This window comes from Hylobates moloch, unplaced genomic scaffold (assembly GCF_009828535.3).
Source record: "Hylobates moloch isolate HMO894 unplaced genomic scaffold, HMol_V3 SCAFFOLD_8, whole genome shotgun sequence".
In the NCBI taxonomy this organism is placed as follows: domain Eukaryota; kingdom Metazoa; phylum Chordata; class Mammalia; order Primates; family Hylobatidae; genus Hylobates; species Hylobates moloch.
In genome coordinates, this window is record NW_026652283.1 from 5,122,317 (window position 1) to 5,188,817 (window position 66,501).

General features: G+C 45.2%; 1 long non-coding RNA gene across 1 annotated transcript; it reads right to left on the bottom strand.

Annotated features, from left to right (window-relative positions):
* Window positions 1-46,686: 46,686 nt before the first annotated feature.
* Window positions 46,687-55,835, bottom strand: LOC131383960 (uncharacterized). Its single transcript, XR_009214374.1, has 5 exons — window positions 55,752-55,835; window positions 52,555-52,780; window positions 50,877-50,990; window positions 49,681-49,761; window positions 46,687-47,028 (listed from the first exon to the last, which is right to left on the bottom strand). It is a non-coding gene; the product is annotated as an uncharacterized LOC131383960 (long non-coding RNA).
* Between the last annotated feature and the right edge of the window lie 10,666 nt (window positions 55,836-66,501).

Sequence of the window (66,501 nt, forward strand, 5' to 3'; positions counted from 1 at the left end):
TTCATCTTCCATCAGTGATACCCTTTCTTCCAGTTGATCGCATCTGCTACTGAGGCTTCTGCAATCTTCACGTAGTTCTCGAAACTTGGCTTTCAGCTCCTCCATCTCCTTTAAGCCCTTCTCTCCATTGGTTATTCTAGTTATCCATTCTTCTAATTTTTTTTCAAAGTTTTTAACTTCTTTGCTATTGTTTTGAATTTCCTCTCGTAGCTCAGAGTAGTTTGATCGTCTGAAGCCTTCTTCTCTCAACTCGTCAAAGTCATCCTCCATCCAGCTTTGTTCCATTGCTGGTGAGGAACTGCGTTCCTTTGGAGGAGGAGAGGTGCTCTGCTTTTTAGAGTTTCCAATTTTTCTGCTCTGTTTTTTCCCCATCTTTGCAGTTTTATCTACTTTTGGGCTTTGATGATGATGATGTACAGATGGGTTTTTGGTGTGGATGTCCTTTCTGTTTGTTAGTTTTCCTTCTACCAGACAGGACCCTCAGCTGCAGGTCTGTTGGAGTTTACTAGAGGTCCACTCCAGACCCTGTTTGGCTGGGTGTCAGCAGCGGTGGCTGCAGAACAGCGGATTTTCATGAGACCACCAATTCAGCTGTCTGATAGTTCCTCTGGAAGTTTTGTCTCAGAGGAGTACCTGGCCCAGCGAGGTGTCAGTCTTTCCCTTCTGGGGGGGGTGCCTCCCAGTTAGGCTGCTCAGGGGTGAGGGACCCACTTTAGGAGGCAGTCTGTCCGTTCTCAGATCTCCAGCTGCGTGCTGGGAGAACCACTACTCTCTTCAAAGCTGTCAGTCAGACAGGGACATTTAAGTCTCTGGAGATTCCTGCTGACTTTTTGTTTGTCTGTGCCCTGCCCCCAGAGGTGGAGCCTACAGAGGCAGGCAGGCCTCCTTGAGCTGTGGTGGGCTCCACCCAGTTCGAGCTTCCTGGCTGCTTTGTTTACCTAAGCAAGCCTGGGTAATGGCGGGCGCCCCTCCCCCAGCCTCGCTGCCGCCTTGCAGCTTGATCTCAGACTGCTGTGCTAGCAATCAGCGAGACTCCGTGGGCATAGGACCCTCCGAGCCAGGTGCGGGATACAATCTCCTAGTGTGCCGTTTTCCAGGCCCGTTGGGAAAGCGCAGTATGAGGGTGGGACTGACCCAATTTTCCAGGTGCCGTCTGTTACCCCTTTCTTTGACTAGGAAAGGGAACTCCCTGACCCCTTGCACTTCCCGAGTGAGGCAGTGCCTCGCCCTGCTTCGGCTCGCGCACAGTGCGCTTCACCGACTGTCCTGCACCCACTGTTTGGCACTCCCTAGTGAGATGAAACCGGTACCTCAAGCAGAAATGCAGAAATCACCAGTCTTCTGTGTCGCTCGGGCTGGGAGCTGGAGACCGGAGCTGTTCCTATTCGGCCATCTTGGCTCCCCACTCGTGGCTGAGCTCTTAACGACTATTCTCTCAGCTTATGTCTATTATTGCCTATATGTAGTGTACACTATTCAGAAATCTGAAGATTTCTTATTAGCCAATCCTGGCTTTTTGCCAAGTAGTATTTTTTAAGGAAATCCACCCTGCTTTGTCCCTGAGCACTTAAGAAAATTGAACAAAATAATTTTTAAATAAGAAAATTATAAAACCAGATTGTTGTAAGCCCAGTTTTTTAGATACTAGAAAAAAATAAAATATGACAATGACTTAGCGTTTTCCACTTTCACTAGGTTTGATTGCTTTAAACGTTGGGCTTAGGAGTAGAAGAAATATCTTACTCATTTTGATTTCCCTACTAGCGGCAAAGTATAGGCTCATAATACATGCATAAAAGTGAACATTTTCAAAGTCTGTCTACTGCCTTTCATTTCCCATTGTCTCCTCTTCCATTCCCTCTCCTTATTTGGTAATTCAAGCCAGCCTGAACACCAGCCAATGCCGCAAGGAAATGGGGGGACAAGTAAGTGGCTGCTAGGCTGTTTTATTGGCTGGGTATCAAAAGCCTCATTTCCCGCCATATCTCTGAGGGGGTGATGAAATTTGTTCCTGATTATTAGATCAGTATGAATCAGTTTGTTACACTGGAACTAATGGAATAGAATCTAAGACAGGTGAGTTTGGGAAGGAAGGCTAGAGGAAGATATCTGGGCTCTTTGCATTTGTCTACTTGAGCTTTCATAACACAGTATCAGAGACCGAGTGGTTTAAACAACAGTTTTGGAGGCTGGAAGTCCAAGAATAGGGAGTCAGCAGGATCAGATCCCAGTATGGGCACACTTCTTTCCAGATGGCTGCCTTCTCATGGTGCCTTCCCATGGTGCATACCTGGGGAGAGAGACAACCGTCTCTGGTGTCTCTTCCTATAAAGACATTAATCCTATAGGGTCAGGACCCCACCCTTACAACCTCATTTAGCCTTAATTACTTTCTTAGATGCTCCATTTCCAAGTATAGCTACACTTGGGGTTGAGGCTTCAGCATATAGATTTTGGGGGGATGCAAATATTCAGCCCAAAGCACCCCTGGACTCTAGGCATTTCGATGACCGGCATAAAGCATTTCTCACAAAGGGAGAAACAGCAGGAGTGTAGACATTTTTAATTTTTCAATTTTGTCTAGGAAGTTTAACTCCTTTAGTCACTGATGCCCTTGGAAATCAAACAAAAAATAAGAAAAAAGGAACAGTTGATATGTAAGATTTTAGGCCTAATGCCTGATTCTCTTGCCTGTGTGTCCTAGCTCCTCTACACGCCCTGTGAATGAAGAGAATTTCTAGAACTGGAGCATTGACTCCAAATGGTATTGCTGCAAGCACTGAGGCCTAGAGGGCTTCCTTGCTGAGAGACCTGGGCAGGGGAAGAACATGAAGCCAGCTTCACCACGGGACACTCCGCCGCAGCTCAGCTCTCCATCCGGTACAGGGAAGATCCTGGTCACACCTTCTTCTCCTCCAGCTCTGCCATCATGACCGTGCCCCTTAACACATCCCATCTGCTCTTTCTTCAATGCTGCCCTTCAAAATGAGAGGCGCTTTAGACTCTCAAGGCTTAACTGTGGAATCTGGAATCAAACTGTGGATGATGTTAAAATGCCTAGCAAGTTAAGAAACTTTCTCTGTGCAAAACCAAAACCAACTTAGCAAGTGCAGCCAGTCCCGACTCTTGTGCCTCAAGCAAGCTTCCTTCTTACAAAATGCATATCGTGGTCAGGAGTGAAAGACAAAGCGATCTTGCTGTGACACCACAAAGCTCACCAACGCTGCCTGAAGAACTGTCTCCTGAGGCCTGGCGGGTGGCTGGATGGTTTAGAGTTCCCAGGCTGGGAACTCAGACAGAGGAGCTGGCATAAATAGAAACTCTCACTACCTTGTCATTAACCTTCTTTGCCCAGCATCAGACAAACATTCCATCATCTGTGGAAAGGCAAGGCTCCATAAGGGAGGAGGCAGAGAACTGGAGAAACTGGACAGACAGACCCAAGAGAGAGGGGCCTGAGATGAACAGCAAAATGTTTCTACCTTTTCTACCTTTTATGGTTTTACTCATTTCTTCATGTAACATGTATTAATTGAGCACCTATGAGCATTGAACTAGATGCTGGGGAACAGTGGTGAGACCATAGGGATATATTCCTTGCCCTCAAGAAGCTCTCAGTCTAGTGGAAACACAGATACTTAAAAAATAAATAAATAAAAAATAAAGAAGTTTTACAAGCTGGGTAAAGTGGAGTGAAAAATCCCACGTGAGGGTATTTGCAAGACCTGATTTAGCTTGAGAGGATCAAGGAAGGCCTCCTTGAGGAAGTGGTCTTCTAAATTGTGACTGGGAGGTAGGTGCCTCTTTGCAGAGTGGGGATGGCACATTCCAGGCAGAGGGAGGGAAGATGGAAGGCCCTGAGGTATTTGAGAAAGTGAAGAAAGACCAGGGTGGCTGGAGCGCGATGGTACTGAGGTTGGAGGGGCAGTCTGACGTTGGATTATGCAAGACCTTGTGGGACGAGGTATTAATGTTAGGATTTTACCCTGATCAAAATAGGGAGCAGGTGAAGGTTTAAGGTGCTGAGAAATCACTTCCACTTTTCATTACAGGGAAGGACAAATGGAAGTGGAGCTGTTGGCACAATATAGGTGAGAGACGATGGTGACTTGTGAGGGAGCATGAGTATGGGAAGAAGTAAAGGCACTGAAGCCATTCTCTGGATGTAGAATCAATAGAATTTGGGTAAGAATTGGATATGACACGGGAGCAAGAAGAAGACATCAACAGCTTTTCCCAAAATAAATAGATAGTTGACGATATCATTTATTAAGATGAGAATAGAGCAGTTTGAGGAGGAAAATCAACAATTCACTGTTGAACATGTGGAAGTTGACTATGAGATGCATATGCAGTATCTAAGTGGAGATGTCAAGAAGACGGTTGGAAAAAACAGCTCTGGAAGTCAGAGAGGGGAGCTGGGCAGGAGGTGTGAAAGGCATTATCAGCATACAGACGATCCTTAAAGCCATGGGTTGGGTGAGATGGCTCCCAAAGAGTGTGGACTTAGAAGAGAAGAAGATATAAGTCTAAATTGTAATAAATTCAATATTTAAATTAAAATGGCAAATACATGGTACAGTTACTTTCACTCTCTCTCCTTCATCTAGATAAATATTTCTAATGCGTTATAGCTCTCTTTCCTACTGGGCCAACATGCAGGATTTGAATCATTCTCAGCACAACACTACAGGAACCTCTGCCAGTAGAATCAGTGTTGGCAAAAAGAGATAAAACCTGATTGACTTTCTGGCTTTTGTTCAAGGGTTATAGAAATTTTCTAAGAGTGAAGATTTCTTTTTAACATCAAAATATTTAAACAAGCCCACATAATGGTAGTTTTACTTTTATTTATTCAGCCAATAGACTATATTTATTTCTCATAAAATGCCATAGTAGCCTAGCTGTCCAAAGACCCCCAGCTGGGAATTGTTCTGTGCTGCGATTCTCAAAGTGTGGTCCCTGGAGCAGCAGCATTAGAATCACCCGGGGAACTAGTTAGCAATGCAAATTCTCAGGCCCCATCCCAGACCCACTGAGTAAGAAACTGTGTTATAACAAGCCCCCCACATATTTTTTTTGTTTGTTTTTTTGAGACAGAGTCTCATTCTGTTGCTCAGGCTGGAGTGCAGTGGTGTGATCTCAGCTCACTGCAACCTGCCAGGTTCTAGTGATTATTCTACCTCAGTCTCCCCAGTAGCTGGGATTACAGACATGCACCACCATGCTCAGCTAACTTTGTATTTTTCGTAGAGATGGGGTTTCACTACTGGTTCAAGACCAGGCTGGTCTCGAACTCCTGACCTCAAGTGATCTACTGCCTCAGCCTCCCAAAGTGCTGGGACTACAGGCATAAGCCACAGCATCTGGCTTCTCCGGATAATATTGATGCAAGATAAAGCTTGAGAACTGCCACTCGAAAGGTTTCTAGAATTAACTGATTCATGTTGCTGCAGAGACATTAGGCTGATTTATTCAGTCTGATCATTTTAAATTCCATCAGGAACCATGTCTGGGTTTTGCAAACTTCACTCTTTTCTTAATGTCCATTAAACTTCCTGGGAAAATCAAATATACTTAATAAACATGTGATGAAAAAATTATTGACTGAATGAATAACTTTGGAGCTTGCTGGAGGATCTAAGTAGGGCATGAACAAGAGAGAAGCTATGGCCAAGAAGCTTCATCTTTTCTACGAAGCATTTCTTGGTGACAAGGTCAAAAACAATTTTTCTATCCAACAATAACACTATGCAAATTATACTGTAATTTCATTTGATCATTAGACGTCCCTTGGTACCAGACTCATAGGGATGAAAAGGACACTGAGATGGCCACCTCATCATCCTGTGGGTAAACTGAGCCCTGGAAGTGAGGTGGTTTGCCCACTGGCACACAGTCAGAAACAGCATGGAGTCCCCTAACTTGCCATGGCCTGTAGAACACAGTGATTGTGGAGCCAGACAGAACCCAAGTCCCCTGCTTATCAGTTTAGTGATCCTAAGTGAGTCTCCCCGGGTTTAAAGTTCTTTATCTGCAGAATGTGAATAAGAATACTCTGCTGACAGACTGCCGTAGAATTAATATGAGATACTGTGTGCCCTACAAAATTAATATTAGTTTTTTGTCCCCACTGTGTGGGTTGAAAAAAAAATGCCCCTTTCCACCCCCAAAAGACATCTGCATCCAATTCCTGGAACCTGTGAATGTTACCTATTTGGAAAAAGGATTTTTGCAGATGTGATTTAAGTTAAGGATCTTTATTTTCCCCCCAAAAGTTACAGATCTTGAAAGAAAGAGGCTAGCCTGGATTACCTGGGTAGGCCCTCGGTGCAATCACATGTACACTTGCAAGACAGATACTCAGAGAAGACAAACACATGGAGGAGGAGGTGATGGAAGACTGGAGCAGAGACCGGACGATGCCGTCACAAGCCAGGAAGGCTGGGGAAGCCACCAAAGCCAGAAGAGGCAAGGAAAGATTCTCCCTAGAGCACCTGGAGGGAGCTCAACCCTGCCAGATTTTAGACGTCTCACCTCCCAAACAGAGAGGACAAGTTTCTGTTGTTTTAAGTCACCAAGTTTGTGGCAATTTTGTTACAGCAGCCTCAAGAAACAAAGGCACCTAATAAAAACAGAGCAATAGGAAAACTTCCCAGAATAGGGAAGTGGCTTTGAAGCTCCTTAATCTTCACTACTGTCTTTCATTTCTTTTATATTTTACCCCCAGAATGTCATGGCTGCTGTAAACTCAGAGATTAACTTCCAAACACAGTTAGTGGACTGCAAGGGGCCTCATGCCTTTAAAGAGAGAAGGCTGGAAGAGAAAAATGAACATCAGAGGAAGCTTGAATACGAGGACTGCCCCAGATGCCAAGCATACTCCTACCTAGCCCTCAGAGAATTTGTTCCCAGGACCAAACACCAGCAGCAGGATAAACGGGGTTAGTTGGATATACATGGTCCCTCCACAGAGGAAGAGGCTGAGGGAAACACCCACCATAAATTGTGTGTAGCTATCAGAAGAATGGCTGGAATCTCTTGAAGTCTAGCATGAATGGATTAAAGAGGGAATCACAGATGGCATTATTTGGAACTTTGGACGGCTCCCATAGTAGGGGGTTGGTAAGAGGCTAGGGTGGAAGGAATGGTGGACGTGGGAGAAGGAATTCTACTTCCCAGCTCAAAGGAAATACGTCTGGGGGGGCCTTGGGGGCAGTACGAAGACCAAACTGCCAACCCAAGGTGGAAGATAAGCAGGTTGATCTTTTGGGCTGGCCATTTGCTCATTCATTCATCTGAAGCATGCTCTGTACTCAGTGTAAGTTTTTAAGCATAATACACTGGATGTCTGTCTATGAATTTCTTGAATCTTCAAGATCAACATTTTAAATACATTGTCGTATCTCCTACTTCTTTATTATATTCTTTTTGAAAACACGTCCTTTTCTATATCACAACAGTGGAAAGGATTCCTCAGCTAATTCCAAGACTTTTCTCTCTCTTTCCTCAAAAACTATCCAGGAATCTTGCCAGGTCAACTGGATTGCGTCATATCTATACATATATACCCCTTGGTCTTTCCATCCTATAAATGGCAGTCTTTCATGTCCCTTGTTCAGGAAAGAAAGCAATCAGAATTTGTGAAGAAATACAGCACCCCAGGCCCTTGAGTGTCTTCCTAGAGAATGAGTCTGCCTATAATCTTACGGTTGTTTCTTTCTCGAGTGCAATTGTTTAAGGCTGAAATATTTTTGTCTGTATGTTTTGTGGTTCTCCTGCTGCTCCTGGTTTCTGTCTCTACCTTAAATTTGCTGGGGGTGCCTGCCCTCCACACTTAGACAACATGCACAGACTTTGAATAGCTTGACCTCTACTATTTTGTCTTTTGCTTTTTTTTTTTCTGGTGCATAATGCTAGGCCAGCAAGAAATGTATCTTGTTTGCTTCTTGCATCATTAAGGCTACTGTCTCTTTCTTCCCAAAATATTCTGTTTTGGTAATTAAGTAGATATTTGGCCTCATACCCACTTTAAAGAATGGAAATGAAAGCCCAAGGAAGTAAAAATTATTTGTTTAAGATCATTTAATGAAAATCAGTGATAGAATTTCAGGAATTTGAGCTCTAGCTGTTACACTCTTCATTGATATCTTCTGCTAGGAACACCAGGGTACAAAGTCTTTGTTAAATATAATTCTGCCTAAAATATTTAGATCTGACACCAGCCAAAGAACTTGACTCACACCAGGGAATGGCAATGCCTGTAATATGAAGTTGTTTAGGAGGTACCCAACACCAGTGAGTTGATTACATTCTGTTCTTGTTGGGTTATATGAGTAGCGGTGGGGTTACAGCTGGGGCGAGAGAGGCAGGAGGGACAGAGTGTAAGACATCCGAGAGTGGACAGAAGGAGTTTCTCTGACATGCTGCCCTGCTTAGCTGGTCTAGGATTGAGTGCTGTTTACAGCCTTAGCCTCCTGCTTGAAATGGGCATTTAGGGGCTATTTAGTTTCTTCTCCGGCTCCAGGTGGAAATGTATGTAATACAGCCCAAATCTGTGGACATTTCTCTTTTTTAAAGACACCCTGTGAAGGAGATGCCATATCATGCTTGCTGATTCTGAGCAGTTCCCAACAACTCTATTATAAAGTGCTTCTGAGCCAGGCACCTTGGTGCATACCTGTAATCCCAGCTGCTTGGGAGGCTGAGATGGGGGGATCCTTGAGCTTAAGAGTTTGAGGCTGCGGTGAGCTATGATCACGCCACTGCACTCCAACCTGGGTGGCACAGCAAGATACCATCTCTTTAAAAAAAAAAGGTGCTTCTGATGTCTTTCCTAAATATCTCTTGCTACAAGATACCCCCTTCTATTTTGCCTTCAGTGGAAATGAAAACAATCTACCTTCTGAAGACAGCAGGAAATACTTTTCACTCGACCCTCAGCTGCTTTATCTACCCTGTGATGGAAAGCCACAAGGCATTTTAATTATCCTGTTATCTCTTACACTTCTCAGCATGTTTTCTATGGAAGATTCAGCACTTTGAAGTTTTCCATATACTCTTTTTGGAAGCTCGCATTTCTATTCAGTGCTCCTAACACTCCTCTGGGTTTGTGACATGAGCTCTGCTTTGAAATCTGACTGCATTTCTTGGCCCCTGGCCTCTTCTCCGGCTCATCCTTGGTTTACAGAGTTTAGCAATGGTTGCTAGGCAGTCGGCCATCTCCCTTTTCAGCACCCACCAAGGCTGGACCCCTTAGTCCCTTGTCAGATGGTTGTGAACTAGGAAGTTATTCCTCAAGATTTAGCTGCTTTTTGTGGCTGTTAGGACTACTCAGGTACCCCCATGCCTTTGTCCACTTTGTCGTCACTGGATAAGCCCTCCTTTTCCTATGCCAACCTCAATCACACCCATCTGACATGTAGCTCAAGACCATGTAACTGTGACCCTGAGTAATCTCCATGTCCTCTGAATTCCTCGTTACACCCTATAGTCTGTCATGGAATAATTCACTGTATTAGACTGGTGTTGTACTCGGATAGTGGGGGCAAGGTCAGGAAATAGGCTTCCCTTCTTGGGGCGATTCTGAATGGTCAGCAGGGATTGCATGGAATGCTGTGATGAGAAGCTTTGTGAGGCAGCATCCTAGCTCAGTGAGAGTGTCCGTCATGACTGATTTACTGTATCTGCTTCAAGGACAAGCAGGGGCAAGGGCATACATGTACCATGTATTTGCCATCTTTGTGTTTTGGTCTTTCCAACAAAATTACATGGATAGTACATAACACGTATCTTTTGGATCTTCGTATGTTAAGTACAAGTAGGTATTCAGTATATATGTATTGACTGTCTACTTGACATTTAGATGTTGGTGAGCACTGTCATTTAATGTCTTCAAGAGAATATGGCCCAGAGAGTGACAGCACAGTGCTTTGCCAAACTATTCTGTCCCCGTGGAGTAAAGGAGTTCCTTATATAAGAAAGGAAATAGGCTGGGTGTTAAATGCATCTCGCTAGTCTCTACTATAAGCATATGTGAACCACTCACTGACGCCATCATTCTTCTCCCAGATTTATTACAGTTGAATTTGTTTGCTAAGTTATTATTCCTTTGCCTAGATTCAGAGCCAAGTTGATGTAAGCCCAACTTATCCAAATAAAATGTCATAAGGCTGTGCTTCAAATGCTTAAATTGTCATCAATATAAACATACTATAATTAGACAGTTCTCTCTGAACCATCCTTCTCTAGCAATGCTTTGCTTCAATTCTCCTACCTTCTCACTTTCTGCTTTCTCGTTTCCTTCTCTACTTCTAAGAAACTTCCACTTGCTCTTTTTCTGTCACTTAGCAACTCACTCCTAGCTCCTTCCTCTTCAATATTATCATCAATCCTGGAAAAATAATTATCAACACACAATCCTGCTTCCAATCTCTCTTTAGCATTTTCACAGACATAAGCAGCAATTGAGGGTGAAGCAGAACTGCCAACAGTTAGCAAGATGGCAGGAGATAAGAGTTAACTGTTGGCCAAATTCCCCAACTGAATGAACGAGTCAACATTGTTGAGCTCATTCTGTGCACAATTCTGTATCGAGCATTTTCAGGGAAATGAAAGAAAACGAGAAGCTGACTTCTACCCTTAGGAAACTTAACAGCCTAACCAGAGCCATAGAAGAAGCAGCACAGTTACTTCAAGAATTGTTGATATCGGGGCCGGGTGCAGTGGCTCACGGCTGTAATCTCAGCACTTTGGGAGGCCGAGGCGGGCGGATCACGAGGTCAGGAGATCGAGACCATCCTGGCTAACATGGTGAAACCCTGTCTCTACTAAAAATACAAAAAATTAGCCAGGCGTGGTGGCGGGCGCCTGTAGTCCCAGCTACTCCAGAGGCTGAGGCAGGAGAATGGCGTGAACCCAGGAGGCGGAGCTTGCAGTGAGCTCAGATTGCAACGCTGCACTCCAGCCTGGGCGACAGAGCGAGACTCCATCTCAAAAAAAAAAAAAAAAAAAAAAAAGGAAAAAAAAAAGAATTGTTGATGTATTTTCTAATGACAAAGGTCATTGTAGCTTAAAGTGTAGGAATCAGGCTCTGCCCTGGAATCAGACTGCCTGGCTTTGAAACCAACTGTGTCTGTCCCTGGCAAATTACTTAACCCTTTAGAGACTCAGTTAGGAAACAGAAATGATATTAGTGCCTACCTTATAAAGATATTGTGAGAACTAAATGAGATAATGCAAGCAAAATACATAGTCTTACAATGCTATGTATACTCAATAAATATTATTAGTAAATGAATTTTCATGGTAATCCAAATGACTGATTAGGACTTGTAAATCTATACAGTCAGCTATTATTAGTTTGGTGCGAAAGTAATTGTGGTTCTTGTCGTTCCTTTTAATGGCAATTACTGTTGCACCAACCTAATAGCAGCTAATGTTGATATTAGCCAACCACACAAATGCAGGTGTGATCATTCTGTCCCATGCTGGAAATTAGCAGGAATATGGCTGCCATCAACCACAGCTCAACATCTATCTTAGGTTTGACTCTGAATTTATTCAGAACCCATACTTCCATAGGATACCCCAATACATTTAAAAGTAAAGCTCAAGATTAGGTACTCGGTCATCATCATTTCTGTAGTCCTCCTTTGTTCTCACTCTGGGGAGAACTCAGAGGTCCTTCAAATGAAGCGCCTGGCTGCCCAAATGAGGGGCTTTGTTCCTGGATCTGACTTGGAGGATTGGCTCAGCCAGGGGCACTCCTGGATGGAATGTGTGAGCTTGCATGATTGTACTTCCCTGGAGTGACAGAATTTGTATCTCTCTCTCTCTCTCTCTCTCTTTCTCTCTGAATATAAGAAATCTAGGTGGTATCTCCACATTTTTAAGCAAATGGAAGTTGTGAAGCTGCCAAGTAACCCTCAAAGCTCTCTCTCCTGGAAAGGATGTGCTGCACCAAAGGGAAAGAAGGAATTAGTCAGAAACCACAAAGCAATTAATGGCCGAATCAACCCTAATGAAATATTGCCGAGTAAGCAATCCACTCCATTGCAGGTCAGTTGGGATGTCCACAGAAGAATGCACACTGTAGTTTCCTTGGTTGGCCAAAATGAATCAAAACCCAGCACCCCCATTTGCTGTGTGTCTGAGTGTGTGTGTGTGTGTGTGTGTGTGTGTGTGTGTGAGAGAGAGAGAGAGAGAGAGAGAAGGAGAGAGAGAGAAAATGAGTTTTTCGTTTGCATATGTGAAATTGATTTTTCTCTAGTGGGGAAAACACTGTGTAAAATCTTAGAATAACTAACAAAGGAGACTGTATCATCGTACTAAGAAAGAAAAGTCTAGAAAAATATTTGCTATCTGTAATGACTGGTTTAAACATCTGCCTGAATGAAGACAAAGAGTCAGACAAAAATACTCCCTTTAGCTGGGAGATTCTGACTCCCTACTGCCCCATGCAAGGAATCTGCTTGCAGGACCCCTTGGAATTGTCAGAGTCTCCTCCAGAGAAGTCTTATCCCTCCGTCTAGGCAGAAGAGATTGCCTGAGCAAGGGAAGATGCAAGAAAGCACGTGCCACAGGAATGTGAGTCTTACTGCAGGCAAATAGCATGGGAACCCCCAAACAGCAGGCTCTGAGGCTTGTCTTCTGCTTCCTAAGGGGCAGGCTCCCCATCTCCAGACTCCTCTCCTCCCACCCTTCACTGCCAGGGTGTCCCTCAGGATGGCATCCCCTCTGATTTGTATTTGCTTGGTTCCACCATGCACGATGCACTTCCTTGATTTTGACAACAGAGCCTTTGACTCATTCTAGCCTTGTGTGTGTGGACATGCACGCATAAGCTGAGGAGACATATTTACATTTCATTGGCATACCTTTTATGATGTTGTCACCAAGCTGTGTTGTCTCCAGTTGTCAGCTCCAGCATCTGTTATGAAAAGCACACGTGGTAAGGCTGCCCCTCTATTTCATACATTACTTATTCTTCAATGGGCCAGAATGGGGAATCTTGACGTCTTAACATTATCAACCACAAACCCTGAAGTCTGAATATATTTACTAGGTGCTGTGACAAGAGCATTCAAGGAGGTTTTTTTCCAGGGATGGAGATCAAGTGGCTTCCATTAATATCTATCATCTCCTCACAGCATCTCAAAGCTGCTGAAGAGAGACCTGTTGTAAGATGTCAGGACCGACATCAGGATAGTCTTTGGAATGTAAATCTCATTCTCTACTTACAACTCTTCTGTGACAGGGAAATTATGACATAGCAGGTACCCAGCCCTTCAGAACGAGTGGAATTTGGGGAGAAAAAGTCTTTGGCCAAAGGGAACTGTCGGAAACAAATGAGGAATTAGAAGGACATAGAACACCGTTCCCTATGGGTAAGAGATTCTAGATCATGGCAGCAGATATGAAAAATGAAGACACCGAAGCCCAGAGAAGGCAATGACCAGCCAGCCGTTCACTCCTGTGTTGGCCCAGTATGTGGGAGTGAGGGTGTGGAGCAAAGGAGACAGAAGCTCACTGGCTAGAGTGACCCCACAGCATCCTTTGCATTGGACAGAAATATAATTCCTGTTCCAAAAAAAGTGTTTTTTTTTTTTCTTTAGATTCTGGGGTCTGCGTTAAGCCCCAGAACAATTTACCTTGTTCTTCCCAGAAGCCTTGTTCAGCAAGAGGAGGGAGGCCGAAGGCACTGACCACTAGAGGGGGCGCTGCCTCCACCTGGCACGGACCGCGGGGTGGGGGGCGGGGAGGAAGGAGGACAGCCGCTGGTGAAAGGCAGGGTCGCACTGGGTTGCACTGAAGTGTTGCTCTATCAGAGGCTTTCTGAACACAAGATATAACAAACATTAAACTCTGTGTTTATGCCCAGAGATGGGAAGGGAACGTGGGAAGGAAAGACAATATGGAAACTCAGATACCTCTGGAAGAACTGCAAGTAAAGGCAGGGTGCTCCTCAGAGGTGCCCCAGAATCCCCAGTGCTTGTTTTGGACAGGAAACGCTGAAGGAAGAGCACGCAGTTAACCTTCTGATGAAGCGTTTTAGAACAAGTGCATTCAGGTCAGATCTGATGCAGAGCCAGCTCTGCAGGACAGCTCCCTGTGTCCCGACAGGCAATGCTGGTTATCCTTTATCCACCGGGTTAGAGCGTAGTAGCTAAGCAGAGGGTTCTGAAGGTTGTCCCATTTCCCGCTCTGCATAGCTGAGTGTGAGCAGGGAGAGATCATGTTCAGAGATGTCGCTAGCCTCTGTTTACCAGGAAGCAAAAGTGTCCCTCTTATTCCTGAGACTACTTCTAAGTTACATCTCAATGATAAAATAACAAGAAACAAAATAAATGGGTCTCACTCCCACTGCAAACTACCCTCACCACAGATTATCCCCACTCTTAATGAGAGAGAGGAAAGATGGCGGGGGCGTAGGAACTGGAGTCCCAGTTATGTCTCCGCTAGGTGCCCACATGGCAATGCATGCTTCCCGTCTGGATTTCGGAGGCTCCCTGAGCACAGCCAGGGTGTTTGAGGGAGTTCAGGGTCCTCTTGCTGCAACACAGAGCCCATGGGATTGCTTTTGTGCGTCACAGGGAAAACAGCCCTTCTTGTTTACAGACCCAGCCGTCATGTCCATGATGAATTGCATCTCTATGAGGGGACTGCTGTTGTGCTTTTCCCTTCTCTCAGAAGGTTCATCCCCAGGTCTCATGGCACTTTAGAAAATGAACTGCTATAATTCCACTCTGAGCACACAGCCCTCCACACCCAGGCCCCTTCACTCTAATATGGCTGCTGGTTTTGTCACTCAGGAGGCCAGCAACGGGTAGCCTTGATGGCTCCTCCCCATCAAGGGAGGCACAGAAGCAAGGGAGGCGTTCCTGCTGGCTGCTTCTTAAAGAAGGACTGCTGATGCTGATATTCTAGGGAGCCAGGAGAAAGTGCAAGCCCGAGGGAGTGTGGAGGGGGGCGGAGCCGGCTGCAGTCACAGAGGGACACAGCAGGACCTAGATCTGCTCCTGGAGCAGTACTTCCTCACTGGGCACCTGAACTCAATGCTATTTATTTTAGTTTTGGTGGTCCAATATCTCCAACTTTCTAGAACAGTTTGTATCTGCCTCTCTCAAACTCACCAGATCATCCCCTGCTCTGAAAATAGAAAAAAGATGGTCCCTATGGCCGTAGGAGATTCATAATTTATCACTTCATGCTAATTCAATTTTATAATCATACATATGGTTTTCAGGTCATCTATGGCTGTGTGAAAAACTACTTTAAAACTTAATGGATTTAAAACTATAGCCAGTCTTTATGAGTCCTTTGTGGGTGAGGAGATTGAGCAGGATTTGGCTGGTCAATTGTTCTGCTGCATGTGACACTGGCTGGGGTCACTCAGTGGCGTTCATCTGGCAACTGGACTGGCCTGGAGCATCTTACGACTTCACTCATTCACCTGGTGCCTTGGTGGGACAGCTGGACTGCTGGGCTCACCTGGTCCTTTTGCCTCTCTTTGGGCCCCAAAATATCTCTCTAGCAATGTAATTGGATCTTTCACAGGGCAGCTCAGGGCCTGAAGACCAAGGCAGTCCCCGAAGTAGCATAGCATCACTTCCACCACACTCTGTTGGTCAAAGTAGCCACAGGCCACCTCAACTCAGAGGAGGGGAAATAGAGGCCATCACTCAATAGCAGGAGAGTCACATAATTTGAAGCCATCTTTAATCTGCCACCAAAGTCCACTTATGGATGGAAATGATTTATCTCTATAGACAAGGGGTGTTCTTTTTCTTCCAGGCACACTCCTAACGCTCCTAACAGAAACCTTTTCTTCAGTCCTGATGCGTGGGTGCCAATTCATCAGGAAGTTTTCCAAACTGTTTGAGGAGGTGTGGGTTATGCAGAGATCAGGGTATACACAAAACCAAACAACACTACCTTTAATACATATCAGAATTGACAGTAATTCTTCTATGCTTTTCCCTTATGTGGGTCACCCAGATGACCTTATCTCAGGTTACAAATTGCATTTGGTAATAATAAGTGTTTGCTTTGTATATCTAGTATGTAGAATTAATTCCCCTTTGGAGAGTTCCATACGGCCTGGCCACTGACCCAAGAGGATCAGTGTTTTTTGAAGACAGGATTCTCTAGTTTTCCTTTTAACTCTCTCAGTGAATGTTGACTAAGCATGCACCACATGATGGTTATGGTGTGTGATTTTCTTTACATACACTTATTCTGGTATCTTTCAGGGCTTTGAGTGACCTTTGGTTCACTGCAGGCGAACCCAGGATATCAGTGCAGGTAGATAACATGCCAGGGCAGAACCCTAGGCCCCAGACTGTAGGAACTGTTTGGCAAAAATGTGAATCTCAGCAACTGAACTACCCTGGCAGATGGCAAGAGGAGATTCTGTCTCATAATTCAAGCACCAGAAAGTACTACTCTTTAGACCAGATGCACCTAGAGAAAGTTTCTGACAGGTGTACCTTGCTTGCCGTGGAAATGCAGAAGGCTTGTCTCTCGCAGGTTTGGGAATGTCTCCTTGAGGGCATTTGGGCTGGTTTCAAGCTGTCGCGTGACATGGCCCATGGGTATCCTTGGCAGTTCCATTCTAAGTACTTCCAAAGTTCTCTGACAAGGCTAAAAACTCCTCATTCAACCAAAGATTCTTGCACATTATTTAAATAGGATGCAAATTCATGGTCTGCTCTGAGCCCTGGCAGCTTTCAATTTTTATATTTTCAGAACGGTGAGGCCTGCCATCAGTTCACTTGAAGTTCAGTCCAAGATGTGCCTGTCCCTGACATTTGTTCATTCTTTATGAAGGTAACATTTTGAAGAATTTAAAAAGAAGTCATCTTTGTACTCCATTCCCTACCACCCTCCAAAACAAATTTTAAAAAATATCAGACATTTGTTGCATGCATAATAGCTGGAACGTGACTAACTTCTTTCCCACTGCCTGAATTTCCAAGTTGGATTCTATAATCCCTCTCTTTGGCAATTCATGGTCTGTTTCTTTTCTGAGATTTCGGTGATAGGAACTGCCTCTTTGACCCAAGGGATTAGGCTCACAAGAGCATCAGCAGATTCTGTCAGATGGTTGAGCCTGGCTGCTGTTGGGATGAATGGCAGGGGATCAAGCCCGCCAGTGGCAACGCAGAGAGTGAGTGCAGAGGGAGGGACGATTCTTCCCTTTGTGCTCCTTCCCTCCTGTCACAGTGTGAGTCCTGAGCCCATTCACTCACAAGCTGAGCACATAGCTTAGAGCTGACAGAAGCCCCACCTTCTTTGCACCTGGGATCTGTGGGGAAGGGAGGCTTGCCTGAAAGACAAAACCACAGGCCGAGGAGCAGAGAAAGGATGGACTCAGGGAAGTACTGTGTGGGTGGCATTTCCTCTCTGCAGGCTGCAGGTGCCTCTCAGGCTCTTCCAATTCAGCGTGTGTGTGTGTGTGTGTGTGTATACAGAAAAAGCATATATATATCTATATGACTGTATATATACATAAATATATATATATGCTCTCTCTATACATACTGTGTGTGTTTATGTAGATATATACACATACATACACTTTCCATATTATGGCTAGTCCAGAGAGAAAGAAAAGAGAAAGGGATAAGGAAAATAAAGAAGTGAGAAAGGAAAGAAAAAGAAGGAAAAAGTATATAGAAGGTGTGGTGTGGCATACCAGTAACTGTTCCTCCAAAGCTCCAATGTCTCTTTGCCCTTTCTTCCTGGACACGCGTCCATCCCACTGGAAACTACATTTCCCAGCCTTTCCGGTGGTGAGGCAGGGCCTTGTGACTCGACTCTCACCAGTGGAGGTGAGTGGAATTGACATGTGCAGTTCCGGCTTTGCCTGCCCCAGTCAAAACCAGTGCCTTTGGAGTCTCTCCTCGTGCTCCTTGTTTTCTGGAATGCTGACTGTGTTAGCTCAGCTTGGGCCACCAAGAAGTATGAAAGGAAAGAAACCTGGGTCCCTGAGTGAGCTTGTGGAGCAAAAGAGCTGCTCTGCTAGCCAAGACTGGCACTAGACTGCTCATGAGAAAGAAAGAAACCATCACATTTAAGTTAATTGTGTTTTAGTATCTCTTTATTGCAGCACAGAAGGCTATGATCTGTAAAGAAGGGAAGAGGAAGAGGAAAAACTGAGCACTTATGAAAAGGGATTTTAACGTAGTGACACATAGTTCAGTGTCTGTGGATGACACTAAAAAACAGAGAGAATAAGAGAAAATGAGTTGCTAACATGGAGGACAATTGATGAGAGGGCAGCTGCTGGAGGGTGCTGGGGAAATGTTGAGACTGCTGCCCACTTTCCCCAGGCCTTACCTGACCACCATGCCGTCTCCTACAATGCTTTTAGGTTATTAGATCTTCCATGTTTACCTAAATGTCTCAAAAGGATGAAGATGACCAAGTTAGAGGGGTAGGTGTTGGTAAAGTAACAGTGTGATAATCTATTGTAATGATGCTCCAGTGGAATAGGTGGCTTACAAAGCAACGAACACCCATCTCTGAGTGTGCTCAAGAGAGGTTGCACGACCACTTGTTGTGGATGATCCCTATGTTGACTGGGCAGGCAGAGGTTGCAGTGAGCTGAAATCGCGCCACTGCACTCCAGCCTGGCGACAGAGCGAGACTCCATCTCAAAAAATAAAAAGAATAATTTCTAAAGTCTTATCCAACTTGAATAATCTCCAGAAAACGTCTAATTTTTTGTATTTTTAGTAGAGACGGGGTTTCACCGTGTTAGCCAGGAAGGTCTCGATCTCCTGACCTCGTGATCTGTCCATCTCGGCCTCCCAAAGTGCTGGGATTACGGGCGTGGGCCAGAAAGTTGAGTAACTTCTTAAAGGCTACGTGAATTATTTTCATTTCACATCACTATTCACTTGAGCAGTGAGATTTACACACTTATCAGCTCTTAGGCTTGCTCTTTAAACATCCCCAATAACTGGCTGCAACTTTCTTTTTTCCCCATGTAAAACATACGCTCATCATGAGCTGTCTTTTCCCTATATACTGTACCAAAATACTAGTTTCATGGTTCTGCATTCAGTGGCAACCTCAGATATGCTACCTGACGGGGTAAGGCCAGCTGCCTAAGCCTATGCAGTATGCTTTTAGACTTGTTGGGAGGTCCCCACTCATGAAAATATATTTCTCACCAGCAGAATCACAGATACCTGAAATTCAGCCATGGAGAGAAAAATCTCTATCTGTGGCTCTTGATCCCATAGCCATCTTTGTGTCTGCTGCTGATATATGAGAAACAAGGCAGCCCCTCTGTGGTCTCTATTTTCTTCACCCCATGACTTCCAAGCACATTCATCTCCCAGACCAGTACACGACGAAGAGCTGATGGGAATGTGTGGCCAAGAGAGCCAGCTGGCTGCTTGGCTTGGCCAGACCTCCCTTTCCTTACCTAGAGCTGCTCTGGGCCCTGGATCCCCACACATAATCTTTTACCTCTCGGTGTTCGACCAGTTGGCCAGGCCGGCGCTCCTTGTTCCTTTTATGCACAGGTCATCCGAGGAGAAAGGGGACTCAGGACAGGTAGTTTTTTTCGGGGGAGGAGAAGGGGGAGTTAGACTGGATATGAAACAAGAGACTGTCTGGAAGATCAGGCATTGATGGAGGACCTGAATCACTTGCGATAGCAGAAGGTCACCTGGCAATTGACAGAGGGTGAGGGTGGGAGGCCGCAGGGAAAGTAAAAGAGGAGAAAGATGGTAAGCAATTCACTGGGATGTGCCTCAATATGGATACTAGGATTCAAACTTAGAAATGTCTATTTATACATTTTTAGGGCACTTTTGACTTTCTGTCATGACATTCTTGAGTCTTCAAAGCTGGAAGTTTCCTGACATGGAGGAGGATTTGGTTTTATTCTCAGCCTCTCAAGATAATACAAAACTTTGATTTTATATTAGGCTGTCACCTGCCTTGCGCAGAGAAATAGGCAAGAAATACATTCCTGTTTAAAAAAAAAAAAAAGATTATAGCTTGCTTAGAGAAGAAGGGAAGAGAAGAGAAGATGAGGAATTACAGCAGAATCCTGCATGTAAAGCGGGGCGGCGAGGGAGGGGGGAGAGACGAAGAGGCTGGCAAAAAAAAAAAAGAAAGAAAAAGAAAAAATAAAGAGCCTGATCCTTCTCAGGATCTAGGCTGACAATCCACAGTCATAATGCACCTTAAGGGTTAATGTGCAAATCTGGGTGTTGTACTGAAGAGGCTGAATTGAATGCATGGGACTCTCACGAGCTTGGTTCTGAAACTTGGCTCACTGGGGTTGGCTTATTACTGAGAAGGAGTTGAGAAGTCTGGCAGAACATCTGCCTGATAATTTTTAAGTCCATGTTTCAACTTTCTATCACCCACTTGACTATGAACTCCTTGAGGGAGAAGATGGAGGACATGTCTGTTTATTTTGTCCTCAGTGCTTGGCTTGATATCTTGAACATGGTAGAAGCTCAAGGCAGGGCGAGTGCTACTTACCAAACATTTGCTCTTAGCTGCCCATGTTTCCCAGCCTCCATGTTGTTAGGTGGTGCCATGTGACTAATCCGATCAACCAGCTGGGGAGCAGAAGGGGTGAGTGTCACTTCTAGGTTGAAGCCTAACAGAGCTGGTGAGAGACCCTCCACCACCAGCTCTTCCCTTGCACACCAGAAGGTCGTGTGCTCCAGGCCTGCGAAGTTGTGAGATGGGGTATGGAGTGTTGCCCTCCCACTAACTCATGCTGGAAATGTAGCCTAAGTGACAAATAAGCATTTGTTGTTCTGAATGTTTGCCACTTTGGAGTTATTTGTTACTGCAGGATAATTTAAATGATCCTGACTGCTAGAGTATTAAATAGATTTTGTTCGAAAATGAATGAATGAATGAATGAATGAATGAATGAATGAATGGGCTAAGCTGATAAATGTAGAGCAACTGATAGGATTTCCTATTTGGAAACCCCACAGCTTTTTACCCTTTTTTTCCCATCAAGGTCTTAGTTCTTTGGGAATTAACACCATTCTGTCTTCCCTAACAATACCATGAGGTCTTTTGGGGAAGGAAGTAAATGTTGGATATAATAAATTACACCAAAACCTATTGAACATCAATCATGTTTTAGACACTGCATTAGAACTGGAAACACAAAAGTGGATAAAACATGCCCTTGGAGGATTCCCAATCTAGAAGGGGAGGTGGATCAATAGCCAATTCATTATAATAAGTACTATGCCAGCTGTCCAGACCAGACAGCTGCACTACCAACAGCAGAGACAGCCTAATGCAGGCTGGGAACTTCAGGCCAAGAGGGTTGCATATGGCAAGTCACAGAGATAAGAAAGAGCAGGGCATGTTCAAGAAACTGAAAATGGTTTTAGAGAACAGGTTACAGGAGAGAGGTGGCAAAAAGGGTTCTAAAAGCCTGAGCAGAGGCCAGGTCGTGAAGACCTGTTGTGCCTCATTGTGGAATTGGGCCTGCATTAGGTAGATATGTCTTGTAAGGTATGTGGAGAGCATGGTGTCCCCACTAGTCAGAAACTGTTATAAAACCATTAGTTTGGGTGTGCTGCCCCACACCTGTAGTCCCAATACTTCGGGAGGCAGAGGCAGGTGGATCACTTGGGGCCAAGAGTTTGAGACCAGCCTGGGGTACACAGTGAGACCCTGTCTCTACAAAAACATGTAGAACAGTTAGCCAGGCATGGTGGCATGCATCTGTGGTCCCAGCTACTCCAGACGCTGAGGCAGGAGGATCACTTGAGCTCGGGAGGTCGAGGCTGTAGTGAGCTACGATGGTGCCACTGCACTCCAGTCTGCGGTGACAGAGTGAGACCTGATCTCTGAAAAAAGAAATAACTCAAATCATTTAACCTCTGTGTGTTGGTGACAGAGAGCTATTGAGATATTTGACTCAGGGGAGTAGCATGCTGGAATTTTCACCTTAGAAAGCTCATGTGGACAGTGGTGTGGAGCACGGATTGAGGGAGAGAGAGAGCGGAGGCAGCCCCAGTCAGCAGGAGGTCATGTGGCCTCACCAAGTGATGAGGATGCTCTTTGGACCCAGCTGCCTGAGGTTTGGAGCCTTCCACCCCCATCATGGCAATCTGTCTTGAGCTTACCTCCCCTAACAAACATACTGATTTAGCATGAGCCAAATCAGTATCCCATCTGCCTCTGGGTCCGAGCACCCTTTGGGAAGCTCCTTGGCATTTCTCTAGGAGGCTGGCAGAGGTCTTCACTGGGGCCTTGGATGGTGTCAACATCCCCAGACTGCCTGCTTCATACCAGACATTTGAAGGAGCTCTTAATATATCCTGGTATCTTTCCAAAGTCTTTCTTTCCCTGCTTCTATTCTCTATGCTCAAGATAAAACATACAACCATCTTAATAGACAGCAAAATTTCACTTCTGGTATAGTTTGAATTGAATTGTTTTGCAAGTCTTTTACAAAGGGTTTTGAACGCATAGGGCAATTGGTACTACATACATTTATGTAGTATTTTCTTGTTTGTTTTATATCAGGGTAAAAGTGACTTTCTGTGACAAATTGGGTAGCTTTCCATCTTTTCTGTATTTTTACTGCATAGTGAATACAAAAATAAATTCCAGATGGATTAAATAATTAAATCGTTGCATTCCTCAGATAAACTCATTGAACTGGATTCTTCTTTTAACTTACTGCATGCCTGAATTAGAGTCATGAGAAAGTCAGAGGATTCTCTCCTGGACAGATACATTTTTGGGGGGGTGTGTTTTGGAGGGGTATAAGAAGAAGTTAACAAAGGTATGACGTAATGTGCACAGCTTCAGTGGGTACTTCGGGGGCAGGTAATAACATTAGAAGTGACAAAACAGAACCTGTCTCTATGTGTGCACATTTGTGCCCATCCAGCATGGCTCAGCGATGCTGGACATGGATTCAGCCTGCTTCACAGATTTACCTCTAGAAGAAACACCCAAAATGAGAGGAAAAAAAAAAAACAAAACCTGCCTTTATCCCATGTCTTTGATCAGCCTTAGGGCTGGGGCTAGGTCAGGCCTGAGAACGCTTCCGCCTCCTTCTCCTTCCCTAAAGATGGCAATGTGACAGCCTCCAGAGTTCAGTTTGGCAAAACCCCTCCTTCCCAGCATCATGCCCTGACAACCTGGCTCTGTCCTCCAGCCATTGCCATGGAGAGACATAGATCAGGCCCTTTGGAGAGGGAGGGCTTGGAGCCAAGGCATTTATGCCCCCCAGGGCTCCCTTCTGTCATCCCTCCTGCTCTGCACGGCAACAGCACTGCTCTGCGCCCACTGCCTGTGGGCATGGCCTCCCTAATTTGACATTGGGGGCTCCTCGCATTGGTTTTCATGGGGGGTTGAGGCTGGCAGCAGGTAGTGTCCAGGAGGATGCTGATGCTGGAAGGCTGGAGACGTGTAGGAGATGGGGTGTCACTTGCAGTCTCTGCCAGAAGCCCAGTCAGCAGGTCTATGGCTCGCCAACGGCAGCCACGTGTGAGAACCAGCAGAAAGGCGGAAGGTGGATTGGCAAGAACCAAGGAGGCAGCTTACAGATAAAAACCACTGACATCAGGGAGCCTTGTACATTGTACAAAGCACTTTTCCATTTGTCATCTAACAACCCTGGGACGCAGGCAAGCGAGGCAGACATAATTAATCTCACTTTACAGATGATGAAATGGAGGCTCAAAAAAATCCCAGCTGAATAGGAGGTAGAGCTGGGAGTTGAACCCTGATCTTCTGACTCAAATTTTCGTGCTCCATTGTGCTAAGCTCCTGCCCTTTTCTTTCTATTCTTTCCCAAGTAGCCTACTTCTTTCTTGAAATCCACATTCCCCCAGGTGAGAAAGTCCAGGCTCTTCTCTTCTCTGACCTTCCCTTTTCTTGTACATACCTTTTCCCAGTGTGATCAGAAAATTATTCATACTAAAATGTGCATGGTTTTGCAGTGCTATTCCAATCAGAAAGATTTACATTGTAACTAGCAAAGAAAAAGCCTTACATGAAAAGAATGAGACACTAATGAGAAAGCTTTAAGCATTAGAAAGCATAATTTTGGACTGGGCAATGGCTCATGCCTATAATCCCAGCACTTTGCAAAGCCAAGGTGGGTGGATCGCTTGAATCGGAGTTTGAGAACAGCCTAGATAATATGGCAAAACCCCATATCTTCCGGGTGGTGGACCTTGTAACCACAGTTTGGGAGGCCGAGGCGGGGATCAGGTAAGAGATCGAGACCATGGTGAAACCCTCTCTAAAAAAAATTAGCCAGGTGTGGTGGTGTGTGCCCACAGTTCCAGCTACTAGGGAGGTTGAGGTGGAAGGATCACTTGAGCCTGGGAAGTGGAGGCTGCAGTAAGTGGTGAGGGTGCCACTGTAGTCTAGACTGGGCACCACAGTGAGACCCTGTCAAAAAGAGAGAAGGAAGGAAAGAAGGAAGGAAGGAAGGAAGGAAGGAGGGAGGGAGGGAGGGAGGGAGGGAAGGAAGGAAGGGAAGGAAGGAAGGAAGGAAGGAAGGAAGGAAGGAAGGAAGGAAGGAAAGAAAGAAAGAGAAAGAAAGGGAGAAAGGGGGAAGGAAAGAAGCAAGGAAGGAGAAAGAAAGGAAGGAAGGAAGGAAGGAAGGAAGGAAGGAAGGAAGGAAGGAAGGAAGAAAAAGAAAGAAAAAAGAAAGAAAGAAGAAAGAAAGAAAGAAAGAAAGAAAGAAAGAAAGAAAGAAAGAAAGAAAGAAAGAAAGAAAGAAAGAAAGAAAGAAAGAAAGAAAGAAAGAGAGCTTTTGAGGGAATGGGGTCTTATGGTTCCTCCCAGACCAGGCCCAGTTTAATTGCTTCCCAGGCTGACCCAGAGCTACTCTCCATCTTCATCAGGGATCAAACAAGGGGTAGAGCCAGAAAGTTAGGACAGAAAGGAAAGAAAGTTCCCATTGCTGCACAGTCAAGCTTGCCAAGATATTAGGAGTTTGCTCTACAGCTCCCGGGGCACCTCCGGAAGCTTCATTTGGGGCCTGACTAGAGAAGTCCAGTCCAGGAGCGCAGTGTGCTTCACTCTGCTCTCTGCCCTGTCTTCTCACCTCAAAAACCAAGGTTCAGAGAGCCTCCCCAGAAGCTGAGTCCGACTAGGGGGAGTGGCTCATCACCAGAGCTGAGCCCAGATCTGCACGGCATGGCCATTTCTACTCCAGCTCGGGCCTTTCACGCACCACTGTGCCCACAGTTATCTGGCCTCAGAGACTGGGGATGCTGAGCCAGAGGAATTGCAGAGGGCATGCTGGCTTTTGGATCGATTCCTTACCCTGGGTGGTGATGGTGAAGGATATACTGGCAGAACTTCGCTTGGAAGACAACAGTGACCTGCTTCTTTGAAAGCTATCCCCTCTGTGTGTGTGCTATGTTTGTAAATGTGCTAAATTCAATGCCTCAGCAAAAGGTCCTGAGCATGCAACAGAAGAATAAACATGAAAAGGTCTCCCTGAGTGGTCTTTCTGTTGGTGAGGGGCTGCCTCTGGTTCCTGCCAGGCTTGTGGGCTGTCCTGCCTGGATTGTGTCCTGTTCTGTAGAAAAAGGGGAGGGAGCAGCAAGATACCAAATATATATTCTGGGCAACAACTTTCAAATGATTTAATGTTTTCCAAATGCAGGGCTGCTGTGGAGGGCCTGTGTTTTATGACATGAGGCTATTTATTACAGGTTTGTGTTACGGGCCAATCATTTCCTGCTCCAAAATAACAAAGTGGGCTTGACCCAGGCACCCAGAACTGAAGCCAGAAAAAGAGTAAACAAAACCTTGTCGGGGCGGCCAGCAGAAGGCTTGGGATAGATATTTAGAGGTTCTCCAGGACCATGCCCATTCTCCAGTTTTTATTCTCAAAACTTCACCCACTTCGTCTTCATTTGACCTCAGACTCTTAGATCTTGCACCCATTTAAAAGAATAAACAGTTAATCAACCTGAAAAGAACAAAAAACTATCTTCTTCCATTATCCTGATGCCAAGTCTGCAGGTGTGAGTATGGACAGAATTGTGTCTGTAGCTGAGCTGAGCTGCTGGCATAGATAGCGCTTTGGCTGTACATTCTAGTTCCTGCAAGGAATTCTACTCGTTAGGTAAAAATAGCTTTCTAAGAAAAAGGTTAAAGGTAAATGTAACTTGCAACCCATGGTCTTCTGTAGTCTATAATACCCTGTGGTACATTTTGCTTAGACATATAGTTAGGACAAAATTTTTATTTTATTTCAATGTACAGATGAGGAAACTGAGGCTGAGAGAGAGAGACGAAGCAGTCTGTTCCTAATCATACAGCCAGCAGGAGCCCGGCCTTGGTCTCTCTGATACCAAATCCCACAAACCATTTATTCCCTAGGGATTAATCTTTTCTTCTAATATGCTGCGGGGGCAGGGACAGGAACAAACTTGCTGTAGGATATAGAGCATTAAGAGGAGAAGACAAAATAAACCTGAGTCAGGAGGAGGACTCTAAAACTGGGGTCTGGAGAGCAGCTTGCACTACAAGAGGCAGAATGAGAGGTGAGTGATCCAGGACACACAAGCATCAGTTGCAGAGTTTCTTGGGGCTGGTGTAGATCATTTGACATGAATACTGGGCATGGGTATAAGTGTCCTTTTTTGGCTTATTTGTTCTCAAACAAAAATAATGTGCAATGTTGACATAGGAGCGCCCAGGGTCGTGAGTCAGGAAGCCTGAGTTTGGTTGTGGACTCTGCCAGCAGCCTGCCATATGACCTTGAGTAAGTTAACAAGGGACCTCCATTACCTGGACTGGGGTGGGAAGGTCAGAAATAATCTGTGAGGCTGGAACCCTCAGACTGTCTGTGGATCTCTGCTCCCGGCTGAGAGAAGAGGCCTTGGGGACAGGCATGGGCTCATAACTTCTACAGGGGAGAGAGAAAAGCAGTCACGGGGCTCCCCTGGTCACTTTGATGCACAAGCCCTGGGCTTGGCGGAGACAACCGGAGAGCTGTAAATAGCCCCGTGGGTCTCGAGGGATCAGCGGGGACTCCTCCGCAGGATCTCTAAATCGAGCAGCCGTGGGAGGTGCAGACTCGCGCCCTGCTGGCAGGATGAGGGTCACCAGGGCTGAAGGCTAGGAAAGGCCCTGTGTCATCGATTGGGAAGATCATAATCTCCTGCGTTTGTCTACTGCCTTCTTACCATCCCTTCTCCTTTGATCCACACATCCCCATCCTTGGAGGGGAGGGGCTAGTGGCGTTCTGTTGTCCTGTTGTGGAGTGATGGCCTGGAAAATATAATGTATGGGAGATGTAATGGTGACCCACCGACCTGGCCAGGATGCCTTGCTTCCCCTTCCTCCCACACCTACACTTCCATCTAAGATTGAAAAGGCTCTACTTTTATCTAGGCAATGACCATGAAAAGATCATATTCACTTCAGAATGGGAACAAGCAGCAGGGAACATAGTTCCTTTCAGAAGATTTTAAAAATATGCACACGTTGAGAGAGACTGAGTCAAGAGAGTGTGCTCTCATTCCTCCTGGGCTTCACCTGGTTCTCAGATGGGATATCTGTAGTAGCATTCAGCCTCATATTCACCTTCACCTCTTACAATGCAGTTGAGAAGGAAGGTAGGCATGCCTTAAGACTTGGTGACAATTGCAAGTAGAGGTTGACAAACACTCTGCTTACCTGGCTCTGGACAGTAGAGGAAACCCCAAATTTGGTTTAGTCACGTTTAGGACTTCGGGGGAGTTTGCCAAGGGCTGAGGGAAGCCAAACTGTTCTTTCCCACCTTTCTTCTTGTTTATTCCTCCTCCTCAGGAGAGCCTGCTCCCCCACCCCCAAGCATCACACAGTCCATTTTCTGCAGCACCCTAATTTTTTGGTTCAACATGACCCTAGCGACCCTCTTTCCTCTCCTCTGGACAACCTCAACCTAGAAGAAAACAGTTTACGTGGACAGCCTGCTCATCCCCAGAATGAGGTGCAAGTCAGCACTCGCTATGTTTGCTACAGTATTTCTCTGGAGGAGGAATAGTGCCAGAAGTGCTCCGTGAAGGGTAGGGTGTGGGGGGAGGAAGCTGGCAACTCCTGGGTATCAATGTATGAATGCTAAACGTGGCCTGGAAGTATAATCAGATGAAGAAAATCATGTGTATAAAGTACTTTATGCTGCAAGGAATACTTTTCTGAGCTCTGGGGGTAAGGGTTAGGACCCCAGGGAAACGTGCTCCAGCAACAATCGCTTCCTAGGGAGGGTTTATCCAGTTCCCAATGTTTGTTTACTTTGTTCTTTCTCAGCCTTCTTGCTCATCCTCCCTAAAACTTTCAACAAGAAGCCAAGGAACATAACCAAAATCTCAGGGCAAAGTGCACCTTTGCTCATCAAGGGTCTCTTGCCAGACACCAGCCTCGTTAATGATTCTGGGGCAATTAGTACCAACCAACCCAAGCAGTGTGGGGTGGACCAGACCTGCCACAGACTCTGCCCCCCATCTTGCAAAGCTCTGGCTTGGCTGACTGGGCAGCAAGTTCAGGGCTGGAACAGGATAGCTCAGGGCTCAAGAGGAGGGCAGGCCTGCCATTGGGGGTCTTCATTCTCTGCTATTCCCTTCACTGCACACAGCTACTCCTTGGAGAGCAGGGTGAACGCATGAAGAGCAGCTGTGTGAAGGGCACCTGTGATTAGCCTACCCAGGGACACGGTCCAGCAGCTCCACGTGGCCTTGACTGGGGTGGACAGAAAGCTCAGCATGTGATGGACAGTTGCCCAAGTCCTCAGAGATTCTCTGGAAGCCACAGAGGGGAAAACAGCTTCTGAGTCACTGGTCTCCAGGCCAGGTCTGGAGCCCAGCAGAGAATAGTTATTTCTCAGTTAAAGTGTCATAAAGTTTCTTTGTCCCCAGGTATTTCCCAACCAGGAAGGGGTCATAGGAGTGATACAACCAACTGGCCTGGAGCCCCATGATAGCGACCACTGTCCTCCGTGGTTGTGCTGTTTATCTCCAGAGCCGTATTCCAGATACACATGCCAAGCCGGGTGTCTGCAAAAAAGGCAGAAATGCAGAGTCGAAGAAACGGGAATGTCAGGTTTTTGGAACAAGGGTGAGATGTTTCCATATTTTACATCCCTTTAAGGTAGCCTCAACCCAGGAAGGCTTCTTAGAAGAGTGGGCCTTCACTTAAGGGTTGAGCAGAATGATATGTATGCCATGAGCAGTGCATGGTGCAGGTGGTATCCAGGGGATCGGGTGTGAGGGAGAAGCTCAGTGATGGGAAAACAAAGAGGCGGTAGCAGGGAGGTCAAGGCTTAGGTCCATGTGGAGAGGGCTGTGTTCTCAGGGCTGCTGGCTCAGGGTGGAATCTATGAGCAGAGATGTTGAGCATGTGTTCCAGGATAAAAGAAGGAGCATCAGAGTGCTTCTCTTTGAAAGTGGGGTCCCTAAGCATGGATGAAACTTTCACTCCATTTGGCTGAATAGAAGGTGAGATCATCACACCAGCCACAATATTCAAAGCTCTCCCCTAGACTAGTCCTGTAGTCTTTCCTGGACCATCCAGTTGGCTTCCTTTACTCCCACCTCACTGAAGTGGAGAGAACATTTCTCATTGCAAATCTCCTCCTAGACCTGAAGGTCATTTTGAACTCAGTCCAGGTGCTGTTCTTCATGTGAATCTAAGCAGAAGTCTAAAGGCATCTTTGACCAGAATCAGGTTCCTCTGATCCTCCCCACTGCCCTCCAGTTCTTCCCACATCGATGGGGTTGACCAGCTGGCTTCATGTAAGCAATGAGTGCTCGTCATTGAGAGGGGGCAGTCCTCCTGCTGCCTATCCCCACACCTGACAGCTGGGCAGACTGAGTGGCACAATCAGGCCCTCCTCCCACATATAGTCTCCTGGAGAGACCCCATCTTGTCACTCTGGTTCTGCAGCCTGTTCAGGGCGCCCTTGAGGCTCTCAGACCTTGTTAGGACATTTGGATTTTCACCTTGGATTATAAACTCAAGAATATGCTATAAGTTTGGCTATTAGGTACTGCTGTCTTTGTATCTTTATAATCTTACCCACATTTCTAAGCAGTTTGCAAAAGACTTCTCTAACACACCTTGGAAATTCCCCCTCTGTGGTTGGGGAGGACAGGTCCTTTGCAAACCTTGAATGCCTTGTTGATGCCACAGAATGTGTCACCTGAGACTCAGATACAGGAGTCCCAGCTCTCCGGCCTGATCTCCATCTACTAGAGCTCAGATCTCCACTGAAAGAAGTAGAACCAAGCTGAGAATGATGGCAAGTTCTTGGAGTATTCACAGGACCGCGAATCAAGAGATTATCATCTTGTTGGTTGAGCTCAGTCAGCAGATTCTTAAGCATAAAATCCAGTTTTGCTGTCTGCATGGGAGCAGACAAATCTCTCATTTCTTTAGGGAAGTGAGAGAGAGAGAAATGTCCAGGTAGGCAGGCGAAAGAGTAGAGAGATTCCTTCCCAATATTCCTTTTACCCTTCCTCCGCCTTTCTTATTCATCTTCTCTAGAACTGTCAACAAGAAGCTAGGGCCTATGGCCAAAATCTCATGGCAACTTTTATCTCTGCTCATCAAGGGTCTCCTCAGACACCACGCTCATGATTTTTGGACAACTGGTACCAACCAAACCAAATGATGAAATGCGGACCAGTCCTGGCAGAAGGCAGACTTTGTCCCCTGCCTTGCTCATGGTCTCCGCTGATCTAGGAGTGCTGTCCGGCCTTGGAAGTGTGTCTTTGCCAACTACCCAGCATGAGCGATCTCAGCTCCACCCCCCCTTTTCTTCTCGCACCTTTCCACAACCCCTGGCCCTGTCAGGCATGCTGGGCAGTCGCAAGAGTTGCCAAATGGACTTGGCTTTGGGCCGCCAATGCCTCCTGATGCAGATGAGATGAAATTCTCAAAAGCACTGAACTCAGGAGAGAAACAAGGCTGCTATCCTTTCGCAGTTTCAGCATACCCCAAAGTGGGCTCATTGAATTCTAACCTCACAAGATGTTTACAAAATAAACTCTATGTTAAACAACACCGGGTCCTCTACCCATGAATGACTCATTTAGCAACATAGGCAAACCCAACCTAGTAGGCTTCTTCAGGTAGGATGTGTAAATGTTGACGACTAAGTCCCCTTGATAATATTACTGGTGGGTACTGGAAATGGGCTGATGACTTCTGAGCAAGCCAAAATGAATTACCAGTCTTGTGATGGCTGGGCCTAAGATAGTTTTCCAAAACTGCTGCTCTTCCATGCTTGTGGGAGTGGGATGGGGGAAAAGAGCAGCATAGTTACATAAGTTTGTGAATCCTCAACCATCCAGATAATGTGACCGATAGATTTTGGTCTAGCAGTGCACTAGCTGTTGAAGGAGAGGATCTGTTGGGCCTTTGGGTGAACACATTCCTGCTGAAAGTTCTAGTGAAGTCTGCAAAGCTTGAATAATGGCTAGAAAGACCGTAGGAAAAGAGAATCTTCTTATATTCTGTCTCCTTCTCAACTTCAGAGAGCATCTGTGAACTCAGTTAAAAGGATAAGAACCAATTTTAAAAAAAGCTACTGATACAGGCAACGAATGTGGGTTAATCTCAGAAACATTATATTAAAGAACAGGAACCAGACACACAAAGTACAGATGATATGATTTCTTTTATACGAAGTTTGAGAACAGACAAAACTAATCCATGGTGACAGAAATCAGAATAGTGGTTGCCTTTGAGGGACGAGGATTGTCTGGGAGGTGGCAGGAGGAAACTTTCTGGAGTGATAGAAAGTTCTTTATTTTGGTCTGGGTGGTAGTTACACAAATGCATTGAGACGGGTACTTCAAATTTGCACACTTAAAAATATGTAATTATACCTGGATAAATTACTGTTACCATGAAAATGAAAAAAGAGGATGGGATCAGGAAATATAGCCGAAGGTCTCTTAGCCAATCTCCACTTGAAGCACAGTCCCCTCCTAATGCTTGGTGAGGGCTGCCATGTCCACTGTGTGCTCCAGCCTGGAGAGTGGGCTGCTTCTTCGACCCCTGCATACATCTGCTGCCTCCACCTAGGAGGTGTGTCTACCAAGAGCCAGTTGTGTTTGCTATCATGCAGGTTTATGTGGTTGTGCTTGTTTTCAAGTTTAATTTAATTTTATTTAATACTACTTACATCAAATATATGTTTAAAGGAATCAGTTTTTGTGAAAACCACATTTAATGCTCTAAAATGTCTCAACAAAGGTGAATTACTACAAAGAGTTATAGTCACTTAGATGTGGGATGGAAATTAAAGTAATAAAAGTCAAAGTTTCTGTATTCAGATTCTTCAGACATGTAAGTTCTTGCTCTACTTTAAAGAAACTGAAAGTGGAAACTGTCAAGGATGCATTAAGAGTATGGTTTATGCAAAAAGCAAGAGAGATTGGAATACTCATCTTCAGATCCGTATTTCCAAGCCTGTGTCCTTGGCCCTACATATAAAGTTTTACAATAAATATACATTTATGTTTTGAGTTAGAATAAAATATGTATCATAGTTGTGTTCTGTATTTATTGATTCTCCACTTGAGCCAGGCTTCCAAGTTACCTACCTAGCCACGGAGAAGAAATAAGGAGGTTTCTACTCCCACTAAGAAGTAGAGATTCAAGAAAATTGCAAAGGTACAACTTTCCTAAATGCTAGACATTCATATATCCTCTGCACATCCAGAGAACAGACAAATGAATCAATCATATGCATTAATCTATGTGAACAAGACGGCCCTGTAGCACTTCATAAATCTTATTTCTATTTAGTGTTTACATGTGATGCCTACACATAGCTCGGTGTGTTTGCACTGCGTGTCTTGTATTGTTCCGTGTGATACCCTGTCTGCCTCCTTCCTTGTGACTCCAGTGTGCCGGGCATGGCAGGAGACAGGGATCAAGTGGAGGCATCTGGCACTCACTTAGTTCTTATCAGTGGGCAGCCTGCTTAGAAGTTGGGAGGGGCATACACCGGTGACACAGATTTGTTATTTTGAAAAAAGGAATTTATTCCCATTGTACTATTAGTACTAATACTTGCTCCCAAGGCTTCTCAATGTTATATTTAAAATGCAGTTTAGGCTAACAAAGAACCACTATTCACATATTCATCATTCACAGTCCAAGTTAGAATTTTCCTGAAAACTAGAATTCTTTGTTGGGATCAAGGGGATTAATCAGTACTAAGTATTATTAAGAGACACTATGCCTTACTCTCACGAGCTGGGGTGAATTGCAAAGGCTTCCACTGAGCCTACCTTCAAGGTGTGTCTTTTCCCCGTAGTGGCGAACCCTGAGGAGATATGCTTACTAACGTACTCCTCCCTTGAGACAGAATCATATTCTACTCGGTACAAATAGGCTTGCTGCAAGTGCTTTCCAGCAGTGGCCTCCTTTCTTTCTTTACTGCCTTTGCTGTATTAACTGCATCTTTTATCTTTTGTATTCTGATGCATTGACAACTGCGGCCTTGCTGACCCTGGAGAGACTGCCCCTCTCAGGGTTAGCCGATTCCTAGAGATAGTAAACAACTTGCCTGGGAATGCAAACCAAATGCAAACCAGCCAATCCAGAGTCCACACCCAACCATCTCTTTTATCAGCCTTATACACCCTGAGCCACTATCTGCCTGCCTTAATCATCTCAGGGCCTGGCATAAGTCACCTAGGGACAGCCCCTATGCCTGAGGACCTGCTGAAGTTATTCAAACTATACAATCCTAAACCTGCTTACCCTGTGCATTCTTTCCCACAGAAGCCACAATAAAGGCCTTTGTTCACAGTTCCTTCCCCTCCTCTGCCTCTGCCTCTTGGAACTGTGAGTAACAAAATCTTGCTTCAATGGCAATCATCTCCTGATCTACTAACCCTACTATGCCTCCAGTTTGCTATGAATACCATATTCCAGAACACAGACCCATTGCCATTGCCATAGTTCTCCTTCCCTGGCTCTGCCCACCCCCTTAAATCCTGTTGCTCACAATGCTAACAGCTCTAACCTCCTTGGCATCCACTCATTCCTATGTAAGTCTGTGCTATGTAAGTCTGTACTAAAGTGTTCATGTTATCCCACCGGCCTCATTCATCAACAGGCTGCAGACAGGTCAGGCATCTGAGTCTAGAACTCCAAAAACGCACAGTTTTATTTTTGGTCAGATTTTGGTTTAGGACCAGAACTTTGGATGGAGTCTGTTGGGGGTGGAAACCAACCCTAGGTTGGCTATGGTAGGTGACTGTGAGCACCTAGCCAGCGTGGGAGCATCTGGGGAGCCGGGCAGAAGCATACACACAGCTCCCTCTGGCTGACGGACCCTGAGTTTGTGGCCATGCATTCTAGGTGGTAGAGGGCAAAAGTCCGGAAGGGAAGGTGCAGGAGGAAGAAAGACAAGAAAGAAACACTCAGCCTCACAGGACGAGTGGGTGGAAAGGCTGGTATTCGAACAGAGATCCTACACACACACACACACACACACACACACACACACACACACACACACACACACACACACACACACACACACACACACACACACACACACACACTATGTTCTTTCCACTCTGTCTCAAGGCCTGAGAAGGCAGATAAAATGCAAGAGACACTTTAAGGAAAGAAGCCACAAGAGGTGATGACTAGTCTTGGAAGCATAGGGAGGAGGTAGAATCAAAGCTGTTGCTCAGAGTGGCTGCGTGTGAGGAGGGGGCTGGGAAAGAGAGTGGATAAAGCACCAGGGGGGCCAACTGTAACTGGCAGAACCTGAGATGCTGCACAAGTGTCTTTGTTCAGGGAGTTTCCCAATCCTAGTCCTGGAGGAAGAAGTCAATTGATGTAGGCTAACGATGCCAGGAAAAACGGAGTACAGTCTCCGCAGGGTTGCCGGGCCCCTGCTGGGAGGTAAAGCTGTTAGGCAAAGGGGCAGATTGGCTCTCTGTCAGAGGGTTTGTAATCCCCACCCCCACACACTGCCCCGGGAGACCTGGCTTTAGTGTCCTCCTTTCTGCCAGCCGAGGAGACCCCCTCCCCTGTCTTTTGTTCTTGTCTTTTCCAACCTCTGTCAATGCATAGCCTGTTCAGCAGAGCCACTTCCCTGCCCTGGCTCCCAGCTCCTCTTATTTTGGAAAACTGAACTAGCCTCGTCGAGGTTGCCTGAGGATACGGACCTTTCCTTACCTCCTCCACAGGCTGCTACCCCTGTTCCTGGCCTATTCGTGTCATCATTAGAACAATGAGATCCATAGATGGGAGAGAAAACAGTCTGTTGCCTTTGGTATGAAGGATGAGGCTGTTTCTCCGGCTGGATGTTCAGGTGGGCATGCCATCCATGGATTTCTAAAGGACTCTTAGGCATCTGAACAGTCAGTTAGGGGCTGAGTTATCAAATCATCTTTCTACAACCCAAAGATCTGGCCCTTTCCTCAGTTGGCTCTCCCCTTTTGCCTCTTCCAACTCAATGGAGCATCCCAGTGCCAAGCTCTTCCTCCCCTTTCCCATACAACAGTGGGCTCTGGACATCCATGTGGGGGCCTCAACCATGCCCACACTCACAATTAAGCTACAGTGTGTGGCACTGGACACTGCCTATGCACTGCCACGTGTCACAACTAAACTACAGTGTGTGGCGCTGGACACTGCCTGTGCCCTGCCACGTGGTCCCCAGACCTGCATTATGCACCAGCCACTGCTGTGGCAACCGGCTTCCTGCAGGTATAACTGATGGGCCTTTATTCAGCTGCAGTGTGACATGGTTCATGCCCCAAAGCTCACCAGCTCCATTACATGAGTGTCCTTCAAGAAGGATCCAAGTGGGGAAGAGGGCTGGCAGACAAATGCCCCCCTCTTGTTTCCCAGGTGGGCAACTTTGACGTGAATGCTTTGCAGCTCCTCCAAAGGTCCTAGCAGAAAGGAGTCCTCCTTGTTCACAGCCATGCCCCCCGGCTTGATAACATACCCTTGTCCTGGTGTACCCTCCTTTCCTGTTTCACTATCCCCAACACCCCATTTCTGCTACTTGGGATTACTCCCCAAAATATATTACCTGCACGCAAATCATTTCTTCTGGTGTCCGTTATTATGGGACCCATTTGGAAAGGAGAACACAGGTATTTGGAGAAGTTTTATAAACACTCATAGAGCTGGATTTTGAACTGGAGTCTTCTCAGCAGCATGTCTGTCTTCTGTGCCACACTACGGTGAGGCTCTTTGCCACCCCCACAAAGGCATGAAGGATGCTTCTGCCTGGATTGTCCCGGTCAAAGAAGGACGCTTCCACCTGGTCAAATTTCCTTCCCTTGACCATGTTTTACAATGGCAACTGGGATATAAATGAAGGCTTCCAAAACATCTAGGGGACTGTGAATGTAGGGGATCAGGGAAATGGAAATAATTGGGAAATGCCAACATTGGTGGAGGGGCAGCTTTAGAAAATAGAAACCATGGCTGGGTGTATGTGACAAATTCTGCAGTGCTCAACAGGGGGCTTCCAATACAGATTTGGAAGCTCATTGTAGCAGACATTTCTTGTCTGTGTACACACTCCCAGCTTCTGGGTGATTTGCTACTAATGGTTTGCACCTGTGCCCTTCCTCAGAGGCCCCTCCTTGGGCTCCTGGCAAGAGCAGGAAAGAGCTAGAAGTTTACAACTCTCTCCCACATCCTCCTCCTAGGGTGGCCGCAGCTCACTTGTCTCCAGGGAACACAAATTATGAATTGTAATTTATGCTACAGAGATTTCTACCGCATCCCAGTGAAGCTAGGGCTTCCCCTGAAATCACACCCTTGCTTGGCTTTCTGTCCTCTTCTGTCTTGCTTGACATACTCTCTTAACAGTGTCTCCTGGGAGCACTTCCTTAAGTCATCAGTACATGGATACTCCTCTCAGGGTTTGCTTCTGCAGAACCTGACCTAAAAGAGCAATCACTTTGCCAAGTGCCAAGGATGCAGTGGCTTCAGAATGCTCATTGTCTGGCAGGGAAGAGGGACAAGCAAATAAATAATTACAGCAAAACCTAATGCACACTGGGATGAAGGTACACATGGAATGCAAGAACACTAAGAGCTTTGAGCCTGTCTCCATGTAGCCCCAAATATGGGATCAGGAGGCAGGAGAATGGGCTTTGGAGTTAGAAAGACCTGTGTTTGAATTCTGGTGTTGCCTCTTACAAGCTGGGCACTCTTGGATAAGCTTGGCTTCTCTGGTCCTCCGTTTCTTCAGCTGTAAAATGGATATAATTCCTACCTCAGTGAATTGTTATGAGGATGATCTCAGTTATGGAATGTTAAGTTCTTGGCCTGGAACAAAGCTCATAATGAGGATCAATATTGGAAGCTCATTTTTTTGGGAATTGTAGCCTTCAGCATGATTTGGATGTATCAGTGTAATGTCACATAGGTCAATGGTATGTTCCTGCAGGCCTCCCACACACGAGCCGCAAGCATGATGTCATTCCACCTGTTCTCAGAACTACGAATTTACCAGAGGTCTTCCTTGGTGAGAGGGGTCTTCACACTCTTTTGTTTATTCCTTGCCTCCAAATCACTGGGGCCCACACCCCATTTACCCTTAGCTACCCTGTAAGCACTGTTCTTTCATTTGCTGATCCTGAGTTTTCCTCTCTGTTTAAATTTTTTTTTTCTCTGTGAAAGAAAAATGTTATAAGCTGCCCCATATCTTTGCTGCCCCAGGCTCATGAAAAGCTAAATCCGGTCTTGGCTCTCCAAAAGAGAATAAATCCCAGCCTGCCCCCAAAGAAGTTGCTGTCATAATTACATCTCCTTTTGGAATTAATTTTGACTTAATCGCATTACAACTAGATTGCACCATTTCCTTGGCCAAAGTTGGTCCCAAACTGGCTTTGGCATTTTCCTCCTGGTCCATAGATATCTCTCTCTTTTTTTTGGTTTGCAAGGAAAATAGCTGGTGGTTTCAAAGGAAGATCAAACAGGATGTCACAGGATGGCACTGATAACTTCTATAAGGTAACTGAGATGACTGAGCTGTCTCCTGAATATCCCCATTGGGGCCACCATCCCTGCACCACTGAGGGTTTCTGGAGTGTACCAAGCTGTTCTCGGTCACTGCTTCTTAATTGAAGGTACAGGAAGCACTGAAGTGCATATTTTGGGCCCCGTTTCTGCTCTCTCCCTTTAGTTTCCTTTCTCCTCACTTTATCTTCCTCTCTCCTAGGCCACCAATACAGAATCTGTGAGGTTTTCCAGTTGGCCATGCCCATTGTGTTGGGTCTTAGCATAATCAAGCAGAATCTGTGAGGTTTTCCAGTTAGCCATGCCCATCGTGTTGGGTCTTAGCATAATCAAGTTTCTCCTCAGTGTTAAGCATCATACTAGGCAAAATATGGAACATAAGGAGAGGGACAATATGGCCCTTTTGGCTCAGGACAATATGGCATCCATGCTACAGGGACTTTTTAAAACGAAGAATGTAAGCTAGGATAGTGGAGAAGGCTCCCAGAGAAAGTGGACTGACTTCTGGTTGGCTTTAAGAGAAGTGAGAGGAAAGGAAGGAATTCTAGCCATAGGAAATGGCTTGAGGGAAGGCGTGGAGACATCCTCTTCCCATCACCCTTCTACATGAGGGAAGGTAGAGAACTAAGGTTGGATACATATGGTGAGATTGGATTACAGAGGGCTTTGAATGCCAAGGTGAGCTCTGAATCTGATTGTGATTTGGAAGTCCATTTGGGAGACACCTAGGATTTTCTTAAGCAAGAATAGTTTTGTTTACTGATCCAGTTTCCCTGGATTCCCACACCCTACCACTAGAGGAAGTCGGATGGTAAGATAGAAACTCTGAGAGGGCTTAGGTCTTCCCCTCCTAACGACTAGTGATTACTGAGCAGGGAATAACTCAGATAAAAAGTGTTTAAACTGGCAAGAGCATGTAGAATGAGGAAGATTTTATTATTATTGGCTGACATTCTCTGAAATGTTCCAACAGGCCCAGTCATGCCTGATATCCTTCATGGGTCAGCAGATTAAGCCCCCTTTGGGGACCCTTCACTGCATACTGTCATGCAAGTCTCCCCAGTCTTTCTAAGCATAAGCATCAGCGAGGCAGGGCTTGTTCCATCTTCATCCTTTTTTCCTTCCTCAGCCTCATCCAGAGAGCTGACATCACTTTTCTCAGTAACAGACAATCTCCACCAACGAGAAAGTCATTTTTTGTGTCTGTCTTTAATTAATTCACTCATTAATAGAGATTTATTGATGGTCCACATGTGCAGGGCAGTTGCCCCTTGTTCAGCTCACCCTACAGGACAGAGATTGTCCCCAATCATCTCCCATGGCCAAAGAGTCCAGCCCTACCCTGTGAGGAAGGCATGAGAGGGAACTGCCCAGGTGGGTGCTAGAAGGGTTTGAAAGTGGTTATTAATGGAGGACAGAGCAGTGATCACATGGGAAAAAAACTAAATGTGCTGAGGCTGCCGAAATTGAAAACGCCTGTTAATAGCACAAGTGACACATCATAGATCACTCGCTGACAGGCTGAACTGTGCGCCATCTTGAAGAACGTAGGCTGCATGCTAATGACACCCAGGAGGAGCTGCACGCTGCATTGTGGAGGCACCTCTCCTGCCACTTGCTTGTGTAACACTGCAGAGATAGTGGCTCAGAATTCTTCACCAATCCCAGAGCACTGGTAGAGAGTATGGAATTTGGAGAAAAAGTAACCTGTATTTGCAGTCCCTTCCATCCACTTTATATTGGTGAGATCTGGAATTGCAATCAAATGAGAAAATGAATGAAAGCGAATCTCAAAAAGCTCAGAAACAGGGAATGGAGTAGAATTGCTATGAAAATTTCCACCTGCCTCAGACCACAAAAATCAATTTTAGACATAAGTTACGAACACAGTAGCAAATGGAGTTTCTTTGGCTTCCATCCTTTGATGCCTCTTGCTTTTCTTTAAAAGAAACATATGTCTGGGGGATGGGAGGGTTCTTTTTAGTGCCTTTCTGCTTTGCAGAAGACAATCATTTGGGCAATCTTTGGGGCCAAGGACTAACTAAGACATTCGAGAAATGTGGTTTTGACTATTCATCACCCTTATTTTCCCACTCTCTTTGATGGTTCCCAAAGGCTCTTCCCCAGGATCTGGCTTCTATATCCACCCGGCAGGAGGGCCTTGCTCTCCTAGTGCACTGTCACCTTACAAAAGATCAAGGAGCGTCGTCATGTGCTCCCCTAAGACGGCCAAAGTCTGAACCTGAAAGTTGAAGCTTAAGGAGAAATTCCAGCCACGCATTAAAAGAAATATCAAAGAGGTGCTGGAGCCTTGCTAGCCCCACTGAGAACACCTTGCAGGCAACCCCCAACTTCTCTGTGTAAGACCTCTTGTGAGGCCCTTGGACTTCCTACAGCCTTCTAATGGTAATAGCAATAACCACAATGATAATAACAATAACTACATATCTTCATATCAGGCACTTTAGGCATGTTGTGATTGATATTTTAAAATGAGAAAACCAAAGAGGCCCAGTAAGTCTTCTCAAGGCCACCCAGAGCTGGGCGAGTGTCAAAGCTGGGATTCAAGCCAGACCCAGCCCAGTCTCCTTCCTTTCCCCACAATGCTACCCTGGCCTCACCCTCTGCCACAGCCTTCAGGGGGGTACCAGGGTACCTGCTGCCCAGCCCTTCCTGGAGCTTTGTCTTCCCCAAGCTGGAAGTGTGAGTAGAGCCAGTGCCAGGTCTCAGGGGAAACTTAGCAGGAAGCTCATTTGGAAGAAGCTAAAAACAGCCTCCTCAACCGCCCAGAGACAAGACCTAAATGAGATTAAGCTGGTGCTTAAGACTCTCTCCTTTAAGGCCCCCACCCCTTCCAGCCAGTCCTCTGGAAAACTCTTGTCTCTGACGGCTGGCCTTTCTGCTTTCCTAAAGAGATGGGTGTGAAGTGCTGACTCAAGACATGGAGTTTTATGCATGCAAAGGTCTGGGGCTTAGATTCAAGGATGGCCTACAAGTGGATGAAACAGAGGCCTCATGAGCGATTTTGTGAGCAGTTGAGTAAAGGAATGAAGGAAGGAATGAGCAAACAGATCCACTTGTAATTCTGACTTCCCAGACACGGTGGTGGGCTTGGGCTGCTGTAACAAAATATTGTAGATTGAGTACCTTATAAACAAAAGACATCTGTTTCTTAACAGTTCCGGAAACTGGGAAGTCCCTGATCAAGGCACCGGCAGATTTGGTGTCTGGTAAGAGCCTGTTGCCTAGTTTCTAAAAGGCTGTCTGCTCACTGTCCTCATGTGGCAGAAGGGGCAATGGAGCACTCTGGGGCCTCTTTGATGACGGCACTAATCTCATCATGAAGATTCCTCTCATGACTTAATCAACTCCGAATACAATCGTAATGGGTCTGTTGCCTGATGTGCATGGCAAGTCAACACACCAAGACACTGGGTTGCAGCAGAGAAAGATCACAGGGAGGAATGAAGTGATGGGAGAAAACCTCAAATCTTTCTCCCAAGGAATTTAGAGCTAGGGTTTTAAGGATTTTGGAGTCGGCCAAAGTACAAAGACAGTTGATGGGTGTGTTAGTCTGTTTTCACACTGCTGATAAAGACATACCTGAGACTGGGCAACTTGCAAAAGAAAGAGGTTTAATTGGAAGTATAGTTCCATGTGGCTGAGGAAGCCCCACAATCATGGAGGAAGGCAAAAAGGAGCAAGTCGTGTCTTACATGGATGGCAGCAAACAAAGAGAGCTTGTGCAGGAATACTCCCCTTTGTAATAACCACCAGATCTCTTGAAATTTACTCACTATCATGAGAACAGCATGAGAAAGACCTGCCCCCATGATTCAATGATTCAATTACCTCCCACAGGGTCCCTCCCACAACATGTGGGAATTTAAGATGAGATTTGGGTGGGGACACAGCCAAACCATATCAAATTGGTCAAAGTATAGAGGGTGAAATCATGGAAGACAGAGATGAAGAAACTGTACTCTCATGCTGATTTCATTCTGTGGAGGTCTTCAAATTGGATGGCATCATCCATTCTGCTAAAATTCAGGATCTACTTGCAATTCTTAAAAGCCTTATGATTCTAATGTCAGAAATTCTTAAAAGTGTTATGACTCTAATGTCAGAAATCCTATCTACAGGAACAAAGGGAATGCAAATGGTCAGTATCTAGTGCTATGTGACTTTCTATCACAAGGAAGTGGGTGAAAGGGCAGCCTCATTAATGCTTAATTATATATCTGTCCAGAATTTTTTTTTTCTTTTTGAGATGTAATCTTTCTCTGTCACCAAGGCTGGAGTGGTGCAGTGGCACCATTACAGCTCACTGCAACCTCTGCCTCCCGCTCTCGTCTCAGCATCCCAATTAGCTGAGACCTACAGGCATGCACCACCATGCCTGACCAATTTTTGTGTTTTTTTAGTTTTATTTTATTATACTTTAACTTCTAGGGTACACGTGCACAATGTGCAGGTTTGTTACATATGTACACATGCAATTTTGCCATGCTGTCCAGGCTGGTCTCAAGCTCCTGAACTCAAACGATTTGCCTGTCTTGGCCTTCCAAAGTGCTGGGATTACAGGCATAAGCCATCGTGCCCGGCCCTTTCCAGAATTCTTGTTACCCTGTTAGGATGGCTTCGCTGAAGGTCTTACCTCCAAATACCATCACACTGAGCATTAGGATTTAACATATGAATGGGGCAGAACATAAACCGTCTGTCTATAACAATGCTTAAGGCACTTTACCTATTTTCATCCGGAACCATGTTGGGAAGTTGGGACTTTAACGTTATTTCACAAAGGAGGAAATGGAGGCCCCAGCATTTAGGAGATTTTCTCAGGCCAGCCGACAAGTTAACTGCAGAGCCAGTTGAGGACCAAAGTCTCTCACTCTCACATCTGTCCTCTTCCCACTCTGTCATGCTCTTGGAGCAACCTCCTTGACCCGTTTCCCCAAAGAGATCACCAGCACTAGTGTGTCCTACACAGACTTTATTTCCTATCATGGTGTAAATAGCCCTGCCAGGGGTAACCACAAAAGTTGTAGCTTACTACAAATGACCTCATCACATACATTCCAGTGGGCAATTTGGGAGGAGCTGGGAGAGAACATGGAGCCTCTATGGGGTCAATAAGCAAAGGTTTAATCTAAGGGTGGGAAGCATCCAGAGAGAAGCAGTTGGTGATGGCACAGGCCAACTTGGGGGCCCCTTCAATCCAGGGTTTCTGTGTTCGACTTTCCTCAGGGGGCTGAAAGGAAACCTCTCTCCCTCATTTCAGGCTTTTTCTCTTGTTTGGATGGTGTTTTCCAGGATTCCACAGGACTGCCGTGACTGTGGCTTTTCCAGGGGTCAGACACTCCTTAGATAGAGGCAGGGCAGTGTGGTGATGACCTCCCCAAAGCGGTGGCACTGCAAGGTCGATTCTCTCCCTAATCCCTGGCCTTTACAGTGTTCCCAGAGCCCTGCCTAATTGTCTTGTGTAGATAATGCAGGCTGGGTGGTGGAACTGCTTCTACACTCAGCTCCTGGGGGACATCTCAAAGGCTTTGAACAACTTGCATAACTGCTCAGAGACTAAGATCCTTTCACAGGCCGTCATAAGGACAAGGTCCACTGGACCAGACAGAGGGACTGATGCACAGAGTCATCCCTATCTCCCCTTTCAAGATGTGCCTGAGCCCAAGAGAAGGGAGTAAGCTCGCTAGGTCAGGGTTGACGCTAACACCCTGGAGCAGATTGCAGATCTGCTGTTGGCGTCCAGACATCAGAGGCAAGCGGCAGCATGCCTTGGGAGAGAGTGGCCCTTCCCAGGCTGTGCAGATGTTTGTTCTAACTCTTCATCGTTTCCTACAAAAGAATTCTTCTGTTTAGAAAAAGGTCCTTTTCCTTCTCTTTGAGGTTTGGTTAGGGCCTCTTTGTTCCTTTTTAATGATATGAGTCCCTGTCCAGGCAAGAATCACATGAGAGAAAGGGAGAGCCATATCAGCAAGGCAGACTGTTGAGCTCCCAATGCTTTGGGAGAGGAAGAAACAGGGTGGGATGTTCCTTACTGCCATGGGGCACATGGCCTAATGGGTCTTTGGAGAATGCAGGTGTCACCTTTCCATCTCAGTGCTGACAACTGCCCTGGGCTGTGTGTGATTCCTAGTGACATCTGTAATGGGGAGAGCAGGGTCTAGAACCCAAGTTCTCTTCCTGACTCCACCTCTACTGACCTGGGTGGGCCTGGTAGGTTCTGTCTCTGAAGCTGTCTCCTCCTCGGTAATGTAGATGCTGAGGGTCATACTTAGCTCTCATCTTGGCTGTTTGGAGGAGCCACTGGTTGCTGGAAATGTATTCATAGGAGAAGGCTGAATACCCAGCCTTGCTAGCCAGATGCTGGGGAGCCTATCCTGTTGCCTTGGTCTTCAAGCCTCCCTTGCTTCTAAGAGGAGGAAACTCTTACCTGTCTTGGCTTCTCCTTTATGGAGATCAAGTTGTTTCTATTCCCACCAACAATACTGGGGTTTTGCTCCTTGTATACAGTTCACCTGGACTCTCCCACAGCTTTGCCTTTGTCCTCCAGCTTACTGTTCTGCCAACAGGGTCCGAGCCCCTCCTGTGAGCCCGGCCTGGTGCCTTGGTGAGGTCTCATTGTCTATGGACAGGAGTGCAAACGCCAGGCATGGCTACACCAGCCTTGGTGTGTGATGGCTGGCTTGTCCATCCTATCTCCCATTGTTCCTACTGAGACCAGAAGGCACTGCCTCCCTCCCCTCTGCTCCACCCCAGGGTTCTATGGCACCTCTGCCTGCAGAGGCCCCCTGCCTACCCTTCTAGATCCACAGCTTCCCTCCCATCCTGCCATCCATCAAGTCTGAAATCAAATATAGCCTTCACTCTGCAACCTTCCCTTATAAAGATCTTGTGGGAGTGGCTCTCCCTTCTCTGACCCCTCCTTGTTTCTCCTGCTCTTGTGGACTAAATATGATGACTTTTTGCTGAACTTGTGCAATTTTTCTTCCTGTTCTAGGAGCTCAAAGAGGATGATATCTGGTCGTGGACATTTTTTCCCCAGTGCTTGGTGCAGTGCCCGGCCCTCAGGGGTGCCTGATTAGTGTTTGGGGAGTGAATGAATAACTGGGATGAGACAAAGGCAGATACAGGTGCCATGGGGCCTAATGCTAACATAAATATTGGCACTATCTCCAAGGAAAAGAAATAAAAATTATGAATATAGAGTTGGATACAAGGCCTCTGCATCGTGAGGGGTGTAGAGCTCAGGCTTCCTCATCTCCCGAGTCACTTCCCTGGGTGAGGGTGAGGGAGGTGCCTTGGTCGGGGTGCTTCTCAAATCCAGGCCTGTGCAGCCCATGCCACCCCACAGCCCAGAAGGAGCATCCAGGGGCACCCTCCATGATTGATAATTGGGGCTGGAGGGCAAAGGAAGAAAAAGGAGCAAGGTAAGAAAGAAATAGCACATCGAAGCAGAAATCCTGAGAGACCCCTGCCCTTTCTGCTAAGGGTGTTATCTCTGCCCCTAGAGTTTCAACTAAGTGTCTTTATCAAGGCTTATAAATTCCACCCTCCATGCAGCAACTCTTCCCACCACCATCCCCTGCCCTGCAGCCCCTGCCATCCCTCCTCCTCCCCTCACTGCCTCCAAAATCAATTTTCAGCAAGAGCAGCAGGTTCGGAGCCATCTGGGGCTGCTGGCAGCCTCAGCAGGCTCTAAGCAGCTCAGTCTGTTTCCCTTAAACCAGCCCCCGAGTTTCTCTGCCATCCCCAGCCTAGTCTTCCCCCTCTTCCCTCTTGCAAGGAGGAGGAGGAAGGATTGGTTCCGGACCTAAGTGTTCTTCTTCTGAGGGGTCCCCCATCCCTGCAGGCCATCCCTGAGTGGGGTGTCAGAGTCCGGCCGTGCTGGCCCCAGGCAGCCAGACAGCAGCACGGGCCACTTCCCCACCTGTGGGGAAGGACGGATGCGCTAATTGGCAGGCAGAGCACCGAGTAGAGGGAGCTGGAGCCGAGCCATGTTCGCAGAGATGCACTTTTCCTCACCTCAGCCTCATGGAAGCTGTGTGGCTCCATCTTGACAAAAGTGCCATTGCATACACAAGGCCATTGTCTCCCTGTTTGGGGGCAAGGAGCAAAAAGTAGAAACTCCTTGTTTTCCTTAGGCTTGAGAGAAGACCTTTCCAGTCCGGAGCCCCTGGGAAGGAAAATCCTGCAGAAGAGGGAGTCACACTACAATGTTTTATGTGTGTGTTTGCTTTAGATATGGGGACCAGCCCAGGAGACTTCCTTCAGCTGAGCCTCTCGGCCACACCGCACACTTACCCCTGGCACACACACAGACGTGCTTTCAGCTTTCACCTGCTTCCACAAGTGTTTCTTAGTCTTCTAGTTAGAAAAGAGTGATTTTAGGTGACTTCAATTGGGGTGAAGACTCCCCCACAATATGTCTTCGCCTCCTCCCTCACGCTGCCCCCTATCTCCTTCCAACCTCGTTCTTCAGTCCCCGTGTCCTTGGCCAGCCTGCCAGGCACTACATCTTTCTCGCAGGCCACCAGTTGAAACAGAAAACACCCACAGTTAAATATGGCCCCAGGAAAACAGAGGTAAAGGAATATTAGGTACATAGGCTTTGCTTCTGGAATTTTCTCCAAATGACTAGAAGGGCCAAGACCTCAGCCCATATCACCTGAATAATGGACAGATGATCTTCCTATTTGGAACAGCCAAGAACAATATTCTCAAGAGTATTCTCGTGGGATGAAGTGTTGGGAGAGAGCAGCAGTGTCATGAATGAGCACTGGAACGGGAGACAGGAGACCAGAAGGCATGGACTGGCTCTGCCACTCTGTCTCTGACCTTGGGAAATTCCCACTTTGAACCTTGACAGCCTTCCCTGTAAAATAAGGAGCTGGTCTTGACAATCATCTCACCATCAAGCAGAGTTCCAGCTGCAATGTGGGTGCTTGATCAACGCTTGTTGAAACAGATGGTCTTACTCTGAGATATTCGAATGGCAGAATCCCACCACAGTGCCTATCACACAGTAGGTATTCAATAAAAGTGAATTTCTGTGAGTTAATTTTCATGTGACTACAGAAAACCGGTGCGGCGTGCTTGAATTAGGGATGTGTTGTGCAATTCATAATCAGGGAGTTTGGGTGGTGCAGCGGGGTGATTCCAGGAACAGAGGTCCACAGACAGCCCTCTGGTGAGAAGACCCTGGCATAGCTGGAGGGACAAACACAACTCTCTTCATCCCACTCAGCCTCTGCCCTCGGCTCCCCTCCCTCATGGGAGGCTCTCTAACAGATACGCCCTGGGCAGAGGAGACAAGATCACAACACGGGCTTGGACACCAGGGCTTTCAGAACCAGTGTGGGATGGGAACTCCCTTTTATGGTACAGTGGCCTCTGAGCAATGCTTCAGGGGAAAGCTGGGTGACTTCTGGATGCCCCCTCAGCTTGCCAGGACAATTTTGACATTCCCATAGTGCAGGTGGGCTGGTTTGAGGAACCCAATACCAGTTATAGCCAAATTCCTGGGGAAACGGAAAGAACATTCATAGAGTTCAGTCTAGGGAATCTCAAGGGTCTTTTGAGAAAGGCTTTGGAGGAGGCAGCACTTGCCCAAGGAAAGGAGAATGAAAGGGATGAATTGGCTGGGCAAATGGTTCAGGCCCAGGCTCAGTGAGCGCAGGCAGATGGACTCCCTGAAATCCCCCATCACCCACCCGCTGTGAGAACCATAGTGTTGCTCGACCCTAAAACTTCCAGGGGAGCCCCTCATCAAATTTGTCTTCCCTGCCCCCCCATAGATGATTGCTACACTTGTGCCTTTTATTATTATTATTATTATTAATTATTATTGTTATATACATATATATTTTTGAGATGGAGTCTCACTGTGTAACCCAGGCTGGAGTGCAGTGGCGAGATCTTGGCTCACTGCAAGCTCCTCCTCCTTGGTTCAAGTGATTCTCCTCTCTCACCTTCCCGAGTAGCTGGGATTACAGGCGTCCGCCACCACACCTATAATTTTTTGTATTTTTAGTAAAGATGGGGTTTCACTATGTTGGTCAGGCTGGTCTTGAACTCCTGACCTTGTGATCAGCCCGCCTCAACCTTCCAAAGTGCTGGGATCACAGACGTGAGCCACTGCATCAGGCCTAATTTTTGTATTTTTAGTAGAGATTGGGTTTCGCCACGTTGGCCAGGCTGGTCTCGAACTCCTGATCTCAGGTGATCCACCCACCTCAGCCTCCCAAAGTGCAGGCATTACAGGCGTGAACCACTGCACCCGGCCCATTTGTGCCTTTCCAATTGTGGTTTTCCAATATATGTTGCTGAGGACACCATGCAATCCTGAGCACTTGAGCAGTGGAAAGGGAGCAGTAGGTCAGAATGGTGTGCTGGGCAGATTGGAGAGTGAGGAAAGAGAAGAATCAAATGTGACGATGTTGCTCTGGTCGTAAGGTGGGGGGATATTTCAGTTTCCAGAGCCTTATTTAGGTTTAACTAATCATCATCTTTCATAATCGCAGACCACTTTATGTTTTCAGAGTAGGTTGACACACAGAATGGTATTTTTTCCTTCACAAATTTTCTCCGCACAATAGACGAGGGGAATCTTATTATACTTATTTAAGAGATGAGAAACCTGAGAAAGACAGAGATCATGATTAGCCCAAGCTTACTTGGTTAGGCAGCTAGGCAGCGGAGATGCAAAGCTAGACTATACCCTCGTCTCTCTGTTTTCCAACTTCATGATTTTTGCCATGTAGCTTTGCCCCCTACACTACTGCTTATTATAAATATATGATATATATTTAAAAGATATAGTTATTTTTATATGATCAATTAAATATATATTTAATATTTATGTTTAATAATTTAATATTATATGTTTAAATATATTTAATATTTATATATTTAATTAATCATTAAAAATATATTTAATATTATACATTTATATATTTAATTAATTCACTTTAGGAAAGTCTTCTGGTCCTAGGCCAGGAATTGTCTTTGTAATTCTTTACTCTATTTGGATATGTTTTTCTCTGTACATAGCATAGGATAAAAATGATGACAGCTAGCCAGCATTTTTGAGTGCCTACATATGTTATAACTAATACAGTCCTCCTAGGAGACAGGCCACATGGAAGCTTTCTGAAGTTAAACAACCAGCTCAAGGTCATACAGAGGGTATAGAGAGGAACAGGAGTTCATGGCCATATCTTTCTGACTCCAAATGCCACATTGCCTGGCCTCGGGAACTTGACTGCCCCAGCACTCCCATAGGGCCTGCCATCACTGCGGGTTTGCAAACGTCAGTCCAATACGGCTGCTGAATCCCCACCTGCACCATTCCATGTCCCATGTCAAATTCAACTATGGGCCCAGAGCTTTCCCTCTCTTTAATCCCACTTGTCTGTCCTAAGAACCAGGTGGTTTTGGTAAAGGTGTTCAGAGGCTATAAAGTCATGGCAATTCAGTTCTCTATCTTAGCAGGCAGAGTACTAGGACAGGAAAGGGGCTCTGTAGGCCAGCATGTGGCCGTTACAGATCCAAAGACCACCTCTGCCAGCCCAAGGATCCCTTATGTAGAAAGTCTTATGAATGCCTCTAACAGTCAAAGCGGAGGGTGAGAAGTGCATCAATACCAGGGTACCATGACTGCCTTACCTTAGGCAGGTATATTCTCAGGACACTAGAACACCCTGTGAAGTCCTCAAGGACTTGGGACACGATTGCTACTCCTTCTTCCTGGGGAGAGTCAGGGGAGAAAGCACAGGTTACTTCGGCAACTGTTAAGTAAGACACCCAATTCTCTTTTAGAAAAAGTATTCTACTAAGTCAAATGTAGAGCTCCTTGATTAAAAAGAACAGAAAACTAATCCAATAAGTATTTGCCATGAAGAAGGCTGCAAAGTCGATGAAAAATACTATTACATCCTTTCCTCACCACTAAAAAAAAGGGAGAAAAACCTTCACATGAGCTGACGTGACATTGATGACCACTATAGGAATTTAGAACATGATCAGTTAGGAAGGGTTTGAACCTAAATCTAACTATGGATTATGCTTCTGGATCTTAAAAAAGAAACCAGACTTCAAAGCAAAGGTTAAGAAATTTCCATCTTGGAGGGAGTACCTCCCAATCTGAGGTTGCCTTTAGTTGTTGTTTTAAGCATCTTGTAAGATAGTTTCATCTCCCCGGTTTCTTAGTAAATTCCTGAAGGTCAGACACAATCTCTCAAATTTCTTTTGTGTCTCGCATCTCACCAGCAAAATTCAAACCGCAAACACAGAAGCAGCTCCATACAGAGGCCTCTGTCTCTTTGAAAAGAAATAATGGCAATGACCAGGATGGTCTTAAACCCTCCACTCTCTGGGTCTTTGTTTTCTCACAGTAAGATGAAAATCTCTCTTCAAGCTCCCTCTGGGTCTAGGTAGGTTACTTCTCTGGAGAAAAGACAAGTGGCATCAGAAAAAGAGCACTCAACTTAGAACCAGACAAGTCATTTGAATTCTTGCAGGATCACCTACTACTAAGCCTTTCTGTGCCTCAGTTTCTTTGCCTGTAAAAGGGAAAGATGATACATGCCTTCCTTATTTCAAGGGGTTCTTGTGAAAATTCAGACAGCAAATGGGGAGAGAAACCATTGTAAATCATGGAGCTAAACTCATAGGGAAGTAGCTTTCTACAGTAGGATGAAGTAGTTGAATGGAGTTTTATATGCAGAGGATCCCACAAAGTTAAAAAATCTGCACAGAAAAAATTAAAAAAGGAGTGATTTCAGATGGCATGGCGTGGGAATGGGCAAGAAACATCTTCCACGTAAACAATGCAAGCTTTAGACTTCTTGGCTGTTAATTACATGAAAAGACCAAGAGACTTGTAAACCCATCTGCCGCATTGTAGATGATTCCATACGGTTGAAATCTGATTCTAGCTCTTGGAGAGTGGGTTAAGTAGATGGAATCAGGCAGCACTGTGAATAAAACAATAGAAAGGCATATTTGTATTGTCCTTTACTGTTTTCAAAGCACTTATGCATATATTATTATCCCATTTCATCCTTATACACATGTGAAGTAGGTATTAGGTTCTAATTCTTCAAGTGAAGAAACTGAGACTCAGGAGAAGTAATTTGCTAAGAGTCACACAATTAATAAACAACTCCACCCAAACTCAGGTGTCCTGATCCAAAAGTCTCTGCTTCTTCCAAGTTTGAGAAAAATATTATGTTACTTATCTCAGTAGATTTACTGGGGGGAAATGAAGCCGTCTTAGCTTTTTGGCAAAAGTGCACTTTGGTCTTCCTATGGCACCACCAAACTTTGTTGCCTGCACTCCAAATCTTGAAAGCGTTTTAAATATTAATGCTCATCATACAAGTAGATTGCACCACAGATTGTGAAGATGCCTAGAATTAGTCCATGAATATAATGTCATATAAGCACTATCGCCTTTGATCCTAAGCTTGTATCCCTGGGGCCAGCCAAGCAAGGGGAGAAGTGTACAGTTTGAGCTGAATCTCGGATTTCTGGAGGAATCTTGGAGCCTATGTGTAAATGCAAGATTTGCCGCTAGGTATGGACATAGACCTGCAGCAGATCCCTATCCATTGGCTAGGATGCTTGAACAGGACATTGCTTTCCAGTATGCTATCATATCTCCATGTGTTTGAAGACAGTCACTGACCATACTATAGAAGTGCCCTCTGTGTTCTGGGAAACATAAGGAGGAACAAATCGGTGCTTGGCTGAACATCAAAAGCAGGTCGTGAGGACAAGCCCAGCCTCATGCTTTCACCCTCCCTTGCCTCAGCACATACCTGTATCCCTCAGGAGCTAATTCTGTGGACAGTTAGTGGTGGTTTGTCCTTTCGAACAAGAGGAATGACTCAAGATAAGCCAATGTTATCATATTCTGTTAAATCAATTTCTCCTTAGATGTTGGACACCGAGTTGCGATCAAGATGGATTTAGGCAATGAGGACTCTCTCTTTTAAAAAACGCAACCACATAAATCAATTGACTTTGTTCAGTGGATTCACCTACTATGAGGCCAATCTCTATTCTTGTAAAATTTTCTCCCCCAATTTAGGGGTTTCTATACCTGGTTTACTGAGTGATATTTGGAAAATTACTCGCACTCTCTGGTCTTGATGTCAAACTCTTGATTTCAAAGTATCTGGAGAATGACAAACGTGCCTACTTTTCCACTGAGCTTTCTATGAGAACTAATCAAGTATTGAGCAACTATTTTGAACTAGCTGTTTTAATTAGTAGAAGAGACCAGTGAGGGGTATAATCCAAGAAAGCATCTAATCCAGGAACAACTAAAGAAGCAACAAATCAATGAGGCATAGGATTCTATCATGTTTTCAGTTTAGGACTGGACCTAACATGAGGCACGAAAATCATCTAAGACATAATTTTTTTGCACCAATGAATTTATAATCAAGCTGTGAAGATAATTCCTTAAGTGAGGTCTACAAAGAATAGGACTAATTGAATTTCACGTTACAATTGTCTTGTAAAGTTATTTACTTATTCCAGTGGTGCTTCCATCGCTCCAGACATTTCTGGCATCCCCTTTAGTTTGTTGACGAACAAATTTGAAAGGGAGAGTTGGCACCCACTTCTCAGTAGGAAGAATCTCCTCCCCAGTTCCTCCATTGCAAAGAATTTGGGCTGGGGTTAGATCAGAAAGCCCAGGTTATCAGCTTCTGGCTTCTGAAAAAGAACACCTGCTTGCTTGGAGGTATCAGGTGATCTAGGAGGAAAAATACAAAATGGAAAGGATTGGTTTCAGGAGACAATGGGAGCAGAGGATCAAAGGGTCTGGGAGGCACCAGCAGGCCTGAGAGTGGGTGAACCTCAGTGACACACACCTGGTGTCACTTTCTAATGGAGATTCCCGATTAGCGGAAAGAGTCAGAAAACAGTTGGTAAATGGAGAGTGCTATCTCTTCCTGTGCAGCTTTCTGGACCATAAGCTGTGCAATTTGTTGTTCTGTGGGGGTGTAGTGCCAGACCTTGTTTTGCAGACGGACAAACCCTTGGCTAAGCTCTAAAATCTGGGGGCTACAATTATTTTGCTGATGATTTGAATCCCTCCCCCCTCCCCTTTATTTTTCCAAGAAAGGCTGCTCTTTAAAGATTGACCTGATCAAGTTTCAGGAAAGTTCGGTCAACTCTTGATTCCCACTTTGGATAATAGCCTGGTTAAATTTTAATGTTAGGCTGCCCTGTATTCAATTCAATGGCCCACATATTTATTAAGTAACTACCCTGCAAAAGGACAGACATGAACCGTAAAAGAGGAACCATGAATAATGCATGATGCTCACTCTCAGAGACCTGATTCTCTAATAGTGGAGCTAAACAAATAACAACAACTGCAATAGAAGGCTGACCATGTTAGCTATAGATGAAAAGTTCAAAGTCCTGGGGCATTTTAAACTGGGAGAGACCACATATGCACACTGCTGGGTGAAGTAGGGAAGCCATGGCGTTATGACGTGGGAGTGACAGCTGAGATAAGTCTCAAAGGGTTCACAAAATTTTTCCAGTCAGAGATGCGTATGGTGGCCTTGAAGAAGTTGGTGGGGAGGCATGGGATATAACTGATACAGGAAGTTTGACTAAAAATATGGAAAAAGGAATAGAGAAAGGTGGGCTTGAAAGAGTAGAGTGGGTACAGATTTTGGAGGCTCTGAACGCCAGGTTAAGTTTCTGGCACAAAGTAGTGGGGAGTTGGGGAAGGCTTCTGAGCACAGGAATGGTCAGTGTTGTACCTTGGGAGAGTACTCTGATAGCAGCAAATAGGGTAAACTGGAGGAGAAGAAATAGAAGAAGACCACTGCAATGTCCTGGAATAGGAGGTGTGAGTGCCTGCCTCAGCAAGGTGGCAATTAGGAAGGAGATGGTGCCAGTGGAGACATGGCAGGGAAACCTCCTCCACACATCCTCTCCAGTGCAATCCCTGGGTTAAATGACTCCTGACACAATGCTTTGAACAGCCAAATAGAATGGACTCTGGAGCTGTCTTGTTTCTAATTTTGTGCCTTAATGACCAGTTGATAAAAACCATCTAATTAATGCCTGACTTAAGGAAGGTCCCAAGTGCTGGGACCCTCTCTGATCACAGTCCTCTGGCTACTCACGCAGGATATTTTGCCTGTCTACATTTATGGGAGTCTTGTTTTCTACACTATTTAATGTGCCCTTTTCTGAAAGATTATAGAAAAAGAAGCTAGATATTTGAGATCAGAGGTTAGAGCTTGACGTAGAGATAGAAGGAAAGGAGGGAAATTATACAAAAGCACAAAAGAATTTATAAAAGAAAAGACATTTTCATTGGTTCAAAAAGACAGCTAGGGCCAGGCCCGGTGGCTGACACCTGTAATCCCAGCATTTTGGGAGGCCAAGGCAGGTGGATCACCTGAGGCCAGAAGTTCGAGACCAACCTGGGCAACATGGTGAAACCCAGTCTCTACTAAAAATACAAAAAAATTAGCTGGGCGTGGTGGCACGTGCCTGTAATCTGAGGCAGGGGAATTGCTTGAACCAAAGAATCAGAGATTGCAGTCAGCCGAGATTGTGCCACTGCACTCCAGCCTGGTGACAGAGTGAGACTCCGTCTCAAAATACCAACAAACAAAAAAAGACAGCTAGGGGTCCTGGACCAGCCAGAAATATAGACACAACGTCCAAGATAATGGGTATACCAACTGATTTTCTCTATTAGAGAATATTCCAATGATGGACATACATTGCAAGATGATTCCACAGGGAAAAAGGGTGTGTGTGTGTGTGTGTGTGTGTGTGTGTGTGTGTATGTAGGTAAGCATTTGTGAAAAACCATTACCAAAGTTTGTTGCTATTTAGCTCACCATTTCTGATTACACAGCAACCCCCAAGAGGTTCCCTTCCCCCACTACCCTTGAGAGAATTAAATCGTTCTAGTTCCAAGACGGTAACATAAGCATCTGCCCATCTATCTCCGGTGACTTATTTACTATGACCTCTCCTTCAACTTGCAGGTCAAAGATTCTCTGAAACATAAATAATTATGTTAAGAAAAAGAGAGGAATGTATTTAACATAGTGGACTTTTTTCATTGTGCTCAATGAATATCTCCATGCCTAGTGCCTGTGCTAACAGAGGTTTATACGATTTAGAAAAAGCAATGTTCACTGCCACCTCAGACAAACCTTGACACATCAATGGCTTAATGTTATTGCAAACATTTGTTTCTTGCTGACATCGAAGTCCAATAACCGGTGGGTCAAGAGGGCTCTCTGTCTCAGAGCTCTACCATCTGGTACATGTGCCATCTAAGGCCACCGTGGTGGAGGAAGAAAGAGCTGAAGGATCTTGCAGGCTGTCTGTAAGGGGCATGCTTCATGCAGCTTATCTCACTGTGCTTATTTCATTAGCCGGAAGTCAGCAAGTCGAGGCTCCAACCTCATACAAGGGAGGCTGGGCATCCAGAAGAGCACATGAAGCTTTGGTGCTGCAGAGCTTTTGCTCAAGGGCTTCCTAGTGGCCATGTGACACCCCGAGGATCTGTAGGCCACCTTGACTAGCTCCATCCCAATGCTGCCCTTGGGCTTCCAGCATTAATTGCACCCCCGCCCCGCAACCGTGTGGTTAGGAGAAAGACTGCGAATGTCCTGTTAAAACCCTTGATAAAAGATATTGCCAAGTCCTGGATTTGGGATGAAGATGAGAATTCTCACCATGGGGTCTACGCTCTTGACTTTGGTTGTGTGGGGATGGGAAGCAGAAGAGAAAGAGAGAGACAGAGACAATGGGAGGTGAAGAATGCACAAGCAGCTGAAACATTGCCTCATTGTGTTCCCAGATTCTGATACTGCATCACTGGCTTCCAGAGCGCCTGTGTGACCTCACTGGATTCCAGTCTCTATATTTGTTCACCATCAGTGCCTCTTACTGTAAATAATTGAAAGGAATATAAAAGGGTGAGAATTATTGTTGCCTCCCCCTTTCGCCTTTCATAAAATCTTTTTATATCAGAGGGGTCTGGCCCCAGCCACTCCTAGCTCTATAATTAGTTCTGGGAGTTGCAAGGACTGAGATTTAGCTAATGACATTTCACAGTTCAATCTTGAAGTACGTCTGGCTTTGTGATCTTTTCTGAAGCAAAGAGCTAGGGCTACAGATGAACCTGGGTAATTTGCACTAATAATACATCAGTCTGTCAGCAGATTCCTAAATTTTACAAATAAGCGAGTGAACCCCACAGGCTGATGTGCCAGTCAGATGGTCCTTCCCAGCCTTCATGCTCCCAAAGCAGATGAGGTGGGTTTGGTTTCATTAGTCACAGCTGGTGGGTTTTCATTATCTTCATTCTCTCATGTCTGCCTTGGCCATCATTGAGCCACACACATCTTCAAGCAAAGTATTCTCTGCCTTGAGACACACTAGTTCTTGAAGTGCTCTAGACTGCAGAAGAAACTGAGGGCCCTCACAGAGCCTTTGGAGCACATGGCTATGAGGACTGGGCACACAGCGAGACATGTAGTTGTCACTATCACCCAGTGCAGAAACACTCAGAGAGGCTCATGAGAATCCTGTCTTCAGAAACTGAGGCCCCAAGACATTCAATAACTTGCAAGTCTGTTCTTTCCTGTCCATCTTCTCTCTTCTCTAGCACACTTCCCCTCTCTCTCTGGAAATTACCTAGATTCCCTCTCGTGGCATCCAGATGGGTCAATATTTCCCTGCTTTTGCACATTCCCTTACCTCTGATATTGTGCCCTTCCCACCTTGTTCTGCTGAACTTCCTCTCTAAGGCCCAGTGCAATCATTTCTCATCTTTGAAGTCTCCTTGACTTTGTCCCTTCGAAACTGAGTTTTCACTCCTTCTTTTGTGCTGTCATGGCCTCTTATGCTTAGCTTCATTTCAGCAATAATCACACTGTGATATAACAGTGTATTAACTGTCTTTCTCCATCATGCTACAAGCTTGAGGGAATTCACTCTATCATCCTCATCTTAGTATCATCAGAGCCCGGGTGGTTTAGACACATAGTAGATAATCAATGCAAGTTTTGTGAGTGAATAAGTATAAAAGTGTTGACCCTTTCCCTATGCACAAAGATAACTTTAAGACTGAGAAAGACAACAAATGTGGAATGCTTGGGATGCTTTAGAAAAAGTGGGGGTTAGGGGGCCACTAATCAAATATTATTTTGAGACTTCAAGTCTCCATTTGTCCTTATCTCCCAGGACACACCATAAGGACAGGCAATTGCAGTTTCATGCAAGGCCCTCCACCTTTCTTCTGCTGTTTGCACCGGATCAGAAGGTGGGGCAAGAGTCTGATTGCTGCGGTATTTGCAGGGCTGCTGTAAAATAAAACAGTCTCCATGGCTGAGAAGCCCTGTGGCCAGGGTGAGCCACACTTCACCTCGTCCTGAAGCTATTGTGCTTGGATATTAATAGCCCCAGGCAGTGTTGTCTGTGTGGGCAAGTGCTGCTTTTTCCGAGCTGTGTAAGCCCCCCATCTCCCAGAGACAAAGTGCTCCACAAATAACTGCAGCATGTTCTGAATTCCTCTGGGCAGGGAGCTTTGGGGAGAATTAGCAAGGCAAGGAGGAGCAGGGGTTTAGACAGAGTACCCATCACTGACAGCTCCTGGCAGCCCACAGCTTGGGGTGGGGAGTGGGTCGGGGCTAGAGGGCAAGGAGCCTGGGTAGGTAGAGACGGTCAGCTCTTCTGGATTTTAAGCCGGCCTCTAAAAGAAGCCAGCTGGAGATCTCAAGCAAATCACTGAAATTCATTCAGTCCTCCTTCTTCTGGATTGGGGTTCTGCTTATTTCATAGCTTGTTTTGATAAGCGAATTGAAGAAAATCTTGTGAGAGGCATTTATAGATTGCAAAATAATATATCAATTTCAGGGAAAACGATGATAATGGTGATGATGATGGTAGCGGCTTGTTGGGAGAGCATGTCCTAGAAAAAATAGTAGGTCCTCTTCATGGGGACCATCTCTGGAAATCAGTAAGGAATAGGAACTAGGAACAGGGTTTTCACACGCCTCTCTCTAGGCTCAATGTCTTAGACTTCCCTGAACACAGCGACCCCACCCACACTTGGCAGAAACTTCACACCTTCTCTAGAGGGAGCCTTTCTTTCACTCCTACACACACATTTTTTTTAATAGGGTCTCACTCTGTTGCCCAGGCTAGAGAGCAGTGGTGTGATCATAGCTCATTGCAGCCTTGACCTCCCTGGCTCAAGCGATCCTCCCATTCTCCCACCTCAGCCTCCCAAGTAGCTGGGTCCACTGGTGTGTGCCATCATGCTAGACGAACTTTTTAATTTTTTATTTTTTGTAGAGACAGGGTTTCCCTATGTTGCCCAGGCTGATCGCGAACTTCTGGGCTGAAGCCATCCTCCTGCCTCTGCCTCCCAAAGGGCTGGGATTACAGGTGTGAGCTACTGAGCCCAGCCCACAACCTTTTTTTTTTGACATTTTTCACTAACAACTAGTTCAAAAGAAATCTTTTAGAAAAACTGTGATTAAATGGAGCTCTCTGTACTTCACACCATTCTTTTTCTCTGTGTCTACTGGACCAGACTGGCATTTGCCCACTTCTTAGGTGTGTAACCTTGGGAAGGGACTTCATGTCTTTGTCCCCCAGTTTCCTCATCTGTGAAATGTCCCGAATAATATCTATACACGGCAGTGGGAAGAGTGTCTGGTGTTTGGTAAGAGCTCAATTGATGTCAACTGACAGTGTACACCTTCCCCCATCACCTGAATTGGTACAGTCCTGTTGCCTTTTAGGAGGTCTGGTGTTGATTTTTGCAGTGGAGTAACTTAGAGTGACATGGATCTCCTGACTACTCCACTTGAAGGAACTAAAAGGAACGGGAGGGAACCAGGCCCTTTGCTGAGCCCTGGTTAGTGGAGCCTTCACTCTGACAAACAAGAAGCAGAAGGAGCTCAGTGGCCCATGAGTGCACTCACACATCTCAGTGAGGAAGACCCTCAGATTCCTGTGCCTGGGGAGCCAAGGGCGTTAGGCATGCACGAGGTTCCTAAGTTTTCCTGAACAAAGGGCCTCTGACAGGGCAGCCTAAACAATGGAAATTTACTGTCTCACAGTTCTGGAGGCTGAAACCTGAGATCAAGGTGTAGGCAGAATCATGCTCCCTCTGAAGGGGCTGGGAAGGGTCTGTTCCAGACCTCTCTTCTAGCTTCTGGGAGTTCCTTGGCTTTTAGCGGCATAACTCCAACCTTCACATGCATTCTTTCTGACTGCATACACTTCCCTATGTCTAAATTTTCCCGTTTTATAAGGACCCCTATCATATTGAATTAGGATCCATCCTAATGAACTCATTTTAACTTGATTACCTCTGTAAAGACCCCATCTCCAAATAATCTCACATTCTGAGGTAGTGAGAATTAGGACTCCAACATATTCGCTTTGGGAGACATGATTTAACCTATTACAGTGATGCCATCCCCTGGACCCTCATTTTGCCAAAAAAAAAAAAAAAAAAAAATAGAACATTATAAGAAGGATGACTGTCTCTCCCATGTTATAGACAAAGAAACCGAATCCTGAGAGGTTAATGAAAAAGAAACAAGTATGAAGTCTCAGGTCTCCAGACTAGAATTCACAGACAGAAAGAGCCCCCACTTCTGCTGCGGACCTCAGCATGCTCTCCACACCTGAGTGCATTTGGTCACCTGAGGAGCTGGATGGAATTCAGATTTCTCCTGTTGTACACCACCCCTAGTGAGTCAGGAACTCTGGGGATAGGACTTAGATACATATTAAACAGGCCCATCCGGTAACTTCCTGCTCACTATGGTTCCAGAAACTTCCCCCTGGTATATAGGTAGTGGATCAGGGTGTTATGGGTGGCATAGATTGGAAATCAGAGTGAAACAGGGGAGATTAGAGGCAGCTGTGGCTCCCAGGGCCGCCTGATGGATTCCAGCATCTGGTTGCATGAGAAGCCGAGTTCAGGCCTGCAGCAAAGCCCTAGATATTTTCCACTGCCACGTCTTCCTGGTGGCTTAAGAATGACAACTATGTGGAGTGACTGTGACCACAGATTTGAACTGAGGTTGGAAGAGTGTGGGAATTTTAGAACTAGACACCCTCTGCTTGTGAACCCTTTTGGCCTCAGCTTTTGGGGGTTCCCTGCTCAGGGCTAAGCTAAGACTGTAGGGGAACTCGGGTGTATCACAAGAGCCTGTTAATCCAGTGCTAGGTTTTTACTCTGAAAATTACCCTTTGTATTCGTCTGAGTACCTGTATAATGGGTATAAAATGATTTGTTGCATCTGAAGAAGAACCCATCCAAGTGGATCATTCTGGGAAAGACAAATAAGGATGCTCAGGCATGTTCAGATACCTGCACCTGGAAAAGTAGACAATGAGGATGATCACTTGGCTCTGGACAAAAAAGGACGAGGGCTACTTTAACCTGATCCTCCCGGATCTCTAACTCCAAAGCAACAACGCTGCCTTGGGGAACTCCCCTGTCTAGCGCCTTTGATGGCTAGGCTTCCATATTTCAGGATCAAAGCAGGCATGCAGGAGAGAGTCAGCTGATGCCTTGCACAATGACGTAGCTGTTTTCTGGGGTTGTAGAAGCTTACAATTCCCTACAGGGAGATTAGCTCCATTTTACTGAGAAACAATCTGCTAGGTATACAAGGCAAATAGTAGGATGCTCCCTCCACTAACAGAATCAGGTGGAACTCTACTGACATAGTCAGAACTTTGGTGTGGAGAATCCAAGGCAAAGGAGAGACCAAATTGCGCTGGCCATGGGAAGCTGCATCCCTTTGCTTTTGTGTCTATCTTCTTTCACTTTGGGGGAAATGGTAAAAACATTTAACTTTTATAATGATGTGTGACTTTGCAATGCAGAATTAGTAGGAGGAAATGAGTATGGGACTCAAAGCTTCTTTGGAGGAATAATAGAGTGGATAACCCATGCATGAGTGGCAAGGAAGAGCTGCCTGCATCTGTGCCAGGCTGGCTGTGGAGGGTGTGAAGCAATGCCAGCATCTCTTAAGAAACTGCCTCACTGTGTCATCTCTGGGTTGGACTGTTTCATGATACCAGACATTTGCCATGTGTTCTGTTGTCAAAGAGATGCATTAATAACAATAGTTAACCAGGATTGTTTTTGTTTATGTGTGAATGGTCCGTTAATTTTCTGACATGCACAGTCATAGTGATTTTTTTAGAAGTACCAGAAGAAAGCCCAGAAAAATCTCTGATTTACATATACAGAGCTGTTTGCTCAAAGACACACTATGGATTTCCCATGCAATTTCAACTGCAGCAGAACAGTGGGGAAAGAGACAATAATTGGTATCATTTCTGTCTTATAGGCAGAAAAATCAAGGTTCCATTTCTTGCTGTGTAGGTCCATAGAAGTGGGAACAGAACTGTACTCTCTAGCATCTGTGTCCACCCTTCTAGGTCCTGGGCTCCAATCAAGGATAAAATGCAACAAAAATGAGGTACATTGGTCACCAGGAAGCAGTTTCCAAAAACGATCACTCTAGGACTCTAATTAAAGGAAGGCTATTGTTGTTGCTGTTGTTGCTTTTAAAAATGTGATTATCAGAAGAGAGGATGCTCATGTATCTAGGTGAGATGAGGCAGAGTCCAGAGGTGGGTTGTGGGGGAGGGTGGGATTAGATAACTTCCTGCGGTCTCTGGATCCTCTTCCTCCACCATTCAGAATACGGAAGTATCCAAACCTTAGTGACCGCAGCCCCTTGAACGCTGATCATTAACATGATTAATCAGCGGGAATGCCTGCAGTCTTGTTTAGAACAGGGCCAAGCAAAGTGATTGATTGTTATCATTATCAGTAGCACTATTTGCAATTAGTAGTAATTGCATGCTCATCTTTGGAGATCTTTTGGAGGTAATTGAATCACACTACTTAAGAATTCAGTCCCTCCTGTTCTCCCTCTTTCTTTTTTTTCCTCATCCTCACTCCATGCCTGGAAAGGAAAGACAAGGCAGTTAATATTAATCAGGTCATTATGCTTCATTGAGATTTATGAAATAAAGTGTTCGAATACATGGTCACATGTTAGCTCTTCAGCATCTTTGCTGTTCAGTAGCAGGCATATGCTTAACTCCTAGGGTTCCAGGTCAATTATTGGTTATGAACTTCCTACTTCTAAGAATACACTAGGTCTTTAATCGAGAACCATAAGCTGAAAAGACTTAATCCACAAGGTAACATGGAACTCACCTACACGTGTGGATGTGTGGATGAACCAGGCTTGAAATTCTGAACTCTTGGCTCTTAGGCCAATGCTCTTCCTGGAGCACCTTGCTACTTTTGCAAAATGATGCTCCAAGTCAGTCACAGCACATCGGCACAATCCTTCAACCTCTCCCTCCGCCACCAGCACCCTGGATGGCACACAGGGTGTATTAACAGTATCTGTATTAACAACTCGAGCACCTTTCCTAATAGGCATAGTCTGCTTTGAGGACCAACTTCTTCCTTACTAGCCCTCTGATTAATAAGTACTTACTGAACACCTACTGTTTGCTTCTGCCTGAAAACATGTTTGGCACACCTATGGGGCATTAGGCATTATGCTGTATCCTAGGGCTATGAAGTTAATAAGACTCAGTCTCTTCCCATGCCAAGAATCCAAGGAGACCGGGACAAGCACACAGGCATGAACAAAGGCAAGTGCAATATGCATGGATGTGCCTGAAGATGAGCTACTTTAATAGTGTTATGTTAGAAACAGCTAAGTCTACAAAAGTAGACAGTTTAATTAATTTATGCCCTAGATATATTTATTAGTGTCAGCTGTGTCCCAACACTGTACTAATTACTGGTAGTATAATACAACAAATATAGTCTCTGCTGTTTCCCTCATGTATGTTATATTCTAGTAAAGAGACAGATCTCTTTACGAGTCCTTGAGAGAGGGCTGCAGAAGCCAACCTCTGGAACTGATGAAATATGAACACCTAATGACCCAATGACTTAAGAATTTACTACAAAATAGGACTTACATAAGTAATAATAAGCCTGTCTAATCATAACTAAGCATTCAAATTTATTTTGAAGAAAGGTGAAACTACACAACATTTAAATAAATATGAACATCAAGGTGTAGATTGTGTTTGTCCCTTTTTTTTTTTTTTTTTAGAGGAGTCTGACTCTGTCGCCCAGGCTGGAGTGCAGTGGTGTAATCTCTGCTCACTGCAAACTCCACCTCCCGGGTTCACACCATTCTCCTGCCTCAGCCTCCCAGGTAGCTGGGACTACAGCCACCTGCCACCACGACCGGCTAATTTTTTTTTTTTTTTTTTGTAGTTTTAGTAGAGATGGGGTTTCACCATGTTAGCCAGGATGGTCTCAATCTCCTGACCTCGTGATCCACCCACCTTGGCCTCCCAAACTGCTGGGATTACAGGCGTGAGCCACCACGCCCGGCCTATTTGTCCCTCTTAATGTTATCTTTTATTTATTTATTTGTTTATTTTTTTGAGATAGAGTGGTGGCATGATCATGGCTCACTACAACCTCTGCCTCTCAAGTTCGTGCTATTCTCATGCCTTAGCCTCCTGAGTAGCTGGAATTACCGGCGTGTGCCACCACATCTGGCTAATTTTTGTATTTTTAGTAGAGACAAGGTTTCACCATGTTGGCTAGTCTGGCCTTGAACTCCTGGCCTCAAGTAATCTGCTCCATTCTACCTCCCAAAGTGCTGGGATTACAGGCATGAGCCAATATGCCCAGCCAACATTATCTATTAATAACTCTTACTATTAACATTTGTTGAATATATGAGAGAGTGATATAAGATTTATTCTTACATCTAAGTACTGTTTATCTGAGTGTCTGTCATGGTACCTGTTCCCAGGAAGTTTGTAGTCTGGTAGGAGAGGTGTATACACACAAAAAGTAACAAAGCAATAAAATAACTGTAGCCAGTATTGAATGTATTAGGGAAACAAATAGAATGCTGTGATATGAGACAGAACAGAGTGCCATTATTAAAAAGTGCTGGCACCGGAGCTAGGCTGCCTCGGTTTGAATCCCACCTCTATTACTTGCCAGCTGTGTGACCTTGAGCAAGTTATCTAACTTCTCTGTGCCTCCATTACTTCAGTAAATAGAAAATACAGTTTCTCTGCGAACTAAATGAGTTAATATTTGTGAAGTGCTTAAAATAGTGTCTGGCCTTATAATAAGTATGATGTACTAGCAGAGTTGATAATGCAAGGACTCATGCGAGTGAATTTCTCTCCTATGAAATTAATTCCTAATCTGACAATTTCGCGATGAGGGATGTATACTTTGAGGGTCAATGATGTGCTGAAGCTAGCTTGTACTAGTCCACAAAAACCAATGTTTCTCCCCTCTTCTCCAAACACTGCATTCAGTGACTTAAAACACTTCCCCCAGACTATGCATTCCCTGATAGCTTGAGATTGGCCATGGCAGGAGCATTCATACCACGAAATTGATAAGTGCCACCTGCCAATCAGGGCTTTTCTTTTTTCCTCAAAGAATCGATTGCCAAATATTTACCAGCACACCACTGGTACGTACATTTAGTAGAGGGTAATGGGGAGCTGGAGTTCTTCCCAGTGGTTCCAAACTGATTACACCTATCATGATATATTTATGAAATACATATTTGTTAAGAAATTCTAAAACACCTCATGTAAATGTGTCCATTATACCAGGCCCAAAGGCACTGGGGCTCATTTGCCCAGCAATTGGCAATGCCATGGAAAGACAAGGCCGTGATGACTGCCATTAATCACGGGCCACAGAAATAAGCTATTCATCAGCTGAATACTCTCTCGACAAAGCAAGTGCAATTGGGGTAACTTCTGCACAGGGCAGGGGTACCTTAGGACAGGGCTGCAGGAGCCAACCTCTGCACCTGATGGAAAATGAAATACACATTGACCCCATTACTTAAGCAATCACTATAAAAATAGAACTTAATGTAAGAATAAGCCTGTTTAATCATTAAGTATTCACATTTATTTTAAAGAAAGGTAAAACTACAATAAATATTAACATAATAATTAAATAAATGTAAATAATGAAGTATTAAAATAATATTTAAATGAACGTAAACATCAAGGTACAGATTGTGCTTTTTCCCACTTCACGTGATCTGTTAAAAACTATTACTATTTAACATTTATTGAATATTTATTAAATGTCCATTTTTGAGTGTTTTATTATGTATTAACTCATTTCATCCTGAAAAAAGCCCATAAGGGAGTTATTATTATTGTTCCCATTTTACCAACAAAAAAAATTGAGGCCCCCAGGAGATTAAGTAACTGGCTCAGGGCTTTCAGCTGGTAAATGTGCGAACCAGGACACAAGCCAGAGTATCTGACTTCAGCACCTTTGCACTGTGCCAGTGGTGATGATAATTTCTAAAGACCCAATCCCGGGGGCCATAATCCCAAATGCTGAAATCCCAAAAGATCAAAATCCCTAAAGTCTAAATTCCTAAAGTCTAAAATCTATACTTAAATCCCCAAACCATGACAGATTAGGAATTAGGTGCCACCAATGTTTCTAAAAGTAAATTTCAAGGAGTTACCAATAAAGTCTGTTTTTTTCCATTTTTTCCATTTGCTTTTCACGGAAAATTCAGATGAGTGGATCGGCTATGTGATCAGGCAATGACAAAGACTTCAGTTAAAAATGCATTATTTGCTTGGATTGGTATTCCTTCTAGCTGATGAAATTCCAGGAACTTTTAATGAATTAAAGCTGCGTTTGCCTGAAGAAGCCGGCAAAGTTACTAACAGGTTTGAAAACAATTATATGCACATTAGGATAAGAAGCCACTTACACAAAGTTGTTGCTGTTCCATCACCAGTATTGTTTCTGCCATATCTGTGGTGTGTATAGGAGTGCATGCCGAATGAATTTCCACATACTGAAAACAACACAGAAACATGGCATAAAAGATGGGTAAATGTAATAGAAAATGCTTATGTCAGTGTATATTGAATCATAGAAGAATTTCAAAAAGAGTAGCACTACATAGACAATAAATGTGAACCTATTTCCCAAGGAGACCTATGCTATAAAAGATAAAAAGCAACTATTAAAGCAATGCAAGGCTTCAAAATGTAGTTAGTAATTGTGAAAGTCAACCAGCTCTTATAGACTACTTCCTTGCGATTGCCATAATCTATCCCTGTAAGAGTTTTTCATATGTTGAATTTTCATTTTTTTTGGTGGGGGGGAGGGATTTCTTTTATTTTTGTAGTTTTTTTCTCCACTATTTTATTTTATTTTATTTTATTTTATTTTATTTTATTTTAATTTTTTGAGATGGAGTCTAGCTCTTTCGCCCAGGCCGGAGCGCAGTGGCACTATCTCGGCTCACTGCAAGCTCTGCCTCCTGGGTTCACGCCATTCTCCTGCCTCAGCCTCCCGAGTAGCTGGGACTA